Source organism: Pyxicephalus adspersus, chromosome 1 (assembly GCF_032062135.1).
Source record: "Pyxicephalus adspersus chromosome 1, UCB_Pads_2.0, whole genome shotgun sequence".
Classification (NCBI taxonomy): Eukaryota; Metazoa; Chordata; class Amphibia; order Anura; family Pyxicephalidae; genus Pyxicephalus; species Pyxicephalus adspersus.
The window spans coordinates 71,662,036-71,727,703 of NC_092858.1; the positions used below are offsets into that span (position 1 = coordinate 71,662,036).

At 37.0% G+C, this 65,668-nt stretch overlaps 1 protein-coding gene across 1 annotated transcript; it reads left to right on the forward strand.

The window, feature by feature from the left end:
- The first annotated feature begins 19,484 nt into the window (after window positions 1-19,484).
- GCC2 (GRIP and coiled-coil domain containing 2) lies at window positions 19,485-58,857 on the forward strand. Its single transcript, XM_072413984.1, has 23 exons — window positions 19,485-19,565; window positions 25,423-25,479; window positions 27,512-27,596; window positions 29,053-29,120; window positions 31,486-31,590; window positions 32,064-34,817; window positions 35,598-35,670; window positions 36,579-36,679; window positions 37,079-37,177; window positions 39,209-39,328; window positions 40,646-40,810; window positions 41,313-41,378; window positions 41,839-42,001; window positions 42,420-42,520; window positions 42,609-42,686; window positions 42,912-43,049; window positions 45,178-45,299; window positions 45,493-45,669; window positions 46,837-47,054; window positions 50,702-50,896; window positions 51,772-51,911; window positions 55,178-55,379; window positions 55,493-58,857. The coding sequence occupies exons 1-23, from the start codon at window positions 19,560-19,562 to the stop codon at window positions 55,561-55,563; spliced, it is 5,304 nt and encodes a 1,767-aa protein (XP_072270085.1). The 5' UTR covers window positions 19,485-19,559; the 3' UTR covers window positions 55,564-58,857.
- Window positions 58,858-65,668: the final 6,811 nt, after the last annotated feature.

The window sequence follows — 65,668 nt, forward strand, 5'->3', positions numbered from 1 at the left end:
CCCACACTTTTTTGGCTTGCGAGCTACTTTTAAAATGATCTACCAACAATAAAAACTTTGGCCCTGACTTATTAATGAAATGCACGTACGCTCGACACACGTACGTACGCGCCAGTCAGCAAGCTCTATTACCGTTAGTCGGGTCCGAGTTCTAGTGAACTCGCCTGCCGGTTTCCTGCAAAGATGAGCAAAGATCTCGAATATGCCAATTAAGGCTATTAATTTTCAGCTATGCGATTCAGGAGATGTTAAACTCATCTACAGTGCGCATCTTTAGTCCATTTTACAGGTCAGTTTGAATCTTTAATGCTTGATGTTTTTTTGTGTAAGTGCTACTTTTTTATGTTACATTCTACTCAATCACAAACTTCCTTCATTTATTGTTTTATTTTATTTATTTATTTATTCATTTATTGCAACATTTGTTGCACTTGTTACTTTTTCTTTTGGTTGCAACACTGTCAAACTAATTTCTATCAAGCTGGTGTCATCACACAATAGTATGAGTATAAAAAAATATGTGAACAAACATTTGTGACCTGATTAAAATTTCATTCTAGTTTGACTTTAGAGAAATCAAATATTTTAGTAAAGGATTATAGGCAAACATGTTATAATACATGTATTAAGGAACATTTAGTAATTTGTGTATGTCAAAATACATTTAAATGATCACTAAATGACAAAAAAAATTAAAAAGAACAAACAAAACACATGTAAACCCACACTTCCATGTAAAGCTAAAAAATGGCCCAACAAATATTGCATTTGAAAAATACTTACCAAACCAATATGCAATTTTGGCCTATCAAGGATGGAAAACTGGTTTAGAAATATTTATGCAGGACAAGCATTAAAAACTGGTAATAAAGGCAGAATTTTGCAATCAAACAATATGCCAACAAACACAATAACATAGCATTGACATTGACTTCAAAATTGCAAAATGGACATTAAAACATTCAAAGGAAAAAAAAACTATTGTGCTAAAGGGTAAGCAAAGTATCAAGATTAGATATAATAATTAGGATAACACACAAAACAACAGCCCCTCCAAGAAAAAAGACAAAAGGAAAAAGCAAGTTAAAACACACCCTTATATATGCTCAAATTTAAGCGCACAGGTGATAGAAATTCTCTTGCAATTAGCACTTGCGCAAAAGCCGAGGCTTTGCGCACGGAAAGTCGCAATATTTATCCGCAGGTGGCTCCTCCGATCAGGCATCGGAAGCTTTTATAAAGGCGCCTATGTAGAGGAGTTGAACTCAGTTAACTCTAGCCTAACAGGAAAGAAATAAGTCATTTTAAAATATGCTTATTTCTTAGCACATAAAAAAGTTTTAAACATTTGAACAGCACAAACATTTTTTTTTTAGGGCTAAGGGTAATATGTGTGCCATTAGAAAAATGTAGTTTTTAGGGGAACAGTGACTTTTAATGCAAGCTCGCCAGTGTCAAACTGCTGGGGATGCGCGGCTCCAGGAGCGAGATCATTTTGGTTAATAACTTCCGCACGAATACACCTGCGCCTGAAATTTAGTTGATAAAATGATTGATAGCTTCTGATTTTGGATCGCGAATAGGAATGCGCGAACGAGCTTCCGATTTTGCTTAATGAATCAGCCTTAATAACTCCTGTGCGCGATAGAGTTGATTTTGCCGCAATCTACTTGTGTTGCCTTTTCGATCTAGCGGTAGATTGCAGTCAAACTGTTGGGCACCCCTAAGCTATAGCAGTGATCTTTGTATGCATTTCTTTAATTCTGAAGCCAAACAGCTAGATACTTAGCTTATTTTAAAGGATTCTATTTTTATGTACTTTTATTTTTTTATGTTTAGAAGGCTCTTTTTTGTTGAATAAACATGAAAACATCTCATCTTTGTCTTGTTTGTTGCTTGGTATAGTTAATATTTTATTGACAGCATGTCTGCATTATATTTATTTTCTGATAATAGGTTTTAATAAAATATTTTAAAACATTCAAGAGGAGCTTGCACAAAAAGGTGTAATAAATCAGCTGACACTTGGATTTAAACACAGCTCTGTGTATGGATGTCCCATTTTATAGCAGACACTTTAAGATTTACATATCAGTGAACCATTAAAGCATGTGGCTATCCTTATTGCACTGTTTTGGCTTCTGTTGTAAAAATAATTATGCAAACCAAGAATATGTAAAAAAGAGTGGTGGGTGTTGTTCTGTGTGTTCCAATGAAAATTTACATAAATTAATCAACCCATTTTAAATGATCGATTATGCAAATTTCATTCATTTGCTTAATTAGACATCTTTAGATATGGTTTATTAAATTCTTTCAACTTAGCATCTGAGAATAAAAATTTGTCAAAACACCAACAATAGGTGCTTAATCATTGTCATGTTAAACTCACTACTGAACTAATGTCCACCTAAAAAGTTATATAAATATAGCCAATATGCATTCTATACTGATACATTTTACAATGAATGCAGCTGGTCTTAATTTATTACAAGCATAGTTTTAAACTTTAACCCTCCTGTATAACTCATTTATTGCATTAGTTTACTATCATCTCCCTTACACCATCATGTGCTGTCACATATCTGAAAACATGGACTGAGAGTACAAAGATTAACTAGCCATGACTACTATGGCAGTTTAGGTAGTCTAGTGTTTGGACAAATACTGGTTAGAGAAATAACCCTTCCGTAAAAACAGAAAGGATTTACAGTTGTTTGTGAACTGCTCTAATAAAGGGTATAACAAGAGAAACCACTATAATAATGTAATAACCGCTTAGCCCCTCTTTATATCCCCCATATTTAAGCCATATAGTGCATACTTAACTCGTCCGATAGTAAAAGTCATTTGAATGGTCTACAGTCCAGCTAGTAAATATCTAGCTGCAACTTTGTACAAACTTCCCATTGATTTTAATCAGTACTGGTACTGCAGCAACAACATCTCACAAACTTGATGGGTAAGTAGGCCAGGTAAAGAAAGATTATTCTGACTCAAATAACACAATGCAAAAAGTACTGCTGTCCAAAAGAGTATTAAAAAATATGAGGTTGCTGTCCCTCTAGGGATGGTAGTAATGGGCCAGAGTAGTGGCATGAGATGAAGCTTCTAATAATGATGAGAATCCCCAGTAAAAAGCATCAGGAGATTTGATACTACTGTATGTCTGCTGGCGGGGTAGTCAGGGGGGCTGTGGCAAAAAACAGGTTCCAAGTAATTTCAAGCACATTTGACTAAGTGGTGTCCATAGGTACATGCCAAAAGCATCTAAAGGAAAGTCCAACTCTGAGATCAATATTTGGCTTTCTAGTGGAGAGGATTGTGGTGCCCATTAGATCTTTATAGTCTTTTAAGTTGTCCACCAATTAGCAAAATAATATTATTGAAAGATCTCATAGTGCCCCTACCACTGGGGAATTTGTATGATTTTAAAATATACATCATTCCTGCTATCCTGATAAATGCTACACCTGGTTAGTGAATGAATCAATAGGGAAAGCACTCAGATTCTACAAGCTGAGATCACTTTAATGTCTCCAATACACAGCTGCTGCATTGCTCATAAATAGCTTTACAGTCTGACAGAAGTATAATCAAATTGATTTAAAATCATTTTTTTGTGATAAGTTGATGAGAACGTTAGTATGTTACCAATATTAAAAATATAAATATATTTCATAAAAAACATATAAATCCAATTTTAACATTTATAATATGCAGTAATGCATTTTCATGTTTGTTCAAATCAACCAACGAATTCTATAAATTGGAATACTGCCACCTACTGCTTTTGAGCGGTAAAAATAGATATGAACAGTCAAAATAATAGCTTATAACAAAAATCATCAATCCATACCGTTTCTGTAGATGTTCTTTTACAACCAGTGAAGTGGAGTTTTTCTACTTACCATATTTTAGCAATCTAAAAACGATGTAACTATCATATGGCGGTCTTCCTCATTAGATTCTTTAGAAAACCAACACATTTTTTACTTCATTTCAAAATAATTAAATATTTGGCATGTAATATGGTGCAAGAGAGTAAAAGCAGGTATACAGTAAGGGACAAAATGCTTGAATTACTTTTCCTGGAAAAGAGGGGATATAGAGTAGGGATTATAGGAGTTGGGGGAGGGGGGTAGTTGCATAATGATGTTATAAGATTTAGGGGTTTAATGTAAAGGAGGCTGAATGGGACACTAAACACAGACTCAGAGATTGTACAGTTATACAGACTCCTCTCATGCACTGAAATTGCTTTGGCTTGTTACCACTTTGGTTCTGCTGTGCTGCATTTTTAAAAAAACGCAGCATGATGCTATTCGCATTGGCGTGTGTTACATTAGGGCAGTCCATTTACTTGACTAGTTTGCACCAACACAGCCATAAAAATTATACATACCATGAATAGCAAAGCATTGTAGTGTGTTGCCATGAACTGCTGTACATTGTGCTGTTGTCTGTTGGCAAGATTTGTTTAGGCTGCCATTAGGAGTGAATTCTATCCGAGCACACCAATGGATGTTTTGCATTACTGCGTGTTGAAAACCCAATGAAACTTGTATTAATGCAAAGCACTACAGGTAATAGAGCATTTTTTAACCTAAACGTTGTCTATGGATTGCATGTAAAGCAGAATCATTTCTACAAGACAATATCAAGTACACAATGTCATCTCACGTTGCTGGACAGAGCTGCAGAATGTTTTGTTTGTGTTACACGGGAACTCGCCATCTTTATTTCTGTAAATTCTGAAAACAAATTACATTTCCTCCATAGCTCATAAATCTGACACTTCTTTTTTACTGTAAAGTACTACATTTGTAAAACACTACAGGTAGTCCCTGGGTTACATACAAGATAGGGACTGTAGGTTTGTTCTTAAGATGAATTTGTATGTGAGTCGGAACAGGTAAATTATTTATTAAATGCAATTAGGACAGATGTTTGTCTCAACATATTATTAGGCAGTGTGGTGTCCGTTATTGAATAAAATCCTCACTGTAAGCTAATCCCAAACAAAGCAAAAAAATAAAATTAAAACATTTTTATGGAGCCTAGACATTTATTAACTTTTGGAGCAAGCTGTGCTTTGATATGCAAAATGAAACTATTGCAGATTTTGTCTTGGTCATTAAAGAGTTAAAAGAGCGTGCATTAGAGCTCAGCCTTTAAGATCACCCACAACCTCAGCTGTGTTTAGCAAGACATTTCTTCTCCAAGTAATGCAAACCGCATTATCACTGAGACACAAAGTAGCATGTAATATATAATTAATTAATTAATCATTTATTTTATCATAGCTGTGTAATCACACACAATTGTTTATATATTATCACTGAGACACAAAGTAGCATGTAATATATAATTAATTAATTAATCATTTATTTTATCATAGCTGTGTAATCACACACAATTGTTTATATAATTTAAAAACTACAAAGTTTAGTTGAATAATTATATTTTTAAATCTAGATTCCATGGAGAAATGCTATATGCTCAGGACAGTTACACATTTTCTGCCTAAGAGGAAAATAAAACAGGTTCAAGGAATCCATACAGCCCACTGGAGCATCATTTGACTACACGTCCAAACATGACAAATGTACAGGCACCATCTGCTGTGTGTCTTAGGTTAAAAAGGCTTAGAAATTTTATATAGCTGATCCATTTAACTAGATAATCTTTGTAAAAAAATATGTTTCCTGGTTATCAAAAGCTTGGAATTGATATAGAATTAAATTTGCCCGATTTGGACAGTTATCGTTATATCAACAATGATTGTAAGTCTGCATATACTCCCTGCATTTACTCTTTTCTGACAGGTACTCCCTGGTCAAGCCTCCATCATCAGAAGATATATCTGACCAATACCCATTGGCTAGCAGTGAGGATTGCAGAGGGCCCCTATTCCCTTTTCAATAGGCTAAGAAAAGCATTTAAAAGGAAACATCTTTTTTTACAAAAGATCTTTTGTTAATCTAGCTATTATCCAAGGTCTCTAGGGTACTAATAAGTTGGCCATACATTGAAAAGTTCTCATTCACTTCTAGTAAATACAATAAATGTTCTGTACACTTTTATTAGTAATGTGGCTTACTCCTGCCTAATCAGCATAGTGCAGTAAAAATTTAAAAATGCAAATTATAACCAGATATTTGTGGTGCCACACAATGGCCAATGATCCCAAGGTTACATATAAATATTGGGAAACTGCAAAAATATCAGTCACCTACTGTATTTTTATCAACTATTAAATTGTACTGCCAGCCTAGAAGTACCGCAGACGTTCATCAGCTTAATTCTTATTACATTGTAAATTGAATAATAAATACAGATTCCACAACCTATAGGTTAAACACTTGCTAACAAATAGTGTAGTGTGAGCAAATCGCTCAGTAAACAATTTGATTGATTACTATTTTTTGGCACAATAGTTATGTTGAGACATAAACTGTGAAACTAATCTAACCAGAAAAAGACAGAAAAAAATGAAAATAAATGTGCCAGCCAAGTGACATTTATCCTTGAAATAATGAGCCTGATTTATTAAAGCTCCCCAAGGCGAAAGAGGATACACTTTCATCTGTGAAGCTGGGTGATTCAGCAAACATGGAATGGATTTCCATAAAGTAATTTGGTATTTGTTAACAAATGTTTTCAATCCCAGATCAGATCTCTTCCAGGTTTTCTGGATGGCTCAGCTTCACTGATGAAAGGGTATCCTCTCCAGCCTTGAAGAGATTTAATATATCAGGCCCATTGTGTCCAAAACATACACCTGACATAGCCACCATATTATTTTAGATATATCACATATTACATTTTTAAATTTCGCTGTTTAAAGCAAAATAGACAGTATATTAAAAATAAATATAATATAGTATAACTTGATGGTATGCTATATTGTATAAAACATTATTAGAGCATTAGATCTAGTGAATTCCACTACAATTTTTGTGAAGTAATATAAAAATAACAACTGACCAGGGGACTGATGAGAATCTTCGTGTCAGCAGTAAACAGATCGTCAGTATCTGGGCTGATGTCATTTACAGACACATAAAAGAAGAAATAGACAGGTGAGTGACTTTCTGTGACATCAGATTGGCCTTCTATGAATTCTGAATAAATTATCTCAGCAAGAAAGGCTTACAATATGATTTATATTACACAGATACAGTAAAAGAAAGAGAGAAAAATGAACAGAGGAATGGGGAGTAGGGATCTTTTCAGATTCTTTTCAATTAACAAGTTCATTTAAGTGTAAATGTGGAACTGTTATCAGCTCCATGACCAATTGCACATGACCTGACTGCACTATTAACATATGCTCCTACCTAGGGCTGTACTGTAGCAGGACTTTGTATGCCATCCAAATACTAGGTAATCAAATGATAGGGACCCCTAAAGCTTCCTTCTACTTGGAAAAGTATGGCTGCCCATTAAACTGACTATATAAGAAGGCATCTTTGTTTAGATAAAATTAGTTATGTGACTAGAACTGTAAAGCTGCATACACACATGCAATTATTGTTGTGTAATTATTAAGGACTGCAGGATGCATGAACGAGTGCTGTACATACAGCACCATTCTGCTATATGGAGAGGGGAGCGCGGGGGCGACGGAGCGATGGAGCTACACCCTGCTGCGCGCTCTCCCCTTTCCCTTGCATTAGGATCATTCGTCCTCCATCGTCCATTGATCTGCCAGGATAGTCGTTCGGACGATGAGCGACAGGCGCTGTACACACACCAGATTCTCATCCGATATCTGCCCTGAGCCGATTATCAGGCGAGAACCATTGGACGTGTGTACGTAGCTTAACAGCAATGATACTCACCCAAGTCAGTACTGAAAGACTATATTGGCACTAATAATATTCAAATCAAACTTCTTGGAAGGTGTTACCAATCGCAGCAGATCATCTGTCCTGCACCTATTCTGAGGCATGTCTGCCGCCTGCCCTGACCTGTGCTTGAACCTAGACTACAATTGTCTGCCGCCTGCCATGATCTGTGCCTGGACTTAGACTACGCTTGCCAGCTGCCTGTCTTGCTTGCCTTCTGCTGTCACCCTGCTCAGTAACTGTCCTTGACTGTCCCTACCCCAAAGCCCCCTGTTCCGCTCACCCCTGGTGGCGAGATTCTTGGGGGCCGCAACCTGGTGTTCTCCCAGCAGCAAAGTAGCCTGGTGGCCACCAGGGTCACCGGCCCATCATTCCGTGCTCCTGGTAACAAGAATTTGCTTCTTTGTTGTAAAATAAATGAAAAGTTAAATGATGTAAGTAGTATGTAACGATGTAAGCTAATGATGTTAGTAAAAAGGATAATTTGATATTTTGTAGTTGTTTGAATAATAGGCAAATACAATATTTTTGGTTAATAATATTTCGATAATAAAATGTGTCTGTATGTTTCCAGCAATACACTTCCATTAGCAAAATTAAAATTTCTAGTCTGCTTTGTCATCTCTTTTCTGAGCTGTACCAGTGACCTTGTCATAAACATCTATGGAGTCTGCTGCTCAGTTATACATTTTTCTACCTTCACACTGAAAATACAGCAAAACCCTGGTGTCTCTAGTTGCTACAGAACAAGATAATATAAATCAAACTAACATTTCCCTCTTTAATTAGCATTTGGCTGAGTTTCAAACCTGTTGGCTGTACATTCTTTGGAGCCAGTCCCGGAGAACATTTTTATAGATAGTTAATAAAATTAAAATGTGTTCACAATCAATATCAGTCTAGTTTTACTTATCTAAATGTTCACATACAGAACTCAATATTCTAAAAAGAAGCCAAAAGAAAGATACACATAAGTATTGGGTTCATGGTTAAAGGAGAATCTCTATCACTGTAGATTTTAGATATAATAAAAATAAAGCAGAAGCATATACATCAATTGAAAATAGCTAAGTATAAAGTTTTACATTTTTGTTACTATGTATTATATGAAAGAGAAATTGATAATACCTTTACATTATTACCTATGTACTTTGAGCAATGTACGCCTTCATGTACACTTCCAGATTTGTTATTTTAAAGCATCTAACTGAAAAAATGTGTAGCTTTTCAATGCTGTAAAGCTTGGATTTCAAAGTTATTCCCCTTCCAGCATCAGTAGTCAAAACCAATATAGACATCATCCTCCCCTAGGCACCCCTGAACAATGATATACCCAACCCCTTGCACCGTATGAATATACCAAAGGATGCCATTTGAATACACTATTGGAGGCTGCACACTGTCTGCTTTCTATATACATATATTACCCTTACATTTGGACAAAAATAAGAGATGGTTTCAAGTTCCCTGAAAAATGTGTTTTGTTTATTGAAATATAGACAAAAACATATAAAAAAAACTTTATTTATTTTTAGGCCTTTTGCTGCTCCCCTAGCTGTCCGCCTTGCTGTCCCAGGCGCTGAGCCACATGTGGCTTGATACAAATCTAGTAATATTTCCACATCTACAATATAGAAGCATTTCCAAATATGTGGAAGTTTACTTCTATGTATGCAGCGGTACTGACAGACCTAGGCACCCAGGGATTACGCCTTGGGTCTTCTACCACACTTTCTGTATATCCCTGCTGTGAATCCAAGTATATAATATATTACTCACATTCTTCAGCTTTGGTTGCAAGACTGTTTTTGTATCTAGTATATTCATTCTCCTGTCCACGGCAATAACTGAAATTTTCTCAAACAAATGCATTCATATATTTTTTGCCCAATAATTTGGCTGTATTTTTGTGCACAGCCTTTTGAATCCCTGTGCATTGCTCATTTGCTTTAATGAGATAATCCTGGTGCTATAAAATGACACGTTTGATCTGCCTATTTTCCCAGCCTCCGGGATTTATTAGCTCTAAGCCTGAAAGTGCTCAGAGCTAACTGCTTCGGAATTGTGGAATTTCATTCCACAGAGGAACAGGAGCTGAAAGAGAACCTTTAGAAGGATGAAGAATGGTGGTATACGTGTTGCACATTACCGCTCTATAGGTGTTATTGGAAAGGTATCATATTACTGGCATGAAAATATTTGCTGACCTCACCATCAGTCCTACCTTTATGGTTGCAGTGGTAGTGTATTTTAGGTGTATAAAAGGGTTATCTGCTCTTTAAAATAAGAAGGCAAGTACTTTTGAACATGTAAATTATTCATGTGCCCTAAAAATTGAAGCAACTCATACCTAAAGATCAACCAGGTCATGCATAGAATGAACTGCCTATACATGAACACCTAAAAATATAATGATTCCACCTATTAATATAAAAATGCTGGAGGGTAATACTATGATAGGTAACTGATTACCAGTGGATGAATCATACACCCATCATATTGCCTGGAAGAAGAGCAAAAATCCACTTTGCCTGCCGTTGTAAAGTCATTTTTTAAGCCTTGGTAATTTAAACACTCACACTAGATGGACATGAAAGGTAATTCATGTCACAAAGACACCTTTTTTCCTGATGATTTATGAATCTGTCCCTGCATTTAATCCTGGGCTTTCTTACACGAAGCTTCCATTTATAACCAGTTTCCGTGGGCCTTACAAAAACACATGTAAGCACTTAATCTTAGTATCTGTCTTGTTTTCTGCATCATAAACAAGAACAAAACTGTCTAGACAAGGCTTCACAAGATATTACATTTATCAGGTCATTTGTTCTGATTTAGGAAAAGTGTTAATACCTTAGAAAAATTTAGTAAAACCTATGATGCCTATTAAAAGCTGCAAATGCAGGGTTTAAGGGTCACAGGCTTTCAATGGGAATATGGAACATATTGATCTCAAAGCAGTAACTTACAGTGCTATTTTTATTTACATTCTTACCATGTTAAAACTGTATTAGCACATTTGTTACACTACAGACCTCATATGAAATATATGAGCTAAAGCAGGAACTGGCAAGACAAGAGATCACTATGGCTGACAAGCTTAGCGGCAACAGTCCATTTATTATAACTAGTCACAAAAACATATAACAACCCAAATTAACAGTAGCATAAATACAAGATCTCAGTTTTCTAGTTTCAGTCATGTAATGGTGGTGAATATGTACTGTACCCCAGAATTATTGTACAGCTATTGTTTGACTTATTGGCACATTGGTTATACCTACCCAGTTATACTGATCTGGAGATCTGGTCGGCTAACTTGGCCAGTGACCTCAAACTTATTCACAATTAGCATCATTCATCATGCAAACCACACATAATCATGTGAAATATACAAAAGAAGTGCACGTATAAGGATGTTTTAAAACATTCATTTGAGTGAGTTAAGTTCCCGGAAATGATTAAAAACAGCTAATGAAAAAAATGATGATGGAACATGAAGAAACTGGTACAAAAAAATGAAATAACTCCAAAAAACTTTTTACTTTTTCTGATTACAAAAATGTATTAAAAACACTTCTTTTTTAGGTGTTTTAAATGTGCTGACATTGATTTCTACATAACATGTTTTACAAATGTAAAAAAATCAACGTGAATGGTTTCACCTATCAGGACTGTACTTACCACAACTCAATCTTTCAGGAATTTTTCAACGTGCTTTAAAAGAACAAAAATACATTTGTGCAAATTGATGTTTAATACTGAAGTTTCACTTTTATTAATGTGTCCAATTTTTTCAATTTTTTTTTCATTTTTTCAATGACCTGGTTTTCATTGGGAGGAATCCTTCCAACTCCGTAAAATACGTCATTATGTTGTTGCATCAAGCATTTGTTATCTCAAGTCTACATGCTAATAACGCACAAACGCACACTGAACACACACTGACTTAGCACTAGAGCTTCATGTGACCTTGACTTTAGGTGAGTATGGAGGATTCGGGGGATTCTTTTAGTCTGACACAATTAATCAAATAAACTGTAAACAGTGCTTGTTTATTTCATGCACTGTGTGTTAATTTAGGCTCATTTGGTATTTCTATCTTATTATCTGTTTCTGTATGTACGCAATTTACTCATTACTTGAAGCCTTGATAGAAAACAGGCAAGTATAACAACAATGTTTCTGCAATTCTTATGCATCTAGCAAGAAAATGAAATCACTACATCATTTCAAGCATCCTTACAAAGATACATCAACAGCTGTCAGTTTTCTGTAGAAATTTGTTATGGAAACAGTAAATATGTTTTATGACACTGCTCCAAGAGGTGTGGGTTTGTGAAGTTCCAGTCCTATCTATCAGATGAAAAAGGCTTTAAGCAGAAGCAGTGCACAATCAATAATGTGTGAAAATAACAGACAGGCTATTAAATCTTCTAACGCGATGATGGCAACAAAATTATTTCTTAGCTCAAAAATAGCACATTGGCATAAGTACTATATCTGATTTGATTTTTTTTTTCCTAACACAGAAAAAGGAACTCTTGTAATATGTAAAACATGAATTTAAATGCCTCATTTTTTTTTCGAATGCATTGCGTAGTTATTATTGGTCTAATTATATACTTATTTTACTGGAAAAATGGTGATTAATGTGGAACTGAAGACTGGAAGCTGTACCCAAAACAGGCAGGTAGAAGGCAAAGGACTAGTCACCAGTCATGCCATGGGTCTACCGCAACCAACTTGTTTCCCAATAAATGACATATGATGCTGTGTACTGCACCATGCCTCCGCTGAGAGGTAGCCATCTTGCAAAAAAAAAAAAGAAAAAGTTAATGCTTTCTCATGTAAGGACCTTCAGCAAAAGGTAAAAAGCACATTAGAAGTTTCTAATCTTATTCCAAATGCCTTAGAGCTCACACTGTAGAACTGTGGATACCAGGATATGGACTATTATGGTTTAAAGCAGAATTAAACTCTAGAAATCAAAAGTTGAGACTAGGTAGGTCCTTTATTGCTGAAGGGACAGCTGATATCCTTTCTGCAATAAAATAACCTTACCTGCCCGATTGCAGATTTTTAAATACACTTACCTGTACCCTCGCAGGAGACACCATCTTCTTTTCTCTCTCTCCCAGGTTTCATTCTTTGGCCATCTTGATTGGCCTTGTTGGGAAGACTCCATTCAGTCCTGGAAGGCACAAGGAAAGCCAGGAGGTTTCAGGTATCCTGGCTGTGCATAGCTCAGTGATTTTTGACAGAAGAGGATACCAGTCAGACAGGTAAGTATTGTTTATGTTTATTGCAAAAGGGACATGCCCTGTCCATTTCTGCAATAAAGCCTTACCTGATCCCAACAAAACTTTAATTTCTTATTATGAGAGATTCAATATATACTGTACATTTTCTACAGAACTGTTACTGTAGGAACAATTACCATTTCTTTATGTTTACTATAACAAAGTAATTTTGTTGACATTTTAGTCAGACAGCCAGTGACCTTGGTGTGGGAGAAAGGAGAAACTCAAAAGATAAGTATCTAGGACTGGAAGTGTCCACATCCGAAGAAAGCAGTGTCCTTATGGGATGCTGTCACTTCAGTAATCATAGCAGTCATCTTAAGGTTTAAAAAAAATATTATTTGCTTATGTCTTTGTTTATCCATATATAGCATTAAAGGAAATGTGATAGAATGTGCACGCCTTTTACACAGATGAATTGTTCTGATGTAATGGAAAAAAGCAGAATACAAATATTTTATACTTTAGGATCGACCAAACAATCACTCTTTTCTTTGGGATGGATCAATCTTTTTAATATATGTGTAAAAATTTAGGTAAGGCATTACTCTCTGTGATAACTTTACATAACATGCTGGCTCCAATAAAAATAAAGGCATTGCATGGTTCTGTGCAGTTCTGAACACTGAGATCACGGAAATGTCTGTTTACATAAAGGCGTAGACAAATTTGTTGTTACATTTACAGATCATTGAACAAGTGTTTTATGTCTCCTGGAAAGTGATGATGCAAGAGTAAAAAAGATAAAAGATGCTTAATCTACAAAGATATTCTGATATGGCTGGACACATTTGTTGATATACCTAGAAAAGATTGTACATATTTAGATTTTTCATGTTAGCCGTTTCAGTTAATTAGCATCTCACATTCCCAATCATGCACATCAAATACTAAGGATATTTAGGAAAGAAAGAAAAATTGTTACTATGCTATTTGAAACAATCGAGAGACTCACGCTGACTATCTGGCCCTTTTTGAGTGACATTGGGCTCAACAGAAGAGGAACCAATAATAGAAGAGGAACCACTACCTCCACTGGAAAAAAAAAGTCAACCCTGCTGTTCCAAAACAAAATAAAGATTTTGGAAAAAGTTGGGCTGTGAACTTCCTGCAGACTTCAAGCTAAATTTGCCCAGTTTACATTTAGTGGTTGGGGTAACTTTCCTATTGATTCAATTCTTCAGAGCAGAATTAATAAACAAAAAAGACTCCAAGCAGGCTAATGGTTTAAGCCTCAACCCATTTCACCTTCTCACTGTGTACCATAATTCTATAATGAAAGAAGAAAAAAAATCAAACAATTGTGCGCAGTAAAGAATTTTTCTTCCCTATACCCTAATAGATCATATGCTCTTGCACCTTCTTTATTTTCTCTCTATTCGATACAGTTCCCTTTTTCTCCATAACATGTTTACTCCCATGATGATGCCTGTGATAAATAATATGGGATAATCTGGTATATCAGACAGCCCCTCTTTTTTGTATCGGAGAGGATGTGCTATCCATGATCCCAAAAAAAGGATTTTAAATGTTGATTCATCAGAACAGGACACTCATGACAGACAGTCATATCACTTTACTTAGGTCTATCCTCCCACCACTGACTCTGAGACAGACTGTAGATGGAACATCAAATCACAACAAATGACTAAAGAAGATAGACGTTCAGAAGAATAAAAAAAAAACTCTAAAACAATACTTTAATTCTGATAAATGGAATATTAAAAAAAGGAATTCTAATGAGTGTCAGAGTTGATTATTAAGTCTTACAGAAATCTAAGGGACACAGAATTTAAAGCCTCTGTCCAACACCTCTGTCAAGATTGGTTGGACTGCACTAAAGAATTCACCCAAGGGGCTTACCTGTTTAATTGGCACTGCATGTATTGAGGTACTGATTCTCAATATATTCCTGGTAGCAATATTTCAGGCAGACCAAGTGAGATCAAGTACAAAAGACAAGGGTCAAATAGGCACAGGCCAGATCAGGAAGAAACAACAAGGCACAAAACCAATGGCTAAAAGACCAAGATCATCCAGCAAGAACAGTAGAACATTGAACCTTTAAATACCCACAAACTACTACACATGTGAATCCAAAGATATTGGCTCAGAGGAAATATCCCTCTGGTGGTCAATCGCGGTATTGCAGGTTGAAGAATAACCATTTCTTTGTCAGTCACCCCTGGTGGTGGGTTGCAGAATTACAGGCTGTGGTAAACTTGAACCAGGTGGTTTTACCTTTCCCAGGTGTGCTAGTTGGAGGTGCTGGCCTGACAACCCCACACTAGAATAAGTAGCAATAATAAATTATATAGGGGCTCCAAATTGCCAGGGTGAAAACTTCCAATTCTAATTATAAAATTCCTAGCATACATTTTTCTAAAAGGGGGCTCAGGAGCCTCCTAATCGTAATGCATTCCAAAGACCCCACCAAACCCAATAAACGTACTGAAATGTTGGGAAAAAAACTCAATCACATGCCACATCTGTTTGGACTTAGGAAACAACACACTATCTGTCAAAACCATAATGACCTTTGCAGCCTATATCATTGGATCAGAAATATGGTCAAAATGGGAAAGGGTATGATAAATCCACTGCATCTACTGAATATATCTATACCATGCTGTAATAGTGAAATGAATAGAGAGGGTGAAAGGATGTGGTGCTTCAAGACTCTGGAAAGGTAAATGCTTTAGAGGATCCAACTATTGAAGCCTTAAAGGTGACGGCAGAATCATCAGTGAAGAACAAAAACCAATTGCAAATATTATTAGAAACTTGGAGTGGCTAACACAACCTACAACCAAAGGAATTTAAGTACTCTAAGATGTATTCTTTGGGTAGCGCTATTTCACATAAACATGGTAATATAATTGTCCAGCTACCTAAATTTATGTCTAGGATTGCAAATGGGTAAAATGTGATTTGTATATTAAAACTGAAACCTTAGTTTTTTGTTAATTAAGTTTATCTTACTTGTTAGAGAAATAAGGTAAATTATTTTATGTCATATACTTAGATCTACACAGAAGGTGCTGGAATCAAATTTTATTTTTTTATCATTAATTTGTAACTTTCTCTTTCCATTTTGATTGATTTGTAACATTTTTATTTCATTTTACACAGTGTCCCAACTTTTGGAAAAGGGGTTTGTTCATTATATGCTGATAAACTTTAAGTTCCCCCTCAAAACTATAAATCCTCATTTATAGCCTAATGGGCTACAAGTTCTTACATTTTCTGTTCTCCCCTTTAGACAGAACTAGATTGTCAGCTCTTCTGTATTGTGTCTTGTATTATAATAGATTGTAAGCACCTTTCCTTACAGCCACCCTGCCAGTTGTATACAAAAATTGATCAGTCTTCTAATGGAGGCAGTATTATAACTTGTATCTCCCCTTGGTTCCAGCACTGAATGTTTTGTTGTATTCTTAGGCATATGACACTTCTATAAGTGTAGGATACCTGCATCCCCTAACACATGCTAAGGTGCTATCCTCTGACCCCTAACAAACTTAAAAGTGGTGTAATAGTCCAGAAGGAACTACAGTGTGAGGCACCCAGATATCTAGCACTCTGGAAAGTGTTGAATAGTGCAGACAAAGGAAAAGGAAAAGGCATGGATCTGGTTGTCACTTGATTGGTAAAACTGTCATTTTTTTAATGTAATTAATCAATATTCACTTTCATCCCCCTTCTTTCACTAACCTATCCTCCTCTTCATAATTCTGTACTTAGTAACATTGGAAGTGTTGCACTCTGATGATTTTGCCGCAAGTCCTCTCCTGCAGCCCACTCCTGTGCAGTACAGATAATGGCAGACATAGCCAACAATGGGCCCCTGTGCAGAGCTGACTTGGGGCCTCTGTGGTGGACCCTTTGGCTGAGAGGGTTCCAGGGCCCTGGGCAAACTTTGCACCTCCCTATGCCTGCCCCTGAATGCAGCCCCATTGACTTCTATAGGATGACTTTACTTCATGTGGAAACAATCCATTGAAGTCATCTAATGGTGTGCTGTGCAGGCCTCTGGTGACAAAAAAAATGCAAAGTACAAGAATGTAGACCAGAGGAGCAGGTTAGGCTTTTGTGAGGGTTGGGGGAGGATAAATGCACATTGTACAGAAGTGTAACGATCTAACATCACAGATAACACACCATAGGGACCTATAATGGGCGTATGTATATAGGGTGTATGTATAAAAAGCGAATGTATAATGGGCGAAGGTTTAAAGGGAGCAGGTATAATAGTAGCAGGTATAACGTATATTATAATGGGTGTATTATAATGGGTGTACATATAATGAGCGTATGTATAACTGGCCTACGTGTAACAGGCGTACATATGATGGGTCTATGTATATTGGGTGTACGTATAACGGGTCTATGTATAACGGTTGTACGTATAATAGGTCTATGTATATTGGGCGTATGTTTAACGGATGTACATATACTAGGTGTATGCATAACAGGTCTACATATAACGGGTGTACGTATAATGGGTCTAGGTATGCCAGGTGTATTTATAATGGGTGTACATATAATGGGTCTATGTATAATGGGTGTACGTATAACGGGTGTATATATAACAGGTGTACATATAACGGGTCTATGTATAATGGGTCTTCATTCAACGGGTTTATGAATAATTGGTGTAGATATAACGGGTATATGTATAACAGGTGTTTGTATAACGGGTGTATGTATATTAGGTGTATGTATAACTGGTTTATGTATAATAGGTGTACAATGGGTGTATGTATAATTGGTGTACATATGTATAACAGGTGTTTGTATAATGGGTGTACGTATAACTACTGTATGTATGACGGGTGTATGTATAATGGGTGTTTATATAACGGGTGTATGTATAATGTGTGTACGTATAACGGGTGTTTATAAAATGGGTGTACATATAATGGGTCTATGTTTAACAGGTCTATGTATAACGGGTCTATGTATCATGGGTGTATGTATAACGGGTGAATGTATAATGGGTGTATGTATAATGGGTGTACATATAACAGGTGTATGTATAATGAGTGTACATATAACAGGTGTACCTATAATGGGTGTACGTATAACGACTGTATGTATAACGGGTATATGTATAATGGGTGTTCATATAACGGGTGTATGTTGAACGGGTGTTTGTATAACGGGTCTATGAAATATTTTCCTACATATAACGGGTCTATGTATAATAGGTGTACATATAACGACTGTATGTATAACAGGTGTATGTATAACGGGTCTACATATAACAGGTCAATGTATAATGGGTGTAGGTATAACGGGTATATGTATAAAGGCTGTATGTATAACAACTGTATGTATAACGGATGTATGTATAATGGGTCTACATATAACGGGTCTATAAATAATGGGTCTACATATAACAGGTCTATGCATAATGGGTGCATGTATAACGGGTTTATGTATAATGGGTGTATGTGTAACGACTGTATAACGGTTGTACGTATATTAGATCTTTGTATATTGGGTGTATGTATACCCGACGTACATGTAATGGGTGTATGTATAACAGGTCTAGGTATAACAGGTGTATGTATAATGGGTCTACAAATAACGGGTGTATTTTTTAATGGGTCTACATATAATGGGTGTATGTATAATGAGTGTAGGTATAGCGGGTCCATGTATAATAGGTGTATGTATGCCAGGTCTATTTATAACGGGTATATTTATAATGGGTGTATGTATAATGGGTGTATGTATAATAGGTGTATGCATAACGGGTGTATGTGTAATAGGTGTATTTATAACAGGTGTATATATAATACGTGTATGTATATTAGGTGTATTTATAACGGGTGTATTTATAACAGGTGTATGTATAATAGGTGAATGTATAACGGGGGTATTTATAACGGGTGTATGTATATTAGGTGTATGTATAATAGGTGTATGTGTAACGGGTGTATGTATAAAAGGGTGTATGTATAATAGGTGTATGTGTAACGGGTGTATGTATAATAGGTGTATGTGTAACGGGTGTATTTATAACGGGTGCCTGGCTGGGAAGATCCATTTCTGGATGGGACCGACAATGGAGCTTCCACTTTGTTTCTTTCGTCCCCCCACACCGTGCTCTGATGATAACAGAACCCTTATAACACAATAACCTTCCATGGGAGAACAAATCATTATTTACGTATACACACAACACACTTCCTTCTTTACAGCTACACTAACAGCTAAACACGTGACCAACAAACAGGCGGGGCGGACCACCTCTCCCTCAGCCGACCAGTCAGAAGGTGTTCAGTGTTATTACGTCAGCGATAATGGGGGCGTGTCGGATGGCCTTACGTGTAGCAGGTGACGGAGCCGGAAGTGAAGGAGCTGTGTGTGTCTCAGTGTTGTGGTGGTTGCGGAAATGGAGGTGAGTATATAGGGGGTGATTGTCATGTGCTGGGGCTGGCTGTAGCAGTGCTGCCTGTGTCACCACTGGGATACTTAGTGGGGTGTTACTGCTTGTCAGAAGCTCTCTGTACGGTCACATTGCTGCATCAGAGTTCCAGCCAGCACCGTGTTTGGTTTTATTAAACTGTCTGGGTTTTATGTTTTTTATGGCACTTTTGTTTTCTTTTAGAGTGGATAAATATCCTTCGTTTATTTTTTCTATGAGAAGGGTGAGAAATTCTCTGTAGAAAGATGTCACTGGATAACCCTTATTGGAAGTATTACCAAAATGTGACTCCTAATGGGGACACAGAGAGGGCTCTATAAACCCTCAATCATTCGCTGGTGGGAATCTTCCAAGTCCATGTGTTTCCATGGCAGTCATTGATTCTCACCAGGGAATGTTTAAGGACTATCCGATTATCTGAGTTATGAATGGAGCCATCCCTCCCTCTGCTGTCCTAAACAAGTTTTGTTTAGAGACACATTGTAATCTGGCCTCATATTTACTAACATTGGTAGCACTGGTACTTTTATGTTTCAGATAACATTCAACCTTGCTGCAGGTTTCTGTATAATACTATACTTGGTACTTGTTTAAAGAGGAAGTAAACTCAAAACTGCCCAAAACAAAAAACAAATCACACTTACTCTCAATCCCGCAGAGCAGTCAATCTGTCTGGAGGTTTCTTCCATCGGGTCCTGCGTTGTCCCGGTATATGTCTAAGGCACTGCTATCTTCTCCTTTTCTGGATTCTTCTTCCTACGTCAACCGATGCAGGCGTGAAATTGGGTGATGTAGATGGGGAAAAAAACAATGGACACAAAAGGACTCCTGCGTATGCCCGAGGTGCTCGAGCATGCACAGAAGGATCACCCAAGAGCCTCCCAGAATGCCTGCCGTAGGTATCCCAGGAGGCTTTGCGCTCCCATTCATTCTCTTTCGCCTAGTCCAGGTATGTTCAGATTTCCACCGGCCCGCAGCCTCTGTCATAACATCAGTAATATGCGTCCCACCAGCACTGTTGTCCACAGTATAAAATACACGGGTACAAAAATGCTATTTTATATTTCAATAGAGTTGATCAACCGCCTTGCAATTATTGGCCTGCTACTTGGCGAGCATATTCGGCAGGACGGGAGTCCCCATGTGTGCACAGAAAATCCCCTACGTCATTATAGTGGGTGTGTGCTGTGGGCACACGGACCACGCCCACTCTGATTCCAAGAAGGTGCTCTGCCCGGAGCCCGCACTGACACCAGACTCCATGCGCAGACCATGCCCACATTAACCCTGAGTACGTGCTGAATGGTCGCCCCCCACACATTTTCACCTCACCAAATCTGGCCCTCTTTGGAACTTTGGACACCCCTGGCCTAGGCGATCGAGAATTAGGGTACGGTTCTTCAAAAAAAAAAGTACGCTTTAGGTTACATACGTGCACTAGATCACCATCTCTGTGGAGGTGATCATTGGTGATCATTTCTAGAAGGAACAAAAAGACCTGTACAGGCAGTGGGGGGTGGGGGGGTCAACCAGCCCTTCTTCATCCTCCACAGCTTCATCCTCCTCCATAGGAAACGGCAGCAGTTATTGGTGATCCCAACTGTAGCGACATTAGATTTTCACCCAAGATGATCATGAATGTTTATATCAAGTGACAAAGTTCTGTGGTCTGTTTGTAACTTTTGGTGGAAGTTGTGATCTGCCCACCCAGGCAGCTTGATCTCTCAGATAATGGCAGCACTATTTATCTATGGGTCCGCATACATCTGTTAGTATGCATATGTGTTCCCACATGAATGAACTGCCTGTGCCATTGGACATGCGCCATTTTTTTTTCCATTGCAGCACACTTCCAGCACTGTATTGCCTTGCCCTGTGGTCTCTGCAACACATTTGTAATAAGGATTAGAACACCTTACCTGCTATGTAGGGTTGTATTTGAGAAAATTCTCCCTCCCTTTATAGTGACAATGATTTTACCAGACCAGAAGTGAGGAAATCTCTGCACAAGGGATACTTTACCTTGAGCAGTCAATTGGTAGAATTTCAAATTTGTCCAGCATTAGACACAGTCAGTCCAAATTGTTTTGTGAAATGGTCAGTAAAGCTGTAGATGAATTTCTGGTTATGACCAATTCCATTTGGATTTAATGCCTTAATTGTGAGTAAGAACTATAAACATAATCTACCTGACCTATTTAAAGTAAACACAAGGTAAGGCATTATTAAAGGTACACCTCACATCTCATTAGGAGAAGATTTGTCCATAAAGGAGTCCTGTAGTGTGCAAACACCATTACCACAATTCCTTGGCTGTCATGCTGGTCCATGGGCGTGGGTAGCTAACCTGGAAAAAGTATGTAAATCAGGATTTTTATCTTTACATTCTCAAAGCTTTTGGAGTATCATGTCTCAAGCCTGTAAAGCAGGCAACTGGTGCAGCCTGTATTTTCATAGGGAGGACATCAATGGCAGCCTATGTATTTCTGTCAGCAAAGATCTCTTGTATTACCAGACCTGTTTTCTCATCTGAACTGGTTCTTTCCAAAAAAAAAAAAAAGCATCTTGAAGCGTGTCAGTTGCAGATCACATACGTCTGTCAATCAATTTGGAATGATCTTAGAAGCATCACAAAGAAATCCACTGACGTAGCACAAAGTGTGTCAAACTTTAAAAGGCCCTTAAAGAGGACCTAAATTCAAAAACCACCAGGAGGTAGTACTAATTGATGCGTGCAATGTCTCTTTAGTCAAAAAACCTTGGCACCTGGTGTCTTTTTGGTTAACCACTATACTGTACAGCACATGCTCAGTGTAGTGTAAGGTTCGGCTCTGTGTAGGGCACCACTGCTCTCAGCCAGCACTCGGAGACTATGTAACTCCGTGCAGGAGTTGCATCATTCAGTGGCTGAGAAGGGTCTCTGTCTTCACTGATGTCCATCATAAACATGGTGTCTTCTGAGGATGCAGCAACTGACCAGTCCAGGACCTGTGATTGCTGCAGGATGACTGCACGGGGTAAGAATTTGCCATAACCAACCAGTGTGCTGTGCGCACATACTGATTTATGGCAGACGCTTGCCACCACCCAAAGAGTTTAGTTCCCCTTTAAAGCTTTCTTAATCAAAAAACTGCTGGGAACCTAGACTTTTCTACACTTTTCTGCAATATTCCTGGCATTGTAACATCTATCAGTATTATTAAAACCCTATTCAACAAATAATGACAATGTGGGGGGGCTGGCTGCCATGTGGAGTTTGTTAGAATACAAGTATAGTATATAGTTCAGTGTTCTCCCCAGAAATTTTTTTCAGCCGGGTGGTAGGAAGCTGTAGCCGGGTGGTAAAAAAGGGGGTGTGGCAAAACACGGCAAATTTAGTGCTCCCAGTTGTTTATGCCATGGGTATCCAGTAACCTCCTATTGTTTCAGTGTTTACAGGTCATTGTGACATACAGCTTAGGAGATATGGAGGTTTGTATACAGAGCTGTGAGGATGCAGAATGACATGGATACTTTATACACACTGGATACATTTCACAGGCAGAAATCTGAGCTCGTGCTATGAGATGGGGGCGGGGCTGCCTGTGTCTCCTTCACATGAAGGCTGAACTGTGTCCTCACCTTTCATCTGCAGCAATCCTCTGAACGGATGACACAGAGCACAGAGCAGCCTCACTGAGATCCATGCATCCGAGGATGAGAGCTGCCGAGAGCTGGGCGGGGTATTTAAATCAGCCGGGCGGAGCAACCGGCTAAAACCCTCTGGGGAGAACTATGTAGTTGAATTCTGGAGATTTCAGAGAGCTGTATATATTCCTTCTTTGGTGAAATTACATTTAGAATAAATGTATATATGGCTCCTGTGGGAGCAGTGTATATAATTCTGCTATTGGGGAACTGTATTTATTGTATATGGCTGAAGTGGGTGATGGGTACCAGAAAGAGAGCTGTACATATGACCATTGAAGTGATGACAACTGGCTGTTAGTGAAAAGCCCTTGGCATGGGGCAGGTATTACAATAAAGTTAATGCAGCATTAAAAGGACAATAGCTGCTGTTAATATCACTTTAAATCTGTGTGCAAAACCGGTACTTACCTTACGAAAAAGCAAGGAATGACTACTATATACTGATATTTAGTATTATTCACATATATTACAGACCAGGGCTACATGCTACTTTACATTTATACAGAAGAGTATTTGTATCCCAGAGGCAAAGGGGCTTCTCAGTTCTTCTCAATGTATCCATAGACATTAGTTAGTTGCAGGATGTTTGGAAATCAGACCACTGTAAGATCTTTTATTAACTAGTGCATAAGCTGTAGCATCAGCAAAGAACGGTGGTCTGTTTACTATAAAGTCTCAACCCAGCCAACAGAGTTTTGGTGTTTTCTCAGGTTAATGTACTGTAGACATTTTAACTATATACACTCCCATTGTACCTTTGCAAGTTGTCATGCTTAGTGGTTAATAATGTTTTATCTTTTTTCCCCAAATTAAACAGGGTTTTTTTTTTTTTTTGTATCATGACATAATGAAGGAAAAAACATCCGATCCTTAGTGGGTTCTAAAATTATTTATGTCTAAATTCTGATGTAAAATACCACACATTCCACTCATTCATTATTTAACAAAAACTGAGCCAAAATGGAAAAGCCATGTGTGATGATTCTGTAGCTTGTAGAACCACCTATAGCAGCAATTATTGGAAGCAATCATTTTCTGTATGACTTTATCAGTCTGTCCCATTATTGTGGAGGAATTTTGACCTACTTTTACAACATTCAGTTCATTGAGCTTCACTTCATTGAGGTTTGTGAGCATTTGTTTATGCACAGCTCTCTTAAGGTCCTTCCGCAGCAGTTTGGTGGGATTGAGCTCTAGACTTTAACTGGGTCATTGCAACATGGTATGTAGATCAACTGGTGGGGTTGGTATCATTGTCCTGTTGCGTAACCCAATTTTGACCAAGCTTTAGGTACTTCACTGATGGCCTCACTTTGTTGTAAAGTGGAATTTATAGTCAACTTAATGATTACAAGCTGCCTAGGTTCTGCAAAAAAGTCCAATTTACCATCGCCATGCTTGACAGTTGTTATGAGGTGTTTGTGCCGATAAGTTGGGTCTGACTTAAGATACACGTTTATCAGTGAACCTGGATGATACAAAAAACCTGGAATAGATCTGGTACAGAATTGAAAACCTTTGCTAACAAATACCAAATCACTTTAAGAAATCAATTTCAGGTTTGGTGGATCATCTAGCTTCACTGATGAAAGTGTATCCTCTCCAGCCTTGGGGAGCTTTGATAGATCAGGCTCACTGTGGGTGTTTTTTTTTTTTTTTTTTGTTTTTTTGCTAAACGTGCTCACTTGGGTCTGTTATGTCCAAAGAACATTGTTCTGGAGATTTTCTGGTTAGATCAGGTGCAACTTTGCAAACTTAGGCCTCCTAAACAAGTTATACTTGTTCAGTCTTTTTCTATCTATGCTGTCATGAACTGTAACGTGCTAACTGACACCTGTGTAAATTGCATGGGTCATTTAAAACCTCTTTTATTGAATTTATTGTCTTCTTGGGGAGATTCTTCCTCACATTGCGGCTGATTTATAAAATCTTTCCAAGACTGGAGAACTTGAATTCCAACAAACCTGGAATGGATCTGGTCCAGAATAGAAAACATTTGCCAACTACTGTAATAGCAAATGATTTTTAGAATTCCTATCCAGGTTTGCTGGATCACCCAGGTTCAACACATTTGGTTTTCGTAACAATTTAATATTTGAATTCTTTCATTCTAATAATGTGTAATAATAATGTTTCCTAGGATACTGGTCAGGATGGAGTGTCATCTCCAGCTACCCCAGGCACCAGCAAGTCTAAGGTAAATACGTTTCTGTGTGTTTCATTTTCTATTATGCTTTCCAAAGGACTGCAAGGTGTTCATATTCTGTGAACATGCCACAGATATTGTTTGCACTGGACTTCACTGTTTCAGTCCTCATTTTAGTCAGGTTATGTGGTCTTTTAACTGTTAAGCACATCTGCAAATTGTTTTTTTTGACAATGTGAAGTGTGAAACAAATCACACATTATTCTTTTACTCAGTCAACAATTACTGGTTTAATAACTTTTGTGAAAATATGTTTTCTGGCCTTCAGTTCACCTGCTTCTATATTCTTGTGAGTTTTGCTTTTTATAGGGAAAGAAATCGGTTTTCACATTTTTACATCTTTATTCTTTTATGTAGATTTTTTGAATATTCCTAACCATTTATAGGACATACAGTGTGGGAAAGAAGTATTTGATCCCCTGCTGATTTTGTACGTTTGCCCTCTGACAAAGAAATGACCAGTCTATAATTGTAATGGTAGGTTTTTGTAGGTGTGAGAGACAGAAATACAACAAAAGAACCCTCAAAAACACCGTGCTCAAAAGTCAGAGTTTGATGTGCATTGTAATGAGTGAAATAAGTATGTGATCCCCCATCAACCAGCAAGCTTTCAGGCTCCCAGGTGTCTTCCCTGTATGCAGGTAACAAGTTGAAATTAGGTGCACCCTCTGTAATAATCCAAGCTTGTTGAAGTACCTGTAAAAAAAAAAAAAAAAAACTGTCCACAAAAGCAATCAATCAGATTCTAAACTAGCCACCATGGCCAAAACCAAAGAGCTTTCCTAAGGATGTCAAGGACAAGATTGTAGACCTACACAAGGTTGGACTGGGCTACAAGACTATCGCCAAGAGCTGGGGATCAAACACTTATTTCCCGCACTGTAATTGTTTAGTTTCAGCTCTTGTGTGCAATTATTTTTTATTTTATATTAAGCTATATTACACCAACAGACTTAATTTATATATTTGTTAGCCAACAGCTGTTCACTGCTCACTACTCAAGCTGTTACCTCTCCTCTTCAATGGGGATCTATTAACTGTTTTCTCTGCTCACACTTGTCTGTAAATGCTGGGTAGGTTCCAAATCAAAATTTTCTGTCTTTTTTGTTCTTTACCTTTTTGTCAAATTGTTGTATCATGCATTTCTACTGAACCTTTCATAGACATAAGAGAAGAATTCAGAAAGCCATTTTGTTTCCATTCATTTTAATAAGAGCGTTTTTTTTTTTTTACTAAATTTTTCAATCAGATTTACAGAAAACTGGGGTTTACCAGTCTGCACACCATGTATTACTACAGGTGCTTTTGGTGCTCAACCTTCCTTGTAGTTTCATGAAAGTTCACTGAATTGCAGGCAGAGGCAAGGGGAGCTTTTATAGCTAAACAATTTAAAGCAGACCTAAGCTCATTATTTTCACTAGGGTAGACAACCCTTATGTAAAGGGAAAATGTTATTCACTTTTTTCCCTGTACAGTGTCTACATCACCCGGTCTCACACCAGCGCGGTGTGAGATCTGGTGACTTGCTAAGAAGACCGAGGAAGAAGAAGGAAGTGAAGAGCGAAGATGGTGGTGCAGAAGAATTCCAGGACAACGCGGGACCGGATCGCAGGAAGGACAAGCGTCATCGAGGGACCTGCAGGATTAAAGGTGTCATTTTTTTGTTTAGTTACGCTTTAATTTAAATGCATTTGTACATTACATTTTTTTTCATGAGTATGCTGAATAATAATGTTCAAGCTATAAAGCTTGTAACTGTCAATCCTTTGCCTTATTTTTGCTATTATTTATCATCACCCATTTAGTTAGTGTAAAACAAGGCAGATAGGTTTTTGCAGCAGGTATTAAACAATGCTCTGGCAGTATAAAGAAGAGAAGCTTAGGATTTACCTTTAATATATGGCTCAGCTTTTACCTGATTTCACTTACTTTTAAATTTGTTATCTACATGTGTCTGACATCTCCACACTAACTTGTGAGGTTAAAATTTAATGCTCATGCTAATTGAACGCCTCTTTTACAGCTGGACACCTTGCCAAAGGAAGACCTTATCAAATTTGCAAAGAAGCAGATGATGATGATTCAGAAAGTAAAATCAAGATGTGCAGGTAGAAATCCAGTGTTTTGTGAAGCATAATTCCACTCTTTAACCTTCTGGGCGGTTCATTTCTGTCTGGATTTATATGTCTAAAAGCGGTACATTGTCTTTTATGAAAATGTATTTTACAGAATAATATATTAAGTATGAGTATAATGAAGTTTGAAACACAGAATATAATAATACATTTAATTATAAACTTTGACATGATTTTGTGTTTCAAACTTTATTATACTCCTACTATTATAATATACTGTAAAATAAATTTTCATGAAAGACAATGTACTGCTTTTAGACATATAAACTCAGTGTATTGCATTTAATACAGGTATTTTGTATTGAATGCAATACAAAATATTTTGAAATGCCTGCCACCCCCAGTGACCGGGAACTCCCGGGGAGCGTCAGCGCACTCACCGGGGGACAGATTGAGGACGAGAACGCAGCCAAAGGAGGGCAGGACACTGCAGGAGGCCAGAGGACGCCGATGGGACCGGGTAAATGTTTATTTTTTTACTTTTTGTAACTACCCTGAGTGTGGCTCGGGGTTACTGCTTTCAGCAGTTTTTTTACCCCGTGTCACACTCGGGCTTACTGCTAGGGAGGTTATTATAGCATAAATCTATTCTTTATGATAAAGAGCATGCAATACCACTCATCTTGGAGACCATTGAGAGGAATAACCAGATTAAAGTCAAGATTTTGCCTCTGTCCCTATAGGTTTGCCATACCAATATTCTTTAAGATAATCCTTTAAAAAATGTTCTGTAAAGGGTCCAGTTTACTTTTTTTTTTCTCATGGAGGCTGAGCTGGCTGGAAATATGCTAGATTTGTTGCAGAAACTTCACCTGTTTCTGGTGCACACTGCACTGTGGAAAAAGTTAGTATCTTTATGCACCTAGCTCCATTACTTTCTTCCCAGTTGACAGATTACATTGTAATCAAAATAAAAAAAATACTTGTTTTTTTATAGGAAAAATTGATTATCTGAGATAGATAGATGAATGATGCAGTGCAGGACCCCTAGCTGAATAGATAGCTACATAAAAAGTTACTGTTCATGTGTTTTGAATTTGGACCCGCCACTGATTTAGTGTTGGCATATGCAGGTATGTGAAGGTTGTTTGTAGTAGACTGCTAAATAGAGAGAAAAGGTTTGTAAGTACAGTTGTACAGATATCAAGTGTTCAGATACCAACTATGCACGTTTGTTCATTTAGAGGTATGAACTGTGCTTTCATATGTTAAGGGTTGGTTGGGGAATTTGCCAGCAATCCTGTCTTTTTTGCAGGTCACTTTTCTAAATCTCTTACTACTGAGTACATAATTATTTAAATGTAAGCTGAATTCATATTTTTTTGTATCAATAATGTACTTTTTATCTTATCATTAATAATAAAGTATAAACTTAGGTTCTTTTGTTTACTGTTTTTCTCACTTGTCATATATTTGGTTTAATTTGCAGAGCTAGAGAAAGAAATAGAAACCTTCAAATCAAAACCAGTTAAGGAAGACACAGATGATGTTGTGCAGGTAAAACATAATTGGCCCTTTAGCTAAGTGATGTACCTGCTGACCTTAGATTTAATAGAATTTTTCTTCCACCACACTGTCTCTTGTAAATCGTTTTTTTTTTCCTTTTGTGGAGAAAACATCCATAATTTGCACTACCAAATGCATTATTCAAACAATTACAGCATTATAGTCACAGGGTTTTGGGCCATGTCCTTTCTGAAGCCTCAGAAAATCCCTAACGGTTGCAACTTTATTGTTTACAGTCTTTCCACTACCAAAGGACTGTAATGGAGGAGTCTGAAATTCTGTAACTGTAGGATAACTTTATTTCAGTATATGCTAGTATTTTGAAATCTCCGTCCTGTAACCTTTTCCATCCTAATGTTCAGTCAGTTTACTTCTTTTTAATATAAGAGTTTGCATAAGATAGCCTCTGTGATTAATTCTCACAAAGGCATTACTAACCCATATATGTTTCACTCCCTATCCTATTACTCTTCCCATCTGACTGAATGAAATTGGTTTAAATACTTTCCCTGAATGGAAGCTTATATAATGCAGTATCTTATTTTGATCTGTCTGCTTAAGTATAAACATCACTACTTTTATACTTCATCTTTCATATTATGGCAAAAATTCAATATTGAATATTCCATAATTAATTGTAACCATTGATTCAATGTTTCATTAAAACCTAACAAATGCTCCACATCTCCTCTCCATATAGAAAACGCATCAATAAACCTCAACCATGCACAATGCTGTTTAAACAATTTGTATAAATGCGTGGCAACTCCACCAAGCTCATATATGCATTTCCATATGAGTGTGCCATATTGCTACCTATAGCAGCTTCTCATATGCGTAACGAGTACTGTTTATCAAACTTAAAGGAATATAAAATAATCTCCAACAAATCCATGAGGAATCGAACTTTGTTTCCTCATATAAACCTGAATCTTCCAGCAAAGGCTGACATCCTATTTATATGTTGTAGACGTAGACATTCCTAAGTCACCAACACAACTGGTTCTGGTAGTTAAACATTATGTAATTTTGTAATAAAAAAAAAAAAATCAGTATCTCTAATATAAAATTATGTAGTTATTATTAAAGAGGTAAGCACAAATGGAGTGCAAACTGATCCCATAAAGGCCACAACTGGGTTCTGGTGACTGGGAGGCATGCCTATAAATCTTAGGCAGAGTATAAAACACATCAGCCATTTAAACTTTCCAATATATGTACACTCATATTTGTTATTAGGAAGCCTTGTCCAAAAACATTGCAAAAAAATTTCTCCCACACAAATACATCACTACCATCAGCCTGATCTGTTGATACTATGTGTTACAACTGAGGTTTGTAGAAGAGTATCTCTGAATGTACAGCATGTTGCACTTGGAAGTAGATTGGCTATAGTACACGCCAGGTACCATTCCTGTCTGCTAACAGGCACCTGAAGTTACAATTTGCATGGTCTCGACTAAATTGAACAAGAGAAATTAGGAAAAACATTGTCTGCTCTGATGAGTCTCAATTTCTGCAAAATTTGCCATCAACAACAAAGAAGCATTGATCCATTCTGCCTTTTATCGTGTCCACGAATGATGGTGGTGTAAAGGTGCAGGTTATATTTTTGTTGCACACCTTGGGCCCCTTACCAACTGGTGCAATGTTTAAATGCCACAGCCTACCTTAGTAAAGTTGCTGCCCATGCCCATCCCTTTATGACTGCAATATACTCATCTTCTGATGACTTCTAGTAGAATATTGCGCCATGTCAAAGCTCAAATAATCCCAAACTGGTTATTTGAACGTGACAATGATTTCACTATACTCAAATGACCTCCAAGGTCTCCTGATCTCAGTCCTGTAGAGCACCTTTGGGATGTGATGAAACTGGGGGTTTGCATGTTTTTTTAAAATACCTGTAACTGGGGGTTACAGCAAAGCCCTGTATGCTCAAATGTGGCACATTTTCTTTAACTGTCATAGCAGTAGTAGGTTGCCTTCCTGCCAGTTTAATAAAATGTGTTTCTACAGAAAGCAACAAGGATTTCAATTAAATAAACATTGTGTTTTGTATTCTATTCAGTGGTGCTAGACAGGCTCTTAAACTGTTGATTAAATGTAGGTTGTCATAGGTGAGTGTCATATGTTCCTTCTTTGCTTACATTATAAGGAGAGCATACAGTTGACAAAAAAAAATTGTTAAATTATATGCTAATTTAGGTTTTTAAACACATGACCAAAATAACTGCCAAAACAGTATTCTGCTGGGTAACACACTTACCTTTGTAATTTGTTGGTTCTGGGATACAGAGGCAGGTCAAGTTGGCATAATGTTTTGTCATGATAATAGATTGCATTCATTCTTTAGGCACTCACTGAACGACTAGATGCAGTCCTACTGGAAAAAGCAGAAAATCAACAACAACTGATATCTCTAAAGAAGGAATATGCTAAAACAAAAGAGGAAGCTGAGGTAATTAGAATTTGCTTTATCGGTAGTGATGTGGCTTTCACCCTTACCTACATACCAGAACTTCAAGTTAAAATATAAAGTGTGTGTGTGTGTGTATAAATATATGATATAATGTGTGTGTGTGTGTGTGTGTGTGCGCGTGCATACACACAAATGTTATATTTATACAAATGTTATATGTTATATTTATGTACAGCATGAGAATAGGAATTTTTGATATTGTGATTATTACTTTTGAATGGTTCAGTTGCAAAAAACTGAAAAAAGAAATGCTGTCAAATTAGCTTTTTTTATTAGAAAGTGCTTCATTGATGGTATACAAACATCTTTAAATTACTATTTACCATGTAATAAACCTCTACGCATATAAAATAAGTTATACAACAAAAGGAATGCATCATTTCTAAAAAAAAAAGTTAGTATTTTGTGAAGAGAATATGGTTATATGCAGTTTTTATCATTTTGTTTTTCAGAATGCTATCAAAAAAGCAACAGAGGTGCAGCAAAGTATGGAACATGCAAATAATACTTTATTACAAGACATTGAAGCATTAAAACATGAATTACTTCAAACACATAACAGTCATAAAATAGATATTGATGCTGTAAAAAATGAACTTCAAGATGCACTTGTGAAGCAAAAGGAGCTGACTGATAGTCTGAGTTTACAAGAAAACAAAAATGTACAATTTAAAAAGTTGGAGAAAGAACTTCATGATATCCATCTTTCTTATGATGACAAAATAGCTGAGTCAGGCAAGGCACTAGAGGCAGCAGTAGAAGAAAACAACCAACTAAAAGCAAGGCTGAAAGATGCTCAAGCAACTTCAGAACAGTATAATGGTGAAATTCAAGGTCTCCATGCAGAACTCTTGAAACTAAAAAGCCTGCATCATGATGAAGTTGAACATTTAATGCAGCAACTTGAAAGTTCCACAAAACAAGGTGAACAGGAGAAAATGGTACTGCAAGACTTAATTAGGCAGTATGTTGAAAAAGAGAAGTTGCTACAAGAGGAGATGAGAGCGAATAGCCAGAAAAATGCACAAGAAATTGAAATTCTTAGGAAAAAGTTGGAAGAGAACTGCAATGTACCCAATATACAACATAGCCCACCTATGTGCAAAGATGATGACATTCATCAGTTGGAGAGCCTTGTGAAAGATCTGAAAACTCAGCAAAGCCTTTTTAAAGATGAACTCACTTATACTAACAATTTGAAAACAGGTCTAGAAAGGGAGGTTGAACATCTTAAAAGTGAATATTTCCACGAGAAGGAAGAACTAGAATTTAAAATAAATGAACTTCAGCTTGCCATTGAGGACTATAATAGTTTAATGGAAAAATTACAGACTGAGCTTAAGACCACAAGGATGGAATATGATAAACTTTCTCAACAAAGAACTGAAGATATTAATATTATGAAAGAGCAGCACAAAAGGGAAATAACAGAAATGAAACGGTCAATAACATCACGTGTTGAAGATGAGAGATTATCTTTCAAACATGAAATACATCTTTTAAAAGCACAGGTTGAAAAAATTAGCCAGGAAAAGGAGGAAGCTGTGGGTAGTTATGAAGGATTACGGGAAACCTTCCTTAGTCTTCAGGCTGAACTAGGAGAATCTGCTGGTAAGATCAGCCGGGAATTTGAAGCAATGAAGCAACAGCAGGCCACGGATGTCAGTGAGTTGCAACAAAAACTCCGATCTGCTTATAAAGACAAGAATGATCTTCTAGAAACTGTGAATCAACTTAAGAGTGAAGTTGAGTTGCTTTCGACCAAACAAGAAGAATGTGAAGAACTTCAGCTTAAGATAACCCAACTGCAACAAATGAACGAGGAGTTTGCAGCATCACTACAGCAGAAAGAAGATCTGCTAAAAGATTTGCAGGCTAAAATGTGTGAAGCGTCTGCAGAAAATGCACAAATGTCTTCTAGTTTGAAAGGATCAATTGAGGAGGTACAGAAATTGCAAGAAATGTATAAGTGTGAGCAAGAAAGGGTAAATGCATTACAGCAAGAAGTTGAAACACACGCAGCACATAATGAGCAGCTGAAGCAAACTGTGGATGATCTAATGCAGAAACTTCAGCAATCTATTTTACCACCCATTCCGAGTGAAAATGAAAATCTTCAACTTCAGCTGGTTAATTTGCAAAAGAATAATGAAGAAGTTGTTGCTTTGCTCCAAGAAAAAGAGAACTTCCTTAAAGATCTTCAGCTAAAAATGGAAGAGATGACCACTCAAAACATGGAATTATCTGCTAACATAGACTTCTCAAAGAAGGAAATCCTGGAGTTAAAAGAATTTTGCAAGAGTGAGGAGACTACAACTCTCAATTTCCAGCATAAGGCTGAAGAATATGAAAAGTTTAATGTAGAGCTTAAACAATCAGTTGAGGAACTGACACAACAGCTACAAGAATCAATGGGCAGTAGGGATCAGAGTCTCAATGAGGTAAAAAATCTCCAGGAACAGGTAGACATACTAATTGCTAACAAAGAAAAGTTGGAAATTGATGTAAAAAGATGTCAGGATGAAGCAACAAGACTTCAGGAAGAAAAAGAGGTTATATCAAGAGACTTTGCTAGGCTTGTGTGTGAACATAGTGGTTGTGAGACTTCTAAAGATGAGCTGGACAACTTGAGAATGAAATTTCAAATGGCATCAGAAGGAAAAGATAAAGTTGCAATTTTGCTTGAACAGAATGAGAGCTATGTAGAAGTATTAAAAGCTGAGATTCGTGTTGTTCAGGACCTGTTGGCAGTTGAATGTCTAGAAACTGATATTGGGGTTGTGCTTCAAGGCATTAATAAGGCAGTACTCCAGTTAAAGGAAGAAAAGCAGAATGCGGTTTTACAGAGAGATGAGACATCTGTTCTGCTTAACCGGCTGCAGGAAGAGTTTGAAGCTCAGTGCTCTGAGCTAAGAGCTCTCTTGAGTGACTATTCCAAGGAAAAGGTACTTCTCAAGAAAGAACTAGAGGAAACACTTGCAGACAAAGAAGCTCTGCAAAGAGATCTCTTAGACATGAAAAATGCACTTGAAAAATCAAAACTGGAAAATCAGGAATTACTCTTGCGTATTGAAAATGTGACTTCAGACCTGCATTCCCTCAAAGAAAATTATGATTCAGAATCCAAGGCACATGAACAAGAAGAATTAAGCATGACCGAAAACAAGGAGTCAGGTGTCGGTGCAGAAGAAGTGGATTCTGTCCAGGTGAGGATCTTCTCACTTAACATTCCACATAGTCATCTGCTTTTGTTGTACCTGCACAAAGAGGTGCATTTATTATATTTAGTGTTTAATTAATGTCTAAGTGAATAGCATCAGATCATTTTCTGGCCTAGATGTAGCTGGCTGTTTAGTGTGGGGAAGGCAGATAGTCACATATTTCAGGAGAAATAGACATTTCAAATGCATTTTATACTGTACTGATTTATCAATTCTGACACTAGCCTATATGTTTTCCTTTACAGATGCATACATATGGTAATTTTTGACATAATATACCTCTGGAAGTTTATTTTTATGACAAATCTATTGTACACAAATAACTAAACTTGCAGTTTAACCTGTTTTTCTTTTAAATCACCCTGCATTTTTTTATTTATTGTCCCATGATTCAGCATGATCTTGGCAGTGCAGCCTCTTTGGTGCCACACAAACAATGTTAAACAGTTAAACCTTAATGTCCTTTTGCCATTTATTAAACTATAAAGATACAGTTCCAAAATCACAAACCAAAAAAGACACCACTGCATAGTCACAACTTCTTTACTTCAATCAGCAATGCAATACTCACTTTTTGCTCTCAAACAAAGTGCAGGTGGTATTCTTCTTTGGCAGGTTGGAAGGGTAGAGCAGGAATAGTGTTGCAAAAAAAAAAAAATGTAGACATTTATATTTTTTTCACTATTTGACTTTTTGCCTTAGATGTAACCACTCAAACTACTTTAAGTTTATTGTTTTAATGAGCATGTCATATTTTTTTTTCAGGAAATTCTTTTAAAATCTGAAGCAATGAAACTTGAACATGAAACTTTTGTATCAGACCTTCAAAAGAAATTAGGTACAATTCCGTATTAGTTAAGTGACTATGTGATTTATATACTTGATTATATTTGTATTGTAATGGTTGATATGTATGCATTTTAATATTGGGTGTTTTATTGACCTGTCACTATAGTTTTAGTTGTAAGCAAGCATATACCATCTACTGTGGAGTTTAGTTATGGTTTGTCATTCATTTTTTACCCTTTTTATGATAAGTATCAAGTTGGTATCTGTTGTATACTGTCTATACACATATAATTGTTTCCAGGTCTTTACAAAAGTAGACAAATTTCTGTATATCATTTATCATGTGCAATTGGTTTGCTAAATTGAACAAAGACAAGACATTGAAAAGATACACCCATGAACACATGCATACGCTTGCTTGCTTAAAACATACTTATTTGATTTGAGAAATAATACTATTTGTAATGTATTTTTTATAAGTATATCCTAATATCTTTTTTTAAAATAATAAATTCCCATATCTTTGGTATTTAGGCCTAAATAGGCCTGCTCCTGAAAAACATAGCCGTTAAACACTCCTGGAAGCTTACTTTGCACAGCTAGACTTCTGGGATTATTTTCAGGCAAAATACAGTACAGATTTTTATAGGCATTTTAAAAAATATGGAGATATTTGGTGGGCCAAACTACCCTGGAAGCTACATGGATCTTCTGAACAAACGCTTGTGAAAGCCAAAAGCACACCCATTCGTTTTCATTTAAACTAATTTTACAAGGCTTTTGTAATTGTTTACAGCGGTTAGGACATGCCCTAAGCCGACTCTATGCCCTAATGCCCTAAGATTAATACAAATTCTAAAAAATATAATAATATACCGTATTATAAATTTTATAATAACATAATATAACATATGATAGGTAAATATTTGTCTATTACTAATTCCTTTTTTTTCCTAGACAATCTAGAGAAAGAATGCAAGGAAAGAGAAGAAAAATGTAATAAGATTAAAGCTGTTGCTGTGAAAGCCAAGAAAGAACTAGATGCGAATAAAAAAGAGGTAAATTCTATTCTCACCGTTTTTGGGATGTTTCATTATCTTTGACTGTTAAATGGCCAAAATCATTTTCTGGGGCACGGTAGAAGATGGAACTTCAATGTTAAAAAATCCTGAGAAAATTATGCAGGCAGCAGTTACTGATCTCTGCTCCTATAATATCTTGTTATGTATGTGTCGTTGGCTTGACACTAACTGGAAAGAAGTATGCAGCCAATAAAGTACACTGTTTAGTGATGGGGAAAATAATTTCCATGCAGTGGAACAGTAGTTTAATTCCAAAAATATACACCTAGTTTATTAAACAGTGAAGTTTGTACAGTTCTCTTGTCTAGCCCTGTCTGTTGAGAATATAAATCTATCTATTTTGTATTTAATCAGATTTCTTGTTTTTCTCATAAGGTTCAGTCATTACGAAAAGAATTAGAGCGGGTTAGAGCAGAAAAGGACCAGATGACACATTCTATGAAGGACCTTGTTCAAGGGGCAGAAAGCTATCAGGTATTTTTCTTTTTGAATGGGGTGTCAACATGTCTTAGTGCATCTTAAACTGGACCTGGCTGTTTTTTTGCCTGCTTAGTGTATGTGCGTGCTTTGATTTGTTTTTTGTTTTTTTTTCTTCAATTGCTCCTTAATGGTTTTAAGCAGCAGAGGGATTCACTCAAGGCTATATGTAAAATGCCAAGCTTGGGGGGTAAAAGGTGTTGAGGAGCAAGTCAGCTCTTACATTGCAGGACATGATGGAGGGAGACAATTTCTGTACAATTCCTCCAGAAAAATGGAGATTGAGTGATGTCCATGTTTTGAGAGTCTGTAGGGAGTCCTGTACCATCTGTCTGTTAGTTTCTGGTGTAATTGGAGCTCATTGGATAGCTTTATGAGTTAAAAGATTGGTTTTAGTTCAAGTTGAGTCAGAGAATTCTTGATACAGTTAATTTTCCCACTTTACCTTCTGGCTGGATTTATTAAAACTTGACATATTGGAAGGCAAGAGTGAGGGATAGAAACCCCCTTTACACATGTCATAGGGTGCAACAGTAGGATTTAGGGAAAGTTCAGTCAGTAGGGTGGTTTGAGAAGGGCAGTGATGGATCTGGATATACTGATTGCAGGAAATTGAATAGTTTAGTTCTATCCACCTGGAATACATGGTCTATTGCATTGTTTCCACTTTTGCAGTCAAAGGTAGAGATGGAGCAACTTCATTAATTCCAGGGGCAATTTAGTTTTGCGGTAGAAGGTGGAATGACAAATGTGTTCCTTCTTTTGACCCTTACAGTGTTGTGTATTGAGGCATTAAAAAACCCCAGCAAAATACAATTGTTGAAAGTATTTAACCTGCACTGAACAAGTCTGTGTTTATTTTCTATTCTATTTTACAACAATATAAAAACTGGTATATATAGTATATAATATAATTATTATATATTATTACATTATTATAGTTCAATATTACTGTAATTTAAACTTTGTCTAAACCTGTACCATATATTTGAATGTGCTGCATTAGGACATGTGTTAGGACACCTTCCCATAGGTATGAAAATTAAACAAAATATTGTAGCTTTGTAATCAACTTATTAGTGTCCCCATTCATATGTCTTGGTTTTCATGCACTTTTCTGCATAAAATAATGCTTTTCTTTTTTTAAATACATTTTTTCTATGGAGCTGTTTTTTTTTTTTTTTTTTTGTTTTTTTTTAGCTGTAAAAACACAAAGTTAAACTTAATGGGCCCGTTTAGATTCTACTGCAATACGCAGAACCGTGTGAAGCCAGCTCAAATGTTTTTACATATTTGTATATATGTACCCGTTTGCCTGGAGGTCAGCCTTAGTTTTGCTAAAAAAAAAAAAACATGTGTCCTCTTCATTTTTAGTAAATGAAGCCTAGGCTAAGAACTCACTATGTATTTTGTGCATTTTTTTGTGCACTGTGCGGCTGTTCATTCTTACAAATGAGTATTACTTACTTCTTTTTTAAAGCAAGCCTAAATTAAAAACAATCTATTTTGTTAGTTCAGTTGGGTGATATAAAATAATGGTAAAAAATTAATATTTTGTGACTATTCTAAACATCATTTTGCATTAATAGTTCCATAGAGTTTACTTTCTAAGTAATGAGATGACATTAAGAACATCAGAAGTGTTTGTTATTACATATACATATACATTGTGATGTGAATGGGTAACCAATCACCCCTTTTGACGGAGATCAGGACCAAGTGCTTAGACCAACAGACATGACTAGCATATAAATGGTTTGTAAAAACTCTTCCTCCAGAAGAGGTAAGTATTTCAGTCTTCCTATAACTCTATTTTTTACCCAAAGGGCTGAAAACATAACTTTTTATGCTACCACACAATATAGATTGATTAAATACATATCACTTTTGTTTGAACCAGTAATTGCACTTTAGATAATGACTTTAAGCTATCAAAAATGTGGTTGCTTTTTATGTGGTTGCTTTTTCTAAAGAAAAACATATATTTATCATACATGATAGCTGACTGGTTGGCGATTTCTATTGTAGAATCTTTTAGTGGAATATGATAAACAAATAGAACTGCTGGAAAAGGAAAAGGAACGGGCCAGCTCTGCAGAACATCAGTTGGAAGAGCTGTCACAACAGTTATGTGCTGCTCATCTGGAGGTGAGAACTAAAGTATTCTTTCATGATTGATTAGATGTTGTTAGAAAAAGACAACATCTTCTTTTCACCAAATAACATTACTCCAAACAAATAACATAAACCTTACAGTCCAAACACTAAACTTAAATTGTGTTTACTGTCACCTCTCATGCTAGAGTAAGAGGATTCATTTTAGGGACGGAGTTCTTTGTTAACTCTAAACTGATAAGCTATAAGGGCTTTAAAAGCATTACCTATGGACAGTTCAGAGTATCAAGGTTTTTTGCTTTTTTACAGGAACATGCTCCAGCAAAAAATTTTAAAGTGCTTTTGATGTTCATTCACAATATGTAAATACTTTTGAAATTGATCTGAGCTCTAGTTCACTAGAGCTAGCTGTTTTCCAGTGATATGACTAATAATGTCCAGTACTAATACAGAAAACTTTTGAAGTCTTCAAATGTAAAAATATAAAAATCCGCCTTTTTTCCACTCCACTGTCTCTTCTCTTTTTCTATTCCTGATTTCCCAAACATTACTGTATTTTCCTTTTTTTACATTTAAAAAAAAAATTTGGAAGGAAAGGTAAAACACTCTAAGGGAGAAGGCTGCAGTCTGTTCAGGTTTTCTATTCCTTCTGTATGTTCACCCTTCTATAAAGGCCTTAATATCTGTAATGAATAGATGCATCTATATACATATTGGGGTCATAGCACATTGTTACATTTCTCCAGAAACAAATGGATACAAATCAATATAGAATGGTCAGATTATGCATAGTAAATTGATAAGCTTGAGTAAATATGGGGGTCACCACCCAAGGGTAGTTTGCAGGGGGATGTGCAGCAAACTGCAGACTAATGTGTAGGAATTGTCCGAAGCTATTGTTTCAATATGAAGCAAAATCCCTCAGGAATGTTTTCAGCATCTTTTTGAATCGTTGCTATGAAAACTTACTGAAGGCATAAGAATGTCCAACCTAGTACAAGCTAGGTGTACTTAAGAAGGTGACCCTTGTGTGTGTACTGAGAGTAGAGTTGTTCAATTGTCAAAGCCCTAGGGGCTTTAATTAGGCCATTGGAAGATTGCTAATTGCTTTTGGTTTCTATAGCAGATTTCTTCCAGCCAGAAGTGAAAAATAGTGGAGAAAAAGCACTATTAGGCTCAATCTTTGGAGTTCCTTTGGCACAATTGCAGGTTGCCAGTGTTCTGGTAAATAGAAGCAAACCTAGTGATGGTGGTGGTTAATTTCATGTACAATTTAAAGCAATGGTAGATGCTGCATTTAGATGTGTGATTTTTTTGTTTCTTATGTAATGTCTGGTAATTGTATTCCAGCATGAGAAGATTAATTCTGTCAATGAAGATCTGGTGACCCGCATGGAAACAGTGCATTCCAACAACAAGTTACTGGAAGCTCAGATACTAGAACTACAGAAAGCTAAAGCTGCACTAGATAAAGACTTGGGAGCTGAAAAACTGATAAAAGAGCAAAAAATAAAGGTAAATAGAATGCAGATTAACCTTGGCAGTCTGGCAGCAACTGTCTTCTGTATAAATTACAGGGTCATTGGAAAAGTTTTCAGCTTTTCTGTGCTTGGTTATCAGTGACTAGAAAGAGCGTTAGCTGTCACTGTTACAGCCTCTGAGAGTATTTTTGCTCTCTGTATGCTTTCTCTAATAATCCTTTGACAATTTAGATTGGGACACATGTAACCAGGTTGTAATAATGTTTTATGACTTGATCCATCAGTATATGAACACCTTTACATGCTTTCTTACAGATACAGATGCCTAACCTCTCTGTGTGTAAACACTGTTTCTAGTCCATTCAGACATTTAAATCTGGCTACTGAACTCTTACTAGTGGAAAATGACTTTATAAAGGATAGATCAGCAGTCATTGTGCATGTGATGTACCCCTAAAACTGTTTAAAATACTGACTGACTAAAGTATTCTGAACTCTGGAATGCTGTTTTGATTGCATTGTTTCTTCACTTTTAGGATCACAACAGTGCTCTCAAGCAGATTGAAGAACTTCAACAGCAGCTTCAAAATGAGAAAAAACAGGTACAGAAACTTACAAAAGAGCTTGAACTTGTTAGGAAGTAACTAAAGCTAGGACTGCAATGTCAAATTGGTATAAAAGACTATATACACGTCAGATAATTCATGTCTGGTTATTGCGTTAGGGCTAGTAACGGATGTGAATCTGACGTTTACAGCGGCGGTCCATTGTCGTTCATAGATCCGTCCTGGCGGATCAACGAACAATTGTAATGCAAATGAAGGGGAGAGAGAGCACAGCGGTGTGCCGCTCACTCTTTCTCCCCCTTCCCCTCTCCATTGAGCAAGCGCTTGTTTATGCATCCTTCAGTCATGAAAGATCCTTTCCAACTACAAAAATCCAACGTGTGTACATAGCCTTGTCTACAATATTTATATTTTCCAAACATTTTCTTTCCTTATGGTGATTATTTTATACTACCAGTAAATCTTTAGAGATTGCAAGTCTGTCCTTGTCCCTCAGGATGCCCAGAAGAGCACACTGATGGATATGGAGATAGCTGACTACGAACGTTTGGTGAAAGAGCTTAACCAAAAAATCACCCATAAAAGCAGTCAACTGGAGGACCTGGAGCAGGAGATTTCTATCCAAAAGCAGAAACAGGAAACCCTGCAACAAGAGATAAGTAAGGAATCTTTGTTATTATCTATAATTCTATCTATCCAATTTTCTTCTTAAATCATATCTTTTTAAATTACTAGCTGAATGCCTCTACTGTTCACATTTTGTGTTGTAACATCAAAATTTTGAACCTTCCCTTAATGTAGTCTAGGGCCTTTTGTATCACTGATCACTTTTAGCTACACAGTTTGTAACCCTAGATTAGAACAAAATAGTAATGTAGGGCTTTAAAGGCCAGTAAAAGTTGCCAGTGGCTCACTTTATTACATGTATATGCAGAACTTACATTTATAATTTGTACTTTGTCAAAATTTGAATATGTACGGTTTTGTAAGAGAAGTTTATTTTCTGCTTGTAACTTATTATAATTTTTCCTTTCATATCAAGCAATATTTCATTATATTTTTTTATTTTCTATTTAGCAACATTACAAACAACACTAGAGCAGCATGAGGAGCGTGGCACTAAAATGAAGCAACTGTTAGTTAAAACCAAAAAGGAACTGGCCGATTCCAAGCAGGCGGTAAGCACTATATTCTAATGTATAACTTGGTATTAACAGCTGTGTTTTGACGTCGAAACTTATCTTATGTATATACGACCCATTATAGGAATCTGATCAGTTAATAATCCAGGCTTCACTAAAAGGTGAATTAGAGGCAAGTCAGCAGCATGTGGAAGCTTATAAGGTATGTAAACCTAATTTATAATTAAGTACAGATCCTAAATATATAAAAAGTATAATTGCATACTTTAAAAAAATTGTTTTATATATTTGCGCTTTGACGGCATTGGTAATTAAATTTTTTTTTTTTTTTATGCATGCACTTTGATATATGTAAGATACCTTTCAATCTGATACTTGCGGTATATACTTAAAAATATGTTTGCATTTTTATATCTTTGTTGTATAGATTCAGGTTGCTGAGTTAACATCTGAAAAGCACAAAGTACAAGAGCAGCTTAGGGCACTGACAGAACAGCATCAACGTGTGGTAAACTCGTACCAACAAAAACTACTTGCCCTTCAGGAAGAGTGCACTGCTGCAAAGGTATTAAGTCCATTTACTCATTACATTGCATGTAATATGCAACTCACCTTTCATTTAAAAACCCTTTTTACTGAGGACCTTACTGAAAATATGAATTCCGCTTTATATACTATAGGTAGTGCCCCGGTAACATACAAGATAGGGACTGTAGGTGTGTTCTTAAGCTGAATTTGTTTGCAAGTGGGAACAGGTACATTATTTTAATAAATGCCGATAGGACAGATGTTTGTCCCAACATAATATTAGGCAGCATGGTGTCAGTTAATTTATAAAATCCTCACTGTGAGTTAATCACAAACAAAGCAAAAAAAAAAAAAAAAACTTTATGGATCCTAGATATTTATTAACTTCTGATGCAAGCTGTGCTTTCATATCTAGAAACAGCTGCTGGGTTTGTCTTGGTTATTAAAGAGTTACAGGAGGTTGCAGTCTGAAGAGCTTAGACCTTAAGATCACCCACAACCTTATTTGTGTTTACCAAAAGATTTCTTCTGCAATTCATGCAACCCTCCCCCATCAAGCACCTGTCCTGCACACTAGCGAGCAGGGCAGCGCCGTTCGTATCTAGGAATTGTCCGTATCTCGGATGTCTTTAACTCGGGGACTACTTGTATTTTATCCGGGGGAAAAAAATGGTTGCATAAACTGTAATGACAACTAAATAGCCTCAAAGCTTTTTTTGGCCAGCAAAATGTCTAGTACTACAAACCAATATGAAGTTCTCCTGTCAACTGATTAATTATGTAAATTGCCTACATATGATGATCATAGCTGAAAAATGCATTAGCATTGATTTTCTTTATTGTATTTGTTAGAACAATTTGCCAGAAATATATACTAGTAAATATAATAATATGGCGCACCACTAAATCATGCTACAATTGAAACCTCAAAGTGCACAGGATGATATTGCAGTGCTGTATTTAAAGCTTGGCAGCAGATGAGTTTTGATCTTCACATAAATAAAGAATTTGAAAAACATGAATAATGCATGAACTAAATAAATAAGAATTTTAGGGAAAAGTACGATTTTCAAGGCATTGCCATTCATGATTTGGAATAGTTTCTAGTAGCAATGGAGAGAACGATTTAAAAAAGTATGTGGTCAACTTTAAACTTTGTGTTTGTGCTCCCGTTATTTAACAATGGGCATGAGACTGGTTAGAAATAAAATTGCTAGCTCCTAGGAACATTTGTCTTAATGGTGGATATACAGAACTACAAATTGCTCTTTTCTGCGCTGCCTGTTCTTAGAACATTCCAGACAAACCCCCCACTCCCTCCAGTTTCCATCAGCATTCATATATCAGCCCACTTAGGACATGTGATTGTCTCTTGAGTTGTAATTTGGCTGGAGCTGAATGAACTCCTCCACTGCTCATTCCTCCATTTCGGCTTTTTAGTATTAGTTTCTCACTGGAAATGTTATTGTCAATATTTTGTAACCTTTCATGTCAAGAATGAAACACACTTGTGCTCTGCTCATGCTCCTTTTCCCACTGCAGACATCTGTTCCCTATTGACCTCATGCTTCCTGTTGTGTTAGCTCTCTCTTTAAACCAGTGATGATTTCAATCCTACACTCCAGTATATTACATTATGATGTTAACAAGGTCTCAATGTTCTTTGCTACAGAATGCGTGTTACAATTTCTTTTTCTTACATGTAATTAGGTTAAACACATTCTCTGTAAATTTTGGTTTACATGTCTTTATAGCCATTTGTTTGACGGTACAGGATAAGTACAGCAGTATAACATACTTTAACAAGCAAATCATTTACTTTTAAAGTTCAGGTCCACTTTACAGAACACATTGCTAAACCTGCATGATATAAGGGACATGTTTATTTGATCTTAAATATGCACTGTCATGAACGTGTTTTACTTTCCACTCCCCAATGTATCCATTTTACTTTACGTTGCAAAAATGTTTTAAAATTTTTGAATCTTTTGTCTACATCAATAAACAAGATTCTGTGTTTAGAAAAACATGTTATCTGCAGAGAAAACAATGATGGCCATATAATTGTGCAATAAATTCTTCAACAGAGTCTACTTAAACAAAATGTTTGTTTATAATGGAAGTATGTTTACTGTACTGAAATATGTATTTCCTCCCTGATACAGGCAGAACAAGCTGCAGTGACTGCTGAATTTGAAAGCTACAAAGTTCGCGTCCATAACGTATTAAAGCAACAGAAAAATAAGTCTGCAACTCAAGCAGAACATGAGGTCTTCAAGCAGGAAAGGTATCTGAAACTAATACAGAAATGATCTGCAATTCCTGGATGCAGATGTTTTATAATGTTGTTTTCTTCTATAAAGCATGCTCATTAAAATATTTGGTACAAAGCTAGCAAAATGAAGTATTTTATTAACTCGATCATGCAAAAATTTTGTGTTTTAATTTTACTTTTCATTTTTTCTTGTTGTTGCTCTTAGGGAGCACTTACAAACAATGTTGGATCAAGTTAAAAATAAATTACAGGAAGCCCAGCACAGTCTACAGATGAACACAGCGGAGCTGCAGGCCTTGCAGTCTGAACATGACATGTTACTGGAAAGGCATAATAAGATGCTGCAAGAGACCGTGACCAAAGAAGCAGAATTGAGAGAAAAGTGAGTAACTTTTTGGTATCTTCTTAGAAAGAAATAAGTACAATCGAACAGTGGTCACCAACCTTCTCGGTCCTGAGGACCACTAAAATTTACCGTCTCCTGACCATGCATGCCCAGGGAGCCGGGTGTCACTCAAAGGGGGAGAGACCTCCCCTATTGTGATGTCATGATTACATAACCCCGTCCACTCTCCCATCGCAGATCTGAGCCTACGATGAGCCAGTGAGCGGGTTATGTCCAGGGACACAGCATGCCCACCTCCCTGAGCCCAGGAACTGTACGGGGGACATGGTTCGCGGCTCTAGCCAGTGAGTCCCCCCAGTGGGGTCCTTCTGACCCCGATTGGGCGTGCACCGTCCAGAGTCGCGGACCACCGGTTGGCAACCGCTGCATTAGAACACATCTGGCCATAGATGGTTAAAAAAAAGTAATAATTGGGCAATTTTTGTGTTGCAAGAGAGCACATGTCCCAGGCAGTTATTAGGGACAGCTATGTCAAGGAGCAAGTAATGATCCTTTACCACTCTGTTTAGATGAATTAAAGATAATGAGTATCTTACATGCAATGTTGTCTAGCATTTGGCAAGGGACAGGGTAGGTCATTTTGACTCTTCTAGTCATGCAAAGACTGTCCTATATTGCCCGAAACCCTCTGTTTTTGGGGGTGGGGATAACAGAAAAAAAGGTGATGTGTACTGATAGAAATATTGAGCTATCATTGTTACTCTCCTTCCAGAAATAGTAGTTGTCTTGCTATCTCTGGTTCCAATAATCGTGTAAATGCCACTGTTTCTGGGTTACCATTTAGGATAAATGGTAACCCTGTGACTTCTGTCACCATTCAGATTCTAGCAGATACCCACATATTTATTTTTAGGTGAATGTGGTTTATGTATCTTCATCAACCCTGCTAATATTCTGTCCTATTGGCATGGATAAAAACCTTCCAGTTGTCCACACACACACACAGAATAATAATTCTTTTATTTTTTTTTTACTGTACTGGTAACTTTATTTACCATTTTGGCAATGATTAAAGGGAATTCTCTGGTGGGTCATTTGTTCAGTTTCCCAAGAGAAGGAGAAGACAAGAAGAATAAACAAAAAGTGGGCGGTGGAACCTTGTAGGGGGGCCTAATACTTTGTTTCTCTGGTTCTAATCTGCAGGTTGTGCACTGTGCAATCTGAAAACATGGTCCTGAAGACCGAGCATGCTCAGGTAGTAAATCAGCTGAGTACTCAAAATGAAGCACAACGCAACAACTTCAGGGATCAAGTGAGGCGTTTACAAGATGATCACAGGAAGACTGTGGAGACTCTTCAGCAGCAGCTGTCCAAAGTAGAAGCTCAACTATTCCAAGCTAAGAGTGAAATTACTGCTACAAGTTAGTTTATTATTATTATTAATAATAATAATATTATTAAATAGTATTTATTTAAAGCCAACATAATATGCAGCGCTGTACAATTAAATAGGGGTTGCAAATGACACACAGATACAAATAATGACACAGAAGGAGAGGACCCTGCCCAGAAGCGCTTACAATCTAAATGGATTAAAATATGGAGTGGCAGGAAGTAGTGAGGGTTTTAAAAGACAGAAAGCAAGGGTAAGCAAGTTTAAAAAGATGGGTTTTAAGTGCTCTTCTAAATGTGCAGAAAGTAAAAGCAAGCCAAAACTATTGCCAGTTTCTAATACTTTGGTCTTTGGAACATTTATCTGTAATGTATAATACCTGGCATATTATGCAGCACTGTGCAATAAATGAGTTTGTAGAAGACAAAGCTCTAGTACGATGGTTAGGAAAGTGAGGACGACTGGTAGGTAAGATTGAAGAAGTTGAAATTGTTTAAATGTTAGGAGAAATCCTAATGGGACAAATGAGAGTTTTCTAAAGTGTGGTGTCAGCCCTAAAAAAATATTGGGTCCTTATGTTGAGAGAGTTTGAGTATGGGTATTATTACTAGATCATTTGGGGCGTGAAGAGGTTGTTGTGTATGTTTATGGTTTAAAATGTAATTGGAAAAGGAGTTGTAAAGTGATTTTAAAGACAAAGCATGGTACATTGAATTTGATGCTGAGGTGAAAATAGACAAATGGGGAGATCTGCAGAGATAAGCAAAATTATGAGTAATGAGAAGGGCAGACAAGTTTAGTTAAAGCATTAAACCAGAAATAAATCTATTAAAAATAAACGATCCGGCTGGTCCTTTATTCAGAAGGCACCGGTGATAAGTGAGGTTAGGATTCTTTTTTAACAGAAGAACACAGCAATCAGGCAAGAAAGTATGTTTTATTGCAGAAGACACCTCACCTGTCCCTTTCTGCAAGAAAGACCTCCCTGATCACAGATTTTGAAAGCTGAGCATTAGTTCCATTTTTAATTATTGGATTACAGGGAAAAGAGTCTGGTATGTGACTTACCAGATAAGAGGATGTTGCAGTAGTCCAGGCATACATTAGGACATTTGTAGTCTCTGTCAAGTCAAACATAATGACTCAATGTTGAAATAGTGAGGGCAAAAGATTAAGGGGGCATATACCAGAACTTTTCTGTGTGAATAGGGGGGTTTGTTTTAATAAAGCTCTCCAAGCCTGGAGAAGATACACTTTCATCAGTGAACCTGGATGATCTCACAAGCCTGGGTTGTTTTTCCTAAAAGTAATTTGCTATTTGTTAGCAAATATTTTCAATTCTAGACCACATCTGTTCCAGGCTTGCTGGATTATGTTCACTGATAAAAGTGTATCTTCTCCAAGCTTGGAGAGCTTTAATAAATCATGCCCAATGTGTTTATTGGGTGAGAGATATCTGTGGAAGTTTTAGAAGGTGGGGGAAATATAAATATTTTTTTTTCAAAGTTTCAGGTTTAGGTATTTGTCATCCAACCACTAAAAGATGGCTGATAGACAGCTGGAAACTGTCCTAGACAGAGTGAGAAGTCAGAGATAGACAAATGTGTGTTATCTGCGCACAAATGATTATGTAACCTGAGAGGATATGAGTTTGCTAATTGAGGTATTGCAGAGTGAAAAGACTACAAGTCCAACAACTGAGCCTTGGGGAACACCAACTGAAAAGCAAGTTAGAGCATCCCGATTTGAAAGGGATTTAGAATGTGCAGGTAAATTATTAAAAAGCAAACCAAGAGAGGGCAGTGCAAGCAATATTGATAGAGTTCAAGGTCTGTAGTGTGTAAAAAAAAAAATAAAATAAATAAATAAAAAAAAAATAAAAAACGGAGGAAAGAAATACCAGTGAAGACAGGTGGGCAGTTAACACAAAGTTCAAGGGGACTGGGTCTAGTGGACAGGTGGTGGACTGAGCTGATTTGAGGTGACTTGTCTTACCAGGGCTTAATTAGGTGAAGAAAGGGTTGGATGGTACTGGTACAGTACAGTGAGCCAGGAATATCATGTCTGATTTCATTTTTACTAAAAGTAGATGAGAGAAGTACAGTGTTGAATTGATAATGTTAGCCTTGTATTTGGGACACTACTTTGGTGATATTTCTTTTTCTTGTGTTCAACTGTACAATCATCTTTGGCAAACATTCTTTTTGATTTGTTTTGGGTGTTACTGGGTGAAGGTTGGCATCTACCGCTTTCCAGAATTAATGATGGGGAGCAGATATATTCAGACGCAGCTTTGTCTGAAACGGAGGAAATGTAACAAAGGTAACAAGGGAGGTCTGAGAACTGAGTTTTTTTTGCCATCAACTAGATCTAAGAGAAGGTTATGAAGGACAAAGTGTGGTTAAAGATAGGAAAGTTGTTGTGTTCATGTCCAGCAATGCATAAAGGTCTGTGTGTGTTCGGCTTTGGAGCAAGAAAGCTGGTCATAGAGAGGAGTTTGGTTGAGGTGGTTTTGCTAGGGTCACCATCAGAATGTTGAAGTTATCAAGGATTAGTTTGGTAGAAAATGCATGGGAGAAAAGATCAAAAGTGTGTCCAGAAATTGTCCTGAAGAAGGCCCGGGGCCAGTAGACAACAGCAAACATGGGAGTAATGGTTCAGAAAAGACCAATTGCATATACTTCGAATGAAGAGAAGATGAGAGAGGGGGAGCTCTGTAATTACACTGAGGGGATGAAAGATGACCCACACCACTGCCGGACCTGTTGTTAGGTCTTTAAGTATATGTAAAGTACAGGCCTCTGTAGGTCAACACAGCAGCAGTATGGTAAAAGCCAGGCTTCAGTGAGAGATAAGAATGTTAAAAGATTTAGATAGAAGGTCATGATTACAAGTTGGTGCGTTGCAAACATATCAAACATATGTGTAGTAACATAAGTATACTCAGCTGGTGTGGGAGAAAAATGAGAACAACATCTGTTTGTGTTTGCAAGTATTAGCAACACCTAGAAAGTGTTTGCAGAATCACTTCTAGGTTTACTTCTTGAATGTGAAAGGCTGAGTGTTATATATTTTTCTTGTTGACGGATAATCAAAAAAAAATACTAAAGCGTTAAGTGCATGGGAATAAAACCTTACTACATAAAATTTCTAAAACACCATCTTAAATCTTGCAGTTGTGATTTAGGTTGATGTGTTTCAAAAGCCATGCATGCTGGAATCAGATTCTATGGATAGGCATGATATGACCTATATGGTTTAGAATGTGTTTTTCTAAGTAATATGTAATATGAGTAGCTAGTCTCTTTTTAACCTTTGTTCAAAAAGTTACAACCTGCTGGATTGTTAGTGTTATAACAGTCTGTTATATTTGTTCTATGCATACAAATTGTGCAAGAAACTCAACTGATATATATGGCAGGATTTAGAATTAACAATGTGTCTTTAGCTGTTGTGCTCAGCAATAGTAAATAAATGCAGAGTACAATTTGTGAAATACATATTTTCTTACATTTATACATACTCTGTTTTTTTACAGTTTCTCCAATACTCTTGCATTTTTTCTCTTTCCCTCTCCTTTTTTCTGTTGTACCCACACCTATTTTCTCTCCGTCATACACATAATCGTACATTTTTTTTAACGTAATTTGAATGTTGTAATTTTTTTACATGCAGATTCTCCAAGTTTACAGCAGACAGTTAAAAGCCTAAGGGAAAGAAGACCAACTGACCTTCCCTTGCTGGATTTGTATTCTGTTGCCAGAGAAGAAGGGGAAGGGATGGAGACCACAGACACAGATTCTGTGTCCTCTGCAAACACTCACATAGCTAGTTTAGAGCAACTGCTTAGTTCATCTGATTTAAAATCAGGTAAGTGCTCTTCATAGAAATGCTATGAATGTGATATCTGTAGCATATTTTATTAGTTACAAGATTGCACATAGACTCATTATTTCCATTGAACTAGCAGTCTGATTTATGTTTCTTATAAATTGTCCATTGTCCTCAAAATTCAACCTACAATAAACAAGTTATACTATTTTCAGCTTATTAAAAGTTGCTTAAAGTATACCTTAGTTCACACTCAAATTACTTCACCATCTGACATGAAATGCAAAGAGGTACCTGCACTATATTTTTGGATGATCTGAAATCTGCTGGGCACTCAATATAGCAAGTAGTCTCCTCATGTAGCTCACTGTTGTTCTATTATCAATAATGTGAAGGAAGGTTTAGGAAGGATCTTGTCCTCAGAAATTGTGGTCATTATCTTTTATTACCTGCCAGGGATGTGTAAAGTGTCCAGTAGGCACATGAAGGTGCCTGCTTTCCTAGTTTTAAATATAGGAAACAAAACTAGATCATTACACTGTTATTAAACATGTATTGAAGCATCTCCTGCATTATAAACTTTCAGGAAACTGTAGTGGAGAACTCATGAGTGGTGTTGCAACAAACCTTGGCTAACTACAGCTTTGGTGATACACTATCTGTTTATGGCTCTTCCAAACCACAATAGATTTCTACTTTTTATTCCTATTTTCTAACACTTCACACAGCCATTGTAAAGAAGTCCTAAACTTTGTACACCTCCTAGATAACTGCCACCCTAAATGATCATGATTATAGGTCTTAGGCAACAATTTATTTTTCTTTGTAGCAAGATTTTTACCTTCAAATTTCCAGAGCTATTTAGCTTTAATGTAAATAATTTGTTTTATATTTTATTTTGTTTCTAACTATAGAGCCTCCCCAGTGGCAGCCTGAAGTTTCCAGGGAAGAACTAACTGAGAAGCTCAATACAGCATCAAAGAGCGTGGACCATCTGAGTGGTTTGCTGCATGAAACGGAGGCAACAAATGCCATGCTTATGGAACAAATAACAGTATGTTATATGTTTTTAGACAAGCACTATACTTTTACCTGTATGGTTACCTAAGACAGAAAAATGAGTTCTTTATGTTCATAGTATAGTGTGTGATATGGGAGGGAAAATAATTATCTATGTGTGGACCATAGAAGCAAACTGTTTTTTGATTACCACCAGTGAATGTTTGGTGAAAGTCACAGTTACTACTATATAATTTGCTCTTTAAATACAAAGATAAATATTGTAAATGCCATATATACAGATTTTGCAACTCAAAAGACGGAAAGATCGGTAAACCTATTTTATACTCTTCTTGCTCAAACTGATGTTAGTGCTCGCTTCTAGATATGTGAACAACCTATTTTTTAGTACAGTGCTTAATCCATCAAAGGTTTTATAATACCAGCCTGTTGAAGCTGCAGTTGTTATATTGGGTCAGCCATCCTGTAACCCTTACCTACATTAAGCAAAATAACACAAATAAGAAAGAATACAAACCGTGTATTCAAACCGTGAATGGCAAACCGTGTATGCAGTAAATTTATTACAGTTAGGGTTCACATATAGTTTGACATAAAAATGAAGTAGAAGTATCCAAATCTATCCCCCAGGGCCATGGACCATATACTCTATTTGGATACTTAAACTTCATTTTTATGTCAAACTATATGTGAACACTAATTGTAAATGATTTATTGAATACACGATTTGCCAAAAAAAACTCTGCTGTTCTCTTCTTTCTTACTTATGTTCATTCTTAGGGGTTGCCATAATTAGAAAAACCAGGGAGGAAGGAACCCACATCAGATGCATATTGCCCAAAATAACACAAAATCAAACTTTCCATGTATTTTTTATCAATGGGAAATGCTCCATGTTTTTGAACTGGGGTCTGTCTAGTGAAACTTTTTGGAGTAAACTATTTACAGGTATTTAGAAAACCCCAGCTAATGTTTTTTTATTGTCTCTGTCTGCTGGGAGATTTAACTTCTTTATTTTTCTCAGTGACTGTTATCAATGGTACAGAACATGTAAGCATATGAATAGAGGGACACATTTTTTTAGTTTCTAATAGAGGATCTTCCTCCTTTTTGGAAAGTTTTTCACTTGCTTCCTGGTATGTCTTTAGAAAAAAGAAAGTGAAGGCAAGACGCAGACAGCAAAGAAAATAAAAACCCAGATGCATTGTAACCATTTCCTATTTTATCAAACTATAAAAAAAAAAAAAGTTGGCTTAAGAAATACTTTGTAATTTTAGCCTCTTATTTTTGTGCACACCTCTCCTATACATACTGAGATAACCTGCACTGAAAACAAAGGTTTCTGCTCCTAAATATATTGATGCTTTAATACTGCTGCCAATAATTTGGAATGAGAGAGTGGAATAGTGGTTTTGTCATTGATTTGCCATTCCTTCTTTATTCAAGCAGCAAGCTGAGAGTAATGGCCTGATATCCTAGACCAAAGTTTCCAAAGTTAGTATTACCCCCAAAGTCTTGTGAGACTATCCAGGTGGTCACTAAATTATTGGGTGTGAAAAGAGGTTCAGTGTGTCAATTGGTTGCTGATAAATTTTGGAAATCAATTAGGGTCAATAAATCTTTTGAGCTTTCTATAGAGCCCCTCACTAGTCCTCATTAGATGGCTAGCGGCAAGATAGTATTTCCAAGATTTGTATGGTTTCCCACCAGTAAGAGTGGCCTTGGGGTATATCTATTCGCTGTGTACTGTTACTGGCCTCTTTCACCGGTGTGCTTTGTTTTTCACAAAAATATTATTTGTAGTATATATTAAATATTAATATATTACTAATGTATGGGGAACAATAGACAATCTGAAAATATAATTAGAAGGTCAATGCTTTGAAGAGTTTGGGGATTTCTGTTCTAGACTACACACGTGCAATAATTTTGTCATTGAAAAGGACAATTTACGACTGATCATTCGATGATCGTTAACAAAAAAAAGTAAACAACAACAGGCCTACGAGGATGAAGGAGGAATGTAACTGGAAACGAACGACCGTCCTAGTGGATCTGTTTGGGCGACGATTGTTCACTACCTATTGTGTGTACAGTCGTGTAGTAATCGTGGATTGTTATTTAGTACACTTTCTCCATTACACGTCACTTCCTGCATCGTTCAAACAATCATATCTAGTGTGTGTACATTATTGGTGGATTATATTTGAAAGATCATATTGTTACAGCATGTACAGAATCATGCACTATACAAACATTCAAAATAATTGTGAATAATTGTTGATCCGTGGTTAGTCGCCTGTTTTCTAACGACAATTATTGCACATGTGAACCTGGCTAAAGCGGGGTTGATGCTGCAGGGGAGGTTGAGGCTATTGTAAATAGTAGGGGTGTCTGAATTTTAATTGAGGCAGTAAAAATTACACATTTTTGTCAGTAAAATTACACATTTTTCTCAGGTAAAATAGTTTCTGTAAATGTATTTTTACTGTAGAATTTTTTGTTAGCTGAAGCTCATAAAACAATTATGTCTGGTTTGGTAAATAAGTATGCCGTCATAGAAAGTGTATGAAAGGTGTTTGTGTGTGTAAACCTAATTTTACCTGTGGTTGTGATTGAATACTTTCATAATATTATATATATGTGTAAACCTAATTTTACCTCTTGTTGTGATTGAATACTTTCATAATATTATTGGACAAATTCACCCCCAACCAAGGTCTATAGCAGGCGTGGGCAAAAATACGGCCCAATAGGGATGGTTCTCAGGCCCTTTGGGTGGTCCGCGGCTCTGGCCCAGTAGGGTCAGGAAAAGGACCCCGCTGGNGGCGGCCCACCGGCCAGAGCCACCGAACACGTCCCCCGGATCTGAGCCTGCGATGGGAGAGTGGGCGGGTTGTGTCACTAAACACAAACTGCCCACTCTCTCATCGCAGGCTCAGATCTGCAATGAGAGAGTGGGCAGGGTTATGCCATCATGAAGTCACATTCAGTGGCGTCATGATGGCATAACCCCGCCAACTCTCCCATCAGCCTGTCCCCTCTGGTAAATTTTATTTCAGTTTGTGGCCCCTGACTAAAAAAAAGTTTGCCCACCACTGGCCTATAGGCTAGTGACTAACAACAATGGCAAGAGATAATGCCTTAACTTTCAACAAAGCATGTTGGAATACCAAGCATATTTATGTGCATGACAATGGTTAGCACAAAACAATGTCTCATGAACTGTACTGAAATATGTTTGTGAATGTTTGCCATTGACTTAAATGGTAAAACAAAACTTTATATTTTTCATCATAGCTTCTCAAGAATGAAATTCGACGTTTGGAAAGAAATCAGGAAAGAGAAAAATCTGTGGCGAATTTAGAGTACCTAAAAAATGTCTTGCTGCAATTCATTTTCCTCAAGGCAGGCAGTGAAAGACAACGTCTGCTTCCTGTCATTGACACAATGCTACAGCTTAGTCCAGAAGAGAAAGGAAAGCTGCATTCCATAGCTCAAGGTAGGACAGATAAGGTTGAATACAAACCTCTTTTGTTTATTGTCTGGTGTTTTTTCTGGAGCACTTAGTACATTTCTTATCCTGAGATCTTTTTTGTTTGTTTTGTTTCACAGGTGAAGAGGAATCTGCCTCCCGACCAGCAGGATGGGCCTCCTATCTCCACAGCTGGTCAGGATTGCGATAGTTCACAAGACATGGAAATTTGTACAGAAACATTCCAGATTTGCACTATAACATTGTGATGATTTTGTATAGTTTACTGAAATGTTGTCGTTAAAACTGGAAACTACCAGGTGTCTTTCCAAACTGAGGAATATGAGAGTGCCTATTTAAAATGAATAATAAATTATAAGTACATCTGCACAAAACTATTTTATTATAATAGTATACTGTGAGCTTTCTGTTTGGTTGCCTATAGTTTTAACTTTTAACCAATTAGTACAATGCTTTTTAAGAAAAGTTTTTGTTTATACTTTGCACATTTCTTTTTTAATGATATGTCATTATGCATATGGTAATAAAAACCAAAGAATGTATGTTAGCCATTAGCAGACTTCTTTAGGCAGTCAATCAACTTATATTTAAAATATGTTGGTTTTAAATAAATAAGGTCTAATCTCTGGATCTTTCAGTTTTTTATGTATATGAAAATTTAAATGCTGTTTTGAACAGTTGTAAAAAAATTGCACATAAGAAATGGTCAATAGGTTTTCCTTAAACTTCTAAAAAGTACCAATTTTGTTTCCAATGTATATAGTTGGAGGATATAGTCAGAGCCAGTTAGGCCTCTTTAATAGAGCCAGTCAGTACAAAACAGTCTGTATTTCATGAATTTAACACATACAATGAAGTGAAGTTTAAGAGGTTTGTAAAGTCACATTTCCCCAAGTTTATTCCTTTAAGAATCCTGCAAGTACAGCACATATATAAATATGCCAGAAATAAAGTGTGCTCCTTGCCTTTCTGTTAACCTGAATACACCGCCTATTTGTGGCTCTAAATTTCACAGGGTTTACATAAATGTTAATACTGTTTACAGTATATTTAGCGCTGCTCATGTTTGGTGGCTGTTTTGTTTCAATGTCTTTTCTTTTCTTGTCTGTTATTCACTCCAACCAGTGTGTCAGTTGTATGGAACTTCAGGCATGTAGCTAAATACACATCTAAATGTGTTTCTATATATATATATATATATATATATATATATATATATAAAACCTTTTACTCCGGATTTGTAATTTTGCTTTGATCACTGCCACAAAATCGGGATTGGTGCAGAGCTCCTAGTGGTGACATCAGGAACCTGATATCAAGGCAGTGTTAGGTACTTTTACTGGCAATGTTTTTAATGAACACGTGAAATTAATGAGTTGGCTTTTTTATTTGCATGGAGTTCGATTTTAATTGTGTGACATTTTCTGTTGGTACAAATTGTTTATTGAGAAGATTTGTAAGGATCTTTTTATTGACTTGTATTGTCTGTTTACCTATCTGGTTGGTTTTAGTAAACACAATAAGGCACTTTGGTCCTCCGTAAGGCAGTAGGCATTTGGAGCTAGTTATAAATTTATATGTGTGCATGTCACTATTGATGGACATGTCAAAGGAAATGGCAACACTAATAATATCATTGTTTCTTTGGTTGTTTGGTGTTCTTCCAGACCATGTTGCTTCTAATATACGCCCCTGCTCTTATAGCATTATATACCTCTACTCGAGTATAAACAAAGATCAGGCTCTAGGTTTATACTTGAGTCCACATATTTCTTCTGTTTTTTTCATGTAAAAGTAGGTACCCCAGTTTATATTCTTATCAGTTTATTTTTGAGTACCGTATGTACGATAATCAGGTTCTAATATAAGCATGTGTGTCTAGCATTTTAGCAAACCAAAATTTAAAAAAACAGTTCTGATAATATCTGATATCTAAAAGTTAAACACTAGCTAAACAAAATGTTTTACTGGGGAAATAAATCATTTGAGTTGGCTTCAAATTCTTACTGTTTGCTACAGATTTTATAAACTGCATCAATACCCTGCCTGAAATGTATATAGGCTATAATATCCTTTGTAGAGTAATATTCATAAATAGGTTTATTACGTTATTGGGGACTAGTACTTTTCTGGATATGTGTCTTTGTTACCTAAGCAGCAAATGTTGGTCTTATAATTTAAATGATGTCATTGATTAATGTATTATTGAAGAATCTATCTTCAGGTTGTGTTTGCACTCCAGAAATGGCAAATGCTCTATTTCATTAACTGACCTGAACATGAAGGAAATATATTGATAGAAAAGTACTATGCATGGTGTCTCATCTGCTTAGAGTAAATAGATACATCATATGGCTGTGTGGCTGTGCTATGCTTAATGGTAGGACCGGTGCAGAACGTTTACATGAGCCTGTACACTTTGTAAAAGTTCTGTCTATGAGCAATCATCATTTCCATGAACAAATATGTGGTTATTAGAGAGATTCTCTTTTAAAGAGAGTCTCTTTAGTGCCCATCTTGGATTGATTTGCAGTTTGCTGCAGGAGTCTGACATTCTCCTACTTCCTGGCTACATTTTTCCAGCAGCTTTTGTACTGTTAAAAAGGAATGGTGCAGTGGCCAGTAAGGGCAGCTTCATAGGCCAGGTGGATGGAAGTTGGTGTAGCTAACAATGAGAAAGTCAAGCCATAGACAAAAGGGCCATGCATCCCATTGTACTTGCTTTGAAGTGGGATGATATAAAGTGAGGTTTTTAGTGAATGTTAATAAAGGATGAAACTATTGTGTACATGAGTTTATTGCAGTACCATATTCACCATACAGGGACGGAATCTAAATAATATTTTATTATCATTCTATGAACACCACACCTAAATAATAATGCAGTTTCCCATAATGATTGTTGAGGATCTCTAATAGGAAAGTCAAAGTGATAATCTGGTTTCTTTATACAATGTTTTACCTTTTTGCTGCCAATTTATCTGCTGGGTTGACCAGGATGGAAGATTGAACCATTTTTTATGTCCTGTACAGCATGGACAGGTGGTTTTATTTGACCAAATGTGTTAGACTGGTTTGCCTGATGGTCAATAAGGAGATATTTTATTCCATAGATACCTGAGGCTGTGTGCATGTGTGACATAAAAATCCACAATAGTCAGCAGAATGTGGTTGTTTCTCAAGGTAAAATTATAAAAGTAGATTTGTGGTTTATAGGAATAAGCACTGTTTTAAATTGAATCAAAGTTCCATAAATGTTTGTAGTGTTTCTAAAGCAGGTATGTCTTTTATAGGACATCCCTCTTGAAACACCATGATAAACTTGACACTTGAGGTGTAATATTGATAGCAGATAAAAGGTTTCCAATGGAAGAATTGTTTTAAATCCCTAGTGACACCAGCTAAAAGCTACTTTAAACTGTGAATATTGATTGCAATGTCTACACACTGTTTTCCCTAATGCAATAAAAATCATTGCCTTAAATATGTGTATTTTGTTTTATTTGTTATTGAGATATCCCTTTGATAATGTATTTTATAATTTATTTTATTCTTCACCAGGTAAAATAATCGCAATCATATAGTCAGAAAATAGATGCCACAATTTGTCATCAATATACACACAAACAATTTACCTTTTTGGTTAATTTATTCTAATTTAGTTTGGCCTGAAATGTCTGATTGCAGCCAAACTGGACAAGAGCTTTATATTCTTTAGCTCCTGCAGACACTCCAGCCAGGATCTCTTGAGACAAATAACACTTGGACAGGTTTACAACATGTCCACATTACTAATACTTATCCTAATTAAAGGCAGCATTGGAGGCGTCTGTATGCACCTATCTGTTCCCCACTTCTTGGTGTAAACACAAACCCTTGAATTACCCAAGTGTTTGTCTGAAACTAGACCTAACAAATGTCTTGAAAAAGACTTAACAATTTTCTTAATATGCTGCTCATACACATGCTGTCCACACTAAGGATCTCATCTTAAGGATTCTTCCTGCTTAAAGCCACCATCTCTTTTTACAAAAAAATTCCCTAACACCCCTAAATAGTATTTTGCCTTTATCCTTAACTAGAAACATCAAGTTCAACTCCTCCAAACAGGTTCAAAAAGATGAATCACTCATACTCTTTAGTGATTATTCAACACCGTGGAAATTATTACCATGGTCCTTTTAATACCCCTGAAGAAGCCGAATGGTGAAACGGGTTGAGATATAAGACCAATGTTATGTATACTACCTGCGATTGTCAGTTTTAAAGACCAACATCCCATGAAGTAATGTGATTTCAGGATTCATTTAATATGTGAAATTTCTTTGCTTGTATATTGAATAGTTACTGTATGAATAATACAGCAATACAGAATATATGTTTGCCAAAAAAAAAAACACTTTTTTTTTTTTTTTTTTTTTATTGTCTCTACTACTCCTCTGGGGGTTGGCATTTTCCAATAACTTTTGTCATGATTTGGGTATTAAGCACCAACGCTTTCAAATATAAATTGGTCATACACATGGTACATGTTCTTGCTATTTAAAAGAAAACCATCGAGCTGGGATTCTACCAGCAAGCAATGTATATCCAATGTAACATAGCACGTTGTTCCATATAACTAGCCCACTTGCTAGCAGTTTCAGAACAAAGTCTGAATCTTGAATCCTGTTTATCAGATAACAGTATTTTATTTGGAAGAAGTCCCAACTTACAGTGTGAACAAGCTAATTTGCTAGAAGGGAGGGTCAGATTTTTTCACCTGAGCACAAAGTTCTGGTCATGGTAACATTTGTCCTATTTCACTTAAAACAGTACCTTTTTTTTTTTTTTTTTTACTATTATTACCTTATGTGTGTCTACGTGTACAGTTTGTATTTATTGTTAAAATAAACCTGATAAACTTTACCTTGAAAACTTGTTTTCAGTTTGTTATATATTTGTTTATCTGGGGGTGGTATGGAGAGGCTTTGCCAGTAAATAGTATCAGTTAGTTTCTTACATGCTTACATTGTTATTTTTTTCAGCAAGGAGACAAATGTGTGCATTGTTGAGTCAATCCAAATGTGGAACAGCATATGCAGGGTTTTCCTGAGTGGTCATAATGGCCAAGCCCAATAGATAGAAAAGTGTAAAGATTTTGCAACATGGTCAAAAATGTCTACGTGAAGGGTTCTAGTTGTCTCTAGAAGGAGTGGATCTGGTATCTGTGCAGATAAGGGCAAAATTGTAAAGCAATGTGCATGTAAAATAAAGCTACAATGAGTATTTAAAAATGCACTACAGTTTGACTTAGAGATTCATCCACTAACTTCTTTATTCAACTTTTCCATGGATCAGTTTATATAAGCCTATCATAGCATGCCAACCCAGAGTGTTTCAGGGGTTCAAGTCAAACTGGCTCTATTGTATTGCAAATAACTGTGCTCCACAGGCCTCCCAAATGTAGGGATTCAAATCACATGACCTTAGCAAATGCTTTTAAAGGTTTGAGTTCCAGGTGACTATTTAAAAAGACAGACCAAAGTTCCAGAGAGATTTCTGTAGCTCATGAATTATGTTTAAAAGGTAAAGGACACTATGTAAAAGTGTAGTAACTAGTTGACCTGCTAGGATTGTTTAAGATTTAAGGAATTCTGGGGGGGGGATAATGATGCAGAGCACACAGTGTGCCACTGAACTGTGAGTGTAGACCAGAGGTCCTCAAACTACGGCCCGCGGGACGAATACGGCCCGCTGAGGTTCTCCATGCGGCCCGCCGGCCACCCAGGCTGCTTCTCCTGCTTGAGCTCTGGCTGCCTGCCATCTGCATTCCAGGGAACCCGGTCACATGACACCACTGTTGCCGGGGTAACGCTGGAGCTGTCGGGCTGAAGCAATCAGGCAGAGCAGAGACTCACTGCTGCCTTCATTCCCTGCTCACTGCAGCACAAATGTACATGATCAATGTACATTTGTAAACAGTATAAACATACTATGCACATTGATCATGTACACATGTGCTGCAGTGTGATCCAGCCGATGTATGAAGGCAGCAGTGAGTGACAGGTAGCAGACACTGACAAAGTTTTTTTAGCAGCCCTTTTTTACTTAATAAAAAGTGTGGGGTAGTGTTGGATGTAGGGTAGGGTGTAAATTAATGAATTGCTTGAGATTATTCATTTGCATGGAAAATGCAAGATAAATTTGCATTTTCAATACACACAGTGAAAATTCAAATTTATCTGCATTTTCCATGCAAAGGAATAATCTCAAGCAATTTTAAAGCCAAAGTAAACGCCACTTTTTTTTTTAATGATCGCCAAGTGTGCTGTGCATATAGTATTGTTCTTTCGTGTTTTTTATACAATAAATACGTTTTGTGCAGTGTGCATAAGAATGTTTTCCTGTTTTTTTTCAAACTATAGTACGGCCCCCCCTGGTGTAGACTAATTGTGCTAACAGTGCAAGGATTGTAAATAGAGCCAGGACCAGTGTGCAGGGTAAGACAAACAAATTAGAAATGTCATTAGATACCTACTGACCACTCCTGTGTGTCTTCCGTATAAAAAAAGAGTTATTTCTCCTAGCCACTAATCACATTAAAACTCTCTTTTCAGCTGTGATTTTTATGGCACCTTGACTAAAGACAGTCCTTGGCATTCACACTTCCATAAGGAACCCATTTTGCTGTTCCTGAACAACAGATCGGTAGCAAACAGTGTACAAGTCAATACAGAATCACCTTTTTCATACTGGTGTCCTTGTTTGGAAAATCTCCAAACAATATACTGATAGTGGGAGTACACAAAAGATTCTAGGAGTGCCCTTAAAATATTTGCAATGCCATGTGTGGAAACAGGACTGTTTTCCCTACCTCCTAAAAAATGTTCTGTGCTCTCCTGCAGTGCATTCTTCTGCAAGTAAAAAAAGAAATTTCAAATTAACTTTTAAACTGTAAAAGAATGTCTTGGACTCCCCTCACATTTAGGCCTATAAATATTTGGACTCTGACACAGTTTTTTATAATCTTGGTTCTGTACATCATCACAATGGAATTGAAATGAAACAGTTGAGATGAAGTTGCAGCCTGCTTGTTGCCTCACCAATTTTTCTTGAAATTTTTCCTGTTGGCTTCTGCTACTTCACATAAGCATACTGCAATCTCCATTCATTTTGGACTTTAGGACTATAAAAAAAAAAGCTAAACTAGTATTCTGAAGCATTTTAACAGCTGTAGTATCTTTCTGAAGTCTCTGGTTGCCAGAATGTGGATACTCATATTAAGTTTCAATGCAAAATGACATATTTCAGTCCTTAAAGTGTAAATTGTGAGTGCTACTAGAGCTGGAAATAAGGGCTCATCTAGGATCCTTCTCTTCAACAAGTCACACCTCATATGAGGCAAATGCTCTCAAAATTCATACAGCACAACGTCATGGAAGTAGTTTTCTGCCAAATATTTTCAGGACATATTCTCCAGGAACTTTGTATTTATTTAACTTAGTACAGAATTCTAATGCTTCAGCTCAGTTCTTTTAAATACAACACCCATATTTTAAATATGTCAAATACAATAGGCTTTCATGTTTCTAAACATCAACAATAGGTAATAAAAAAAAAACATAAAAGACAAGTTGGGGGCATTCCAGAAAACTATATAAAGGGACCAGTAGGCATAAATCAATCTCTGAGATAAAATTGTCATTTCCAAGCAATTGTTTGGTGAAATGAAATGTACACAGACAGATAACATGGATCCACGAACAGAATAGGATTCTCTAAAAATGTTGTGTCTCTTATCTGTCAATTGTTCCATATAGTGCAGAGAAATAAATTAAATAAACTGCAATTTCTGCAACCTGAGATGACTCCAGGAAGAAATGGTTTAAAGTTTAATTATTGAAAACACAGCTTGGAGAATCAAGACATTTTCTGTACAAAGACCTAATATTGACTTGAATCTCTTATCTCTGTTCTTGTAAGGACCTGTTTATGGCAACCAGCAACATAGTTTGGAAACCTCTGCTTTATTAAAAACATCTTTGTGTTGTATTTCCAGGGGGATCATTCTCACATCTCCTATATCTTGTAATGATTAGGAGATCAGCAGGAAGAAGCATTAGGAGCTATGGAAAAACACGGAGATTGACTTCCAGAAGTGTTGGTTTCCTGGTCTTGTGATCATTTATTCTGAAAAGAATAGGGTCAGTGGCAAGGACAGCAGGAGGGGTAACTATTCAGTCTTTTCTGTACAGGTAACTTTTATTTCAGAAACAGGGTCACTTTAGGAGAAAACTTGAAAAAATATGATTGCTAAATGGACTGATTTATTAGGATTTCTGGCAATACCTAAAGCTCAACTGAACCTTCAATTTAAATCATCTGAACTCATCCAAGGTGCATCAAAAAGAAGTATTACATGTTTTCTTTCGAAAGTAGCCATCCCTATGTAGGAAAGTCTTTTGCTTATATGCTGCAGGGAAATAGCCTCAATCTCTTCGCCAAGGTTTGGTCTCCAGGCAGAGTCTCTAAAGTCATGTAAAAAAAGAAAAAAACTTCCTTTAATTCTAAGGTTTTACAGATCAGGGCATCATCTGGTTGTTAGCAGGTCTTAAAATTAGGTAAATACGACCCCAGATAAACAATAACTTAATGCATATTATACCATGTCATTAAATATTTACCAAAGTCTAGGTCCAAAATGCAGAAACAGTGTGCGAAAAGCAAGTACACCTTTACCACTTCCATAGGAATCACGAGGGTAAGATGCAGCCAGATGCTGCTAATCAAATGCCCTTCATTATCAGCAAGTGTTAGCAGCCCAATACAAGGGCTTTATTAGTCTGGGACATTTAGGTGTGTGCTAACACAATGCCAAGGAGGAAATACATCAGCAGTGATCTTAGAGAAGCAATTGTTTCTATCAATCTGAGAAGGGTTATGAAGTCATTTCTAAGCAATCTGAAATCCATCATTCTACAGCGAGAAAACATGCAAGACAGTTGTCAGTCTTCCCAGGAGGGGACACACATAAAGGTTAGACTGTGCAGTGCTCAGGTAAATTGCAAAAAACCCAAAAGCTACACCTTAGACTCTACAAACCCCAGTCAGCATGGTAAATGTTAGCACAGTACAATAGGAAAAAACTGAGCATGTTTGGAGGGATCATGGGGAACCAGGGAGTTGCAATAGGAGTTCAGGGTGAGAGATTGGGTCTGGGTGGAGGAATAGGGGGGTTTGGAGGGTAGAATGTCGGGGTTCAGGCAGAGGGATGGGGTTCAGGGGGTTGGAATTTGGGGGGGGGGGGTTAAAATAGGGGGGTTGGAATGGGGGTCCAAGGGATAGAATGGGGTCCAGAGGAAGAGCTGTGATAGTGTGAGTTTTTACTTATTTTACTTCAGATTGTGGGGAAAGCTGGGATTCCCTGTTGCTGCCATTGTCTCTTTTCATTTTGTATCCCTGCACACATTGTGGAATATCATGAACTTCTCGTCACAACATGTTTCCCCCCCTCCAGCCGGTCTCTGGCCAGACATAGCGGGTTACAGATTAGCTCATAGCGCGGAAATGGTTGTAATGACGTCACCTCTCGAGGCAGGGAACTAATAGCGCTCTGAGTAACAGCCAAATGGGCGTGGCCCCCCGAGAGCCCGGATGTAAAGGCTGGCGCTAGAACAACCTGGGGCGTTCTCTACATCCTTCCTCCTCCTGTCACTATGGCAACCCCTCCTCCGCCGATGATTGGCAGCCTGTGGTGGGCGGAGGTGAGTCAATGCCGGGCGTGGTGAGGTTGGAGTAGGCGGAGAATTGCGCGCTCCCGGGGCTCTGCCCATCCTGCTCTGTCTTCTGGGTCCCGCTGAGGCGATTCGCTGCCTTCAGGTCTCACCGAGCGGCCCTAATGCTGGCTGTCGTGGGGATGACGAACGGGTAAGACCATTAGTTCAGTGAGTGTGGCGGTGCAGGGCGGCGTACGCTGGGAAGTTGTACTTTGTAATGTCATGTGTACAGAATGCTGGACTCCATAGTGTTTTCTTTAGCCCTGGGCTCCGTCTTCCCTGTGACTCACACACACACACACACACACGTGTACACCGGGGACTGCTATGGAATGTACGGGGGGCGGGGGAGCCCCGGAGGAATGATGGTAGCTGGGTCAGTACCGGCCCCCAACTCCCAGCCAGCACAGCCCTCCCCTCCCTGGGATCACACTGACTGCTAGCATGGCCAATCACATGATGTGCACAGCCCGGCACTATTCACCCAGCAGCCTGGCCTGATGAAGGGTGGCACCCCCATACACTGTGTGAATGATT

Bases quoted from the DNA above. Each gene is read 5' to 3' on its own strand.
- GCC2 (XM_072413984.1), top strand. The intron at 45,300-45,492 runs GTATCTGAAACT...TGTTGCTCTTAG, and splicing joins GAGGTCTTCAAGCAGGAAAG to GGAGCACTTACAAACAATGT. The intron at 55,380-55,492 runs GTAGGACAGATA...TTTGTTTCACAG, and splicing joins GCTGCATTCCATAGCTCAAG to GTGAAGAGGAATCTGCCTCC.